Source organism: Varanus komodoensis, unplaced genomic scaffold (genome assembly GCF_004798865.1).
Source record: "Varanus komodoensis strain SLA01 unplaced genomic scaffold, ASM479886v1 scaffold53, whole genome shotgun sequence".
NCBI classification, from domain to species: Eukaryota; Metazoa; Chordata; class Lepidosauria; order Squamata; family Varanidae; genus Varanus; species Varanus komodoensis.
In genome coordinates, this window is record NW_025336126.1 from 1,709,957 (window position 1) to 1,781,192 (window position 71,236).

At 45.9% G+C, this 71,236-nt stretch overlaps 4 protein-coding genes across 6 annotated transcripts in view; 2 read left to right on the top strand and 2 right to left on the bottom strand.

Annotated features, from left to right (window-relative positions):
- Positions 1-11,447: 11,447 nt before the first annotated feature.
- FIZ1 (FLT3 interacting zinc finger 1) lies at positions 11,448-16,907 on the bottom strand. Its single transcript, XM_044448115.1, has 2 exons — positions 16,755-16,907; positions 11,448-14,801 (listed from the first exon to the last, which is right to left on the bottom strand). Exon 2 carries the CDS (start codon positions 14,783-14,785, stop codon positions 13,337-13,339), a length of 1,449 nt encoding a protein of 482 aa, XP_044304050.1. The 5' UTR covers positions 14,786-14,801; positions 16,755-16,907; the 3' UTR covers positions 11,448-13,336.
- Positions 16,908-19,830: 2,923 nt separating this feature from the next.
- On the bottom strand, positions 19,831-52,563 carry LOC123032174 (sacsin-like). Of its 3 annotated transcripts, none has more exons than XM_044447880.1 (8): positions 52,516-52,563; positions 43,179-43,206; positions 42,452-42,539; positions 40,551-40,662; positions 37,312-37,458; positions 34,793-36,221; positions 31,990-32,078; positions 19,831-30,857 (listed from the first exon to the last, which is right to left on the bottom strand). In XM_044447880.1, the coding sequence occupies exons 1-8, from the start codon at positions 52,541-52,543 to the stop codon at positions 20,089-20,091; spliced, it is 12,690 nt and encodes a 4,229-aa protein (XP_044303815.1). In that variant the 5' UTR covers positions 52,544-52,563; the 3' UTR covers positions 19,831-20,088. The 3 variants fall into 3 exon arrangements, with proteins under 3 accessions (XP_044303815.1, XP_044303817.1, XP_044303816.1); XM_044447882.1 differs by lacking the exon at positions 52,516-52,563 and adding an exon at positions 52,205-52,261; XM_044447881.1 differs by lacking the exon at positions 52,516-52,563 and adding an exon at positions 45,199-45,322.
- A 7,109-nt stretch (positions 52,564-59,672) lies between these two features.
- On the top strand, positions 59,673-60,617 carry LOC123032070 (zinc finger protein 524-like). The gene has a single exon (XM_044447695.1). The coding sequence runs from the start codon at positions 59,673-59,675 to the stop codon at positions 60,615-60,617; it is 945 nt and encodes a 314-aa protein (XP_044303630.1).
- A 6,410-nt stretch (positions 60,618-67,027) lies between these two features.
- ZNF865 (zinc finger protein 865) overlaps positions 67,028-71,236 on the top strand; it is a 10,192-nt gene continuing 5,983 nt past the window's right edge. Inside the window, exon 1 of the mRNA XM_044447887.1 lies at positions 67,028-67,203. The gene's annotated coding sequence lies outside the window, so the exon portion shown is untranslated. The remainder of the gene's footprint in view (positions 67,204-71,236) is intronic.

The window sequence follows — 71,236 nt, forward strand, 5'->3', positions numbered from 1 at the left end:
GTTCATCTTGTTACAGGAGTTATTTAATAGTTGTGTGCTAATTGTAGACTTTAGCTATTAATTCATTTGAGGCTGACCTACAAGAAACATAACCCCCAAAGCTAAGAAATCTGGAAGCAACTAATGCATATTTTATTACAATTAAGGCATGGAACAAAAGTGTATACTATTTTATAATCAGTGTTTACAGTGACCTGGTGCTCAAAACAAGAGTCATACCACCTACCAAAGCAAAAACAAAGGCCTTAATAAAAGACTGTTAAAACACACCTATATGAAAAACCCTGGTTAAACCAAATAGCACAAGAAATTTGCAAAGCCCAGTACAAACAAGTCTCTTGAGATAGAATTGGGAAGAACAGTGAAAAGGCAGAGAAGGCTCTCAGTGTTACCTCTGGTACCAGAGGCAGTGTGCTGGTGTACACCAGGTGCTGGGAAGCCTGGGGAAGAGAACACTGCTCCTGAGTGAACAGAATGCTGGACCGGACAAACCATTGGTCATCCGATCCAGCGTGGCTTTTCTTTGTTTCCAAGACCAAGCACAACTTCTCTCAAGCGCAAGTGCCACATTCTCTTTTGGGCAAATTGTGGGAGGGAGTCCACACACACACACACACACACAACTACAGGTTTTTTAGCTTTAAACATACCAGCCAGCCATGTGGAAGTACAGTGAAATAGCACATATACAGGCGGGGATGGTATGTGTGCAGTATCAGTAAGGGACATTCCAAAATCTCAGTGACACCCAGTCTAATCCTCAGTACCAGTGGATTGAGAGCCAGTGTGGTGTAGTGTCGACGGCTCTGGGGCTTCAGACTTCGCAGCCCACGGAACCACACAGCTCCCTGGGTCACTCTGAGCCAGTCAGACTCAGCCTGACTCAGCCCGCAGGGCTGCAGAGAGGAGGATCATATGCCATCTTGAGAAAAGATGGTATTATAAATGTAATAAACACATCCACGCTGAATACCAGTTTTGGCTTATCTGAAGTGTTTGATCGAAGTAATACCAGCCAAGCTTCTGCTCCCCCGTTATCACTTCATCTCCTTGTTAAGGTCACCTTTGCGAATTTACTTTTCTTTTTACAACCACCCTCGGCTTCCAACTGCCCCTTCTGAAGAACGTTTTCTTTTACATGGCTTGCTGTTCGCTGCCATCTTGTGGCAGCTAATATTCTATGCAGAAACCCCAGTCTAATGGTAAGCTTTATTTATTTTTCATTTTGCCGCGCTGCCAAGCGGTTCTGGCGGGGAACTAAAACCCCGCCTCTCGGTTCTCGCTCTGGTTTTCTTTGTTCTCTGGAAAGCATGGGATACAGCAGGCGCCACGTATTTCTCGCGCTCTTCCAAGGAAACCGAATTAGATACGGGTTGGGTGGCAAGAAAACCCTATAAATAAAAGCGTTCGGAAGAAACAGGCTAAAGCGTTTCTGCGACAAGCCAAGAAAGCCGACGTCGCTTTGAATTTCTTCCCAGAAAATGGCGCCCGCTTTCCATTCTTCACCTAATGCGCGCAAAAAAAGGAAAGGAAAAAACCCACAGTACAATCGCTGTTATTGCCCAGAGCAGTCGTATCTTAAACATTTTACAAAGCGGGTAATTACAAGCATTTCAACATGGAATGTGCTCTAATGAAGACACAGGTCGTCACAGACAGCCCAGAATAGCTTCATTCGTGCTTCGTTAACAGAAAACAGCTCTTTCTGAGAAAGGGTGGGTGGCCCTGAAAAGGGCCTTTGGGGTTTTTGTCTTGTTTCGGAGTCTTAAGACAGAATGCAGCCGCTTAACCACCAAAACCATACAGAGTACGGCCTTGGCGTTTTAAGGCATAGACGACATCCATGGCCGTGACCGTCTTCCTCTTGGCGTGCTCGGTGTAAGTAACTGCATCTCGAATGACGTTTTCCAGAAAGACCTTCAACACACCTCGAGTCTCTTCGTAGATGAGCCCAGAAATACGCTTCACTCCACCGCGACGAGCCAAGCGGCGAATAGCAGGCTTCGTAATCCCCTGGATGTTGTCTCGAAGCACTTTCCGGTGCCGCTTGGCACCACCCTTACCCAAGCCCTTTCCGCCTTTCCCGCGACCCGACATGATCTCCGCAAGCAACGGCTGGCTAACTGCTGGAATGGCCAGAAGGACCCCGTTGCCGCCGTTTATACAGTCCCGAGGCGGACCAGAGTGGAAAACGCGCGGAAGGCCTGTCGCTCCACCTTCCTTCCACTACGGGCCACTCCCGCGCGTCCGTCCCAATGCAGCCAACGTATCTTGAAAGCTGCCCAATCAGAGCTCACGGAGAAGTATCCAATCAGCGCTCAGGCTAACTTAAATGCCTTGCCGAACAAAGAAGCCGGGGTTTGTTTGTTTGTTTGTTTGGGGAACTTCTATGCCGCCCCATTCGCCGAAGCCTCGAGGCAGCTCACAATCATAAATAACATAATATAAAACAATATAATTTAACAGTATAAATTAAGTCGCCCTGGCCAAAGAATAAAATAAATACATAATATTAACAATTAAAATAACATTTGAATAAAAAGGTCTTTGCCTGGTGCTGAAAAACAAATACCGATGGCGCCAGGCAGACCTCTCTGGGGAGCGTATTCCACAGATTGGGCACCACCACAGAGAAGGCCCTCCTCCGAGTATTTACCCTCCTAATCTCCTTCACGGAGGGTTCCCGGAGAAGGGCCTCTCCCTCTGATCTCAAGGGGCGGGCAGGCGTATATAGGTTTATCTCATGTGTCCATCAGGTCTTACTCCAAAATGAATGTGTATGATTGCAGTTTTAGAATATATGGTCCTACTCAGACAGCTGCAAAGATACACACATTTCAAGTGGGGGAAATGCAATTTTTAATAATTCATAAAAGTACAGGAATTGCCTGCATTTTCGCCTGGCGATTCGGAGAACCATGTGATTTAGTTTTCCTGTTTATTTGACATACTGACTCACAGGGCAGTAGGGTTGAGATAAATTAAGGCCAAAATTTTGTGCATGTTTACAAAAGTCCTACAACTCCTAAGATCCCTGAGCCATAATGTAACCTGTATGCAGAGTTTCCCTCATTCTATTTAAGGATGCATAATTTTTTTTACTCTAAAACAGCCAAGAACAGGGCATTGCATAGGGAGTTTGCTTAGGGTAGGGAGTTTGGAATCAAAACTTGCAACTTAATTTTCAGAAGTTCAGAAGTGTTACTGTGTGGCAGGAACTCCCACCCCCCTCAAAAAAAAACCCTCCCACATGGCTCACACTGATAAAAGTCTTGTGGGTCCTTAAAGCCGAACAGATTTCTCTATGGAATAAGTTTTCAAGGGCTGCACTAAACCGCACTGCACTGATGACTCTGTTTTGTTTGCCAACCTGTTATTCACGTAAGAGAAATAGTGGAGAAAGATTTCTCTCGCTCTCCCCTTTACCCCTTTCTTTCTCAGGAAAGGAAATTAAAGTCACAGGGGAAAAATGGGGTGGGGGGATATCCTATCCTTTTACAATTCCATGCACACTTACCTGGGATTAAGTCTTAGTAGGCAAGCACAGGATTGCACTGTAAATGAACGTGTTCCTTGATGATTTGGAGTGCGGAGAAGTTGAAAAACTACAACTAATACCATCAAGGTGTGGGAGAGGGAGAGGGGGGAGGGAACGGGGAGAATTATATTTGAACGATGGTTTATTTAGCATTTATTCTGTCCGTTTCTGTCCTTTCCAGCCCTTAGCAAAAAGTTGTTCCCCAATCGGTCATTTTAAATCTGCACTTCTTCGGTAAAGCGCTAAATTTTGCTAATTCAGTCATCCACATCAGCCTCTACTTTTTAATTTTTCTGTGCTGTTATGCTTTGGTGTCTACAGAATCCTGCTGGTTTTGTGGTTTACTCACAGACTATTTGTTTTCCTCTTACACTATTTGAAGGTGTAAATCCTATGTATGTGTAGACAGAAAAAAGATCCTACAACTCCACGCATGCTACAGCCCACAGGGCTGACTAAGGCATTCTGGGAGTTGTAGGGCTTCTCCCCTGCCCATCTGAACATATATTCATTATGTCCCAGATACTGTACACTTTTCACTCCAAGGTCCAGGGTACCTTGCCCCTTTTCAATGCACATTCGAGGATGCATGAATATAGGAAACTGCATTTTAATAGGTCAGCCCGTTGCTGCGGTCACCACTAACTCACCGTGGGTCTTTTCCACCTCTTCCGAGAGATGCTGAGAAATGAGCAGAATGAATGTTGCTCTCTGCCAACCAGTCGTAGTGCTTCTCATCTTTGTTTAGAGATTGTGAATACAGAGATTGGTATTATTTCAGACTAAATAATGCAAGGTAATAATCTGGATTGTTTCATACGATCCTGTATCATTCAATGTTTGAATGAATTTTAGAGTGGGCAAAATGTTTTGATGAAAGAATGTGTGTGTGTGTGTGTGTGTGTGTGAGAGAGAGAGAGAGAGAGAGAGAGAGAGAGAGAGCGCGAGAGCGCCTTTTAAAATATTCTGCCATAAACTTTTGTGGGCCAAAGATTGGCATATGTTGCCAACTACTGTTTCTGTAAAACCCTTGTGGGCTTATCATGTAGACCAGACAAGATGAAAGAACCCCAAGAATTTCAATAAAGGCCAAGTCAGATTCCCGTGTCTGTCTGCCTTTAGACCTCAGTGCGCTGTTCCTGTATTTTTTGCATAGGCATAAACCACAAAAGCAGGCTGTTTCTCCATTTGTTGAGAATCCTGCCAGTTCCCTGTCCAAGCATGCCCAGAAAAAGCACTCTCCCTTCCTCACATCTGATCTCACCTCTCTATCTACATTGCACTGGGTTGTTCTTGAAGCTGTTGTTATTCTTACATTGCATTTCTATCCTCCCCAGACAATTTACATAACTCCTTTCTTATCCTCCCCAGAACAACCCTGTGAGGTAGGCTGAGAGTGAGAGACCAGCCCAAGGTCACTCAGTGAGTTTCATAGTGTCAGAATCCTGGAATCTCAATTTGAGAAGAGGGAATAAAACTCATGGGAAAGACCAAGCCTCCAGACCATCTGAGGCTTTATTGTTTTACCCCCAAGGTTCTCACATGCCTGCATTACCGGGCAGGCAGAGATGAACTCTGCTGCAAAGCTTCAATACCATTACAGGGCATTTATAGGCACACAGCAATTGATTACAGAATGCAGAGATTACAATAAGATTCTGAGGTCATCACATACAGAACAGATAAAGAAATGTCAGTCAATCACACTGTAACAATGAGATTAAAATATTTCTAATTGTCTGTATTGACACTTTAGTTGAGTAACTTGAACCCATCTCCAGGTCTGCTCAGATATGCAAATTCAAGCTACTAGAAACTATTCAGGATAAGCTCAGACCCTTATCTCGACTCTAAACATTCTGCATGATCAGGGCACAGGAAGCCCTCTGGGCTATCAGAAGATTATTGTAAACTGAATTCCAACAATGACTATTTACAATGTATATTTGGGCTAAAATGGCCTACTGTAGCCTACAGCTAAAGGTGAGAGAAAGGAGCAGGGGAATGCCATTTTAAACAGTGACAGCTTGGTTTTGAGAAGGAAGACAGGATTTGATCCCACAATGCAAAGGCACACAGGAGTAATGCTTTTCAGACAAGATTTATCCAAATTTTCCCAACAATGGCCAAATGAGGACTAGACCCCAGACCTCCCAGGTCCCCAGTCCAGCACTCTCACCATTGCACCACACTGCTTCTTCATTAAACAGCCTTATAATCAACATCATCTCCAAACTCTTAGCCCTTTCTTCTGCATATGCTATCACAATGGCTCCTAAGATGGCAATTCCAACATGATCAATTCTCTCCTACCCCCAAGATCGTTTGAGCCTCATGTATAATGATGTTGGATTAGAGAGTCCCTGACTGAAATCAGTGTTATTGACTAGAAAGGGAAATACTCTGTATTCTTATATCTTGATCTGTGTAGCAAAAGAGCCCCAACTCATTCTGTGGCTTTTGTTAGAGAAAAATCAATTCCCACATCAAATCTGGCTCCCCTACAGCAACAAGGGCCTTCTACTAAAAATGTTTCTGAAAGCAAAATTCAGTATAATGTTAGGCATTCCTGGCTAACAAAGAGAGAGTTTCTATGCACTTGAATTACTGTAACGCATGTTTAAGTGGGTAGTTTGATTAGGATTCCTTTTTAAAGCGCTTTAAATAGTCACATAACATGAGAGGGCAATTTGGCTGGTTTCATTTAAAAAATCATAGAATGCAAATAGAAGAAACCCCATAATCAAATATTAAATGTATTACACTATAAAATCCAAGTATGTTTCAGTTTGCACAGAGGTATCCACCCAACATTAAGCTGAATGGTGCAACACTCCCTCTTAGGGATAAGGTCCGCAGCTTAGGAGTACTCCTCGACCCGGAGCTCTCTTTGGAAGCTCAGGTGACAGCGGTAGCGAGGAACGCCTTCCTTCAGCTTCGGCTGATTAATCAGCTGCGCCCCTACCTGGAGTACGACTGCCTGGCGACGGTGACACACGCGCTGGTGACTTCCCGCCTAGACTTCTGTAACGCGCTTTACGTGGGGCTTCCCCTGAAGACAGTCCGAACACTTCAATTGGTGCAAAATAGAGCTGCCAGGTTGCTGACGGGGATGGGGCGTTATGCTCACATGACTCCAGTCCTCCGTCAGCTTCACTGGCTTCCCATTGAAGCCCGGGCCCAATTCAAGGTGTTGATTATGACCTACAAAGCCCTAAACGGCTTGGGTCCTGGCTACCTGAACGAGCGCTTACGTCCCTATATGCCCGACCGCCCTTTGAGATCTGCGGGAGAGTCCCTTCTCCGGGAACCCTCCATGAAAGAAATTAGGAGAGTAAGTACCCGGAGGAGGGCTTTCTCTGCGGTGGCGCCCAACCTATGGAATTCACTCCCCAAAGAGGTCCGCCTGGCACCGTCGTTACTGGTTTTTCGGCGCCAGGTAAAGACCTTTTTATTTAAACATCATTTCAATTGTTAAAACATATGATCTGGCCTGGGCAACTTCTTCTTCCTTCTCTTTCTCCTCCTATATTTTTATTTTATACTGATAATTTTAATTTTGTATTTGTAAATCAATGTATTTTTTTGTATTTTTATATTTAATGGTAATTTATTATGTTCTATTGTATTTCAATGTATTTTATCATGTTGTAAGCCGCCCCGAGGTTTCGGCAAGGGGCGGCATAGAAATGTTATAATAATAATAACAACAACAACAACAACAACAACAACAACATTAAGCTTGCTGCATGTCCAACAAGGAGGCAGTTCACCTCTTCATGGACTCTACACCTGGTTTTTACATTAGGGCAGGTTGCAGCACACCCAGCAGAGCCGACCTGGGAGATTTCTAGATAAACCCTTATTAGATTTTGATTTTGTCCAGTGGGACAGATTCAGCATATGCACATTTTTCACCTGCATTATTTTATATGTGGCAACATGTCTGGCTGCTTTTCAATATCAATTAATTGCCCACAGTATCTGTTTCTTTTTTTTTCTTTTTATATCAGTAATAAAAAAGTATGGCAATTCCTTGCTGGTGCAGGAATTATCTTTTCTCCTGATTTGTCTTTTAAGTTACTCAGGGTGATGGACCCAGGGAGTTGCAACTTTGGCCATTTTCCTTCCAAAGTCTGACTGGCCGTATTAGGATAGTCAGATTTCTCTGAGGGGCAGATTTGGTCCACAGACCTGAGATTTAGTACCTCTGCTCTAAAGGTCCAGCTCCTGGGCCCATCACAAGCAAGATGGTGCCTCCACAGAACTCCTAACCCCTTCCCCGCTTCCTCCTCCTGATGGGTTAGAAAGGCTGAGTGACCCTCTGGCTATCGAAGCAGGAGTTGCTGATGTAGGCCTCTGGCTGGGAGATGGCGGCCATTTTGTTGGCACCAAGGGACCGCATGAGCAGGAGACGAACTGGTGGCACACTGCACCAGCTATGCTGGTCTCCCCTGCGGACTTGCCAGAGGCGGGCCAAGTCAGCCAGGTGCTTGAGCCCCTCCTGGCCCATGATCATGTGCAGCAGATGGTGCTGCTTTAGATGACAAGATGCTGGAAATGTTTTTTTGCACTGGCTGCCCTGGAAGGGCAGCACTCCTGTGTGATGGAGGAAGTATGTTGCCTGGTCATACTTGCGCTTGAAGGTTTAGAAATAGGTTTGTGGGGATGGCATCAAAGAGGAAATGAGCCCAGGGAAGGCTGCTTCTAATTCCTGGCGTGGAGGCCTGATGAAACACAGGCGGTCCCTAGTGATGGGATGCAGTGTCAGGATTGCATCCTGATTCACCCTGCAGGTGCCTGCAGAACCAGGAACACACCTGGTGCACTCATGCAGCGCGGCTGGAAGCCCTGGAGAGCGCCATAAAAGGCTTCCCTGGGCCACTCCTCTTCGTAACAGCAACCTGAGTGTTACAAAGATAACTTCAGCCAAGTCCCAGCTTGGTCTTGCTGCTATTCTTGTCTCCCGCCTGGTCCTGCCCTGCCCGATACCTACACCCAGTTCTTCATGGCCTTACCCTGTTCCTCACCAAGTTGTCTTATGGGTGTCTGGCCCTTGGCTTGTGTTTCTGTCTGAACCCTGTTGCCTTGCTGCGTGGACCCGGGGCAGCTGCAGTCTTGTCTTTTGCCTCCGGCCCTCTCCAGCTTGGGCAAGGCCTGCACCTGGTCTTGGCGCCCTGACCAGGTTGGTGTAGCTGCCAGCCACCTACATCCTGGGCCCAACAATTATGCATTCATGCTGCCCGAGGTGAACCAGCCATTCCACCTTCAGGGCTTTTTACCTGTGCGGAGCAGGTAACGGTGTGGTGGCTGCTACAGCCTGGCAAAGATTTTGTGGCAAATGCCAAACTGATGCCTCTTGGCTTCCTCTTGCTTATTAAAGGTTATAAATGTATAAGCAATCATTTTGTCGATGCTAAAATTTCAGCAATGTTCCACTTTCATTGAGTCAATAAAGAAGAGAATGAGATATTGTTTCTCATGATCAGATGCTATTATGTTTGGGCCTCCCAAGGTCTCCTAGCCCAGGGCCACCAGTTGCTTTAATCCGGGACCAGGACAGAGGACATCAGCGTCCCTGCTAATGGAAAAAATGCTGGTGCGGCGTCCTGACACAGCCTCCATCCCGCCACTCCTGTCGGCAATGCCTCTCCGGTGACTCGCTGCAAGAGCTTTCCATGAAAGGAGGCTGCCACAGGGCCACTTGGCTTTGCTCTGCCCACCGCTGGAATTCTCTCTCACCTTGAAAATGTGCTCAGGGTGTTTTAAGAGGCTTCTGCTGGCTTTTCCTTTGATTTTAACTTAACTTTATGCTGCTTCCACTTTTGCATTTTGTTATATGGGCTTGAACTTTCAGTTTGGTCCTGTGAGCTGCCTGGAGAGCTCGGGTTATTGGGCACCATAGAAATGTAATTAAAAAGTTAAAAAGCTCAGAACTGACCCTTGAACTGAGCTTGGAAACAAATGGATAGACAATACTGGGGGTTTAATAGAGGAGCGGTATAATCAGACCCACCCTAGCCAGCTGGTGATGATGGGACTTGCAGTCCAATACATCTGGAGGAGACTGGGTTGGGGTTAGCATGTCAGACTTAGCCAGAAAAGAGGAGCAAAACCAGCAAAAGAACTTGCAATATCTGGAAGTGTTTAAAGTGCCACGCAACTCTGTTTAGAGTAACATCCGGAATTGCTGAAATGCTCAAACAGGTGGCGGTGGGGCTTCATCAGCAGAGCTGGATAGCAAAAGGAGACTGGAGTTGAAATATGGAGAACGGTGAGCGAGTAGAGGAGGAATGCACAAGACTCTTGAGTCTGTGGATCAAAAAACTACAGCCAGGTGGTTTGTAGAGGCAGCTCAGAAATTCAGGCTGTCTTGGCAGTCCCAGGGGAAGGAAGGGGGTTTGGCCATACCTGTCGTCCTCACTGAGTCCATGTATTCTTCTCTCTAACCCCAAAGCTTGGGAAAAGGGAAGCAGGGAGAAAGATGCAGGAGAAGATGGAGGGGCCTGATCCTCCCAGCCCTGCAGAGTTCAGCAGCAAATCAGAAAGGTGGGTGAGACGAGTGGCGCAGGCAGGGACCACCTGGGGGCGCATCGCCATTTGTTTCTTTCTCCCACTTCCTCCCACCCCTCCAGGCACCAGGCTTTGTTCCACTGGGGGGAGTCCCATGCTCAGCCTCATTTAGAGGCCCGTGGGCAGAACTGCAGGGAAAGGCTCTTGCCAAAGACACCGATGAGACGGCAGCCTTCATAAACCAATGGAAGAACGTTTCTGTCTTCTAGGACGCTGCTGCTGATCAGCGCTCGTTCTCCAACAGAAAAGCTGCGGAGGCAGATCTCAGCATGAAATTGTTGGACTAACATTCATGACTGGGTTTGACCTTATGTGTTTTGGATGCAGCCAAGATGAGGGTTCCGGTTAAAAATGTTCGACTAACCAGATAAGCAGGGAAGCAAAGGAGCATTTACTGCATTTTTATTTATAAAAATGCATGTCTGAACTTTGCATAGAAATGTGATTGTATCTCTTTCATGGGGTGTTTGGACTGCAGCTGCCATCGTTACCTCATCATTCATCATACTAGCTGCGGATAATAGGAAATACAGTCCAAAGCATCTCCAGGTTACCTCGCTCTGATGCATATCACCCAGCTATATCTATAGCAAGGATGGGGAACCAGTCCTTTGTCTTGCCACGTGCCTCTCCTCCAGTGAGGTATACTCTGCAAAAGCCTACTCCAGCCCCGTGTAGAGTAAGGAGAAAACCTCTCTGCCCCACATACCCCAAGCCAAGTGAGCAGCCAGGGGTGGATTCAACACACCCATTTCTATAGATCTATCTATACAATCTATATCAGCTATAGAATGACATATTATTCCTCTGAAGTGAGCTCAGGAAAATCTATCCCACAACAAATTCCTCTACCATATACTACCATGGGAATCTTTGAAAGGCAGCCTTTAAAGAGAGAAGGGGTACAACCTATGCATGTTTGGGCAGGAAAAAAAGGTCTGGTATCTTCCATCATTCTTCAGCCAGCCATTTACTTTGCAGAGCCATTTAAGCACAGTGACCACACTTCCCATGCCCTTCCTTTGCAAAGATGCTCCCATTTATGAAATCTGCACCTGCATCATGCCTGGTTAGGCTAACTGTGAGCAGGCACCTTCGTGGCCCTTGCTGGCTGCCCCTTATTTTGGCGCTTTATTTTTAAACAAGACTTGAAGTGAGCGGCTCTTCAAATGGGTGACTGACCTCCAACAGCTCAGAGGATTGTCTGTTGTAAAGTAGGACACCTGGCCAGCCCACCTGTATCCTAAGATAACTTTCTTTGCATAACACAAGAACACACACTGTAAGAAACATTCTGTCAGAAGGCTTGCATTCCACAGAAGATAAAGAACTGGAATTTGGTCAGGAACATATTTTTATTAGATTATTTTCAAAGACCTACCAAGGACTTAAAAGAAATAAAAATAAAAGGAGAATAAGACTCTACTATTTGTCAGAAAATAATTTCATGGAGGAAGAGAGGGCAAACAGCTGTTTCTGTGGAATCTGAATCCAATTAATATGGCATTTAGTTACCAGTGTGTCCAGTCAGGAGGCCATAAGGAATAACGCAAGTAGGCAAAGGAGAATATTGCAAGGGCAGCAGGAGTTTCTTTTTCATGTGTAGAACTGGAAAACTGACAACCCAAATTTGCATCCCATTTTTTTCTTATAGCATATTCCTTTCTTTTTAAGCATGTTTTCTGAAAGCTTATTTGACTTTGGTACAAGTGTATGTGGCTTCCAAGCTCCTGCAACCCAGGTCTTGTTTAGGTGCTACACACTTGGGAGGCTACAGAGACACACAAACCTAGAACAAAGAAAGAGCTTCCCACACTCCAGCCCCTATATAGCCAGACATGAAGGAGAAATTTATCCAGTTCCCCACTATCCTTCTGCAAATTGCAAATACTCTCTTCACTGCAATAGTTTGTAAACTGTTGCCTTATATTGAAGATCAGACTTGTACATTGGCTCTACCGTGGTATAAAATCTTTAGTATTCAACTAGTTTCCAGAAATGAACAGTAAATTTTTAGAAACAAACATGCTTCTGCTTGGCTCGTAGGGGCCAAGAGAAATGGTGTTATGACAGAAGAAAGGAAATAGAAGTAAAACAAGCAGCAGGTGTGATAGGAAGCAACCCCCTCCCACAATAAGAAAGAGCGCATGATTGAACCCTGCCCCTTAGAAAGCCTTCAGACAGAAGTTATGCAATACTGTAGGCTCCATATAAATCACAGAGGCCTACAGGAGACACAACTACTATACAACCTGCAGGCAGCAAGTCATCTTCAAAGCAATGTTGCCCTACCCAGTGATGAGCCAAACAGGATTGTAGCAGCTTAAAAAAAATCCAGTTCTCATGATTGCAGTAACATCTCTGGAAACAAAATGATAGCCCTTGAGCTAAAACTATCAAGAGTTTTGTTTAGACAGCAACTAAAAGTACCTCAGCCTTTGTATTTAAACCTTCTGATTTTAGGTCAATCATGTGACTTTTTAAAAAGGGCATAAGGGCATTGATCCCAGCTTATTTTTTAAGAAAAAGGTGGACAGAAATATTGGAGGTGTGAAGCAGAAGGACCTCAAATCATAATAGTAAGCTTCCCTAAATAATCACCATAAAGCTTTTCTATAAATAATGTGTAGAGCTATTCTACAAGCTAAAATGGATTTTAGAGTGATTCATTGGTCCGGGTTGTCTCAACATGACCTTTGGATGTGAAGTTTTGTGAAGGTGCTGTGATTTCTCTGATCCACCCTTCCTATGCCAAACAACTACAGTGCTCACATGTTTTGCCCAGCAGGATCTTGGCAATTTAGTCACTTCACATTTGTGATGACAAAATACCTTTCAATTTCCTGACATAGCTTAATTCTCATCTAAAGTATGATGGATGCAAATCCCAAAAGCTCAACTGGGGCACATAGTGCAGCCAGGCATCTACCCCTAATCCCCCACTCCAAAACTTTATAACTGCCACGCATGTGCAACACATACTATTAACAGTAGTGAGATATTAGTAAATAATCATAATACTTTTCATTGGTTCGTTTCCAAGTTTGTGAGTTCTTGGCTACAGGAGGTGACCAGGAGAGCAGAGTGAGCAAAGTTCTAAGTGTGCCATCAGGCAGAGGGACATCTCCGAAACCAGATCATCTCTGGGCAGAGGTAGTGGACAGCAGTGCTGAGACGGGGCAGGGTAGGAAGAGAGGCTGTTCTGCTGAGGCCAGGATCCCGCCTCTAGTCAATTCCACGGTGCAGCTTGAGATGGCGGGAAAGGTTGCTCAAGGTGATGAAGCCCTTGTGGCAGAAGGTGCACTTGAAAGGGCGCTCGCCACTGTGCAGCAGCCTGTGCCGTTTCAGGTAGCACTCATGCCGGAAGAATTTGCCACACTCGGTGCACTGGTAGGGTTTCTCACCGGTGTGCACCAAGACGTGACGGTCCAGATCCCGTGGGCTGCGGAAATATTTCTCGCACTCGCTGCACTTGTAGAGTTTCTTGCCAGGCCGGGCTGGGAAAGTCCGAAGATCCAGTGGGGGCAAGAGGTGGCGTTCAAGCTCACTGCCTGGTCCTGGCATCGGAGATGGGGACACAGCATGGCTCAGCTGGTGCTCCTCCAGGGCCTGTAGGTTCACAAAGGGCTGGCCGCATATGCCACAGGTGAAGGAGGGCTCACCCCCATGGGCAGTCAAGTGGGCTGCAAGTGTGTTGCCGTTGGCAAAAAAGGTCCCACATTCACACTGATACAGAGTCTCAGAGGGACGAGCATCCAGGGGGTGGCAGGTTGGGCAGCCTTTGCTGTGCTGCTGAGCTGGTCCCTCTCGCTCGCCCCCTTTCTGCTCTTCCTCCAGGCCCTGAAGTTCCAGCGACCTGTTCTTCTGCTGGACCTTCCCAGCACACACCGGGCAGGGTGGAGGCCTGTCCTTGGCATGCGTGAGCTTGTGGCGTTCCAGCAGTGATGCGGCATTGAAGTCCCTCTCACAGTCCGGGCATTTAAAGGGCTTGATGTCAGTATGGGCCAGCCAATGGCGGCGCAACTCACATGCTAATGGGAAGTGCCGCCCACAGGCCCCGCAACCAAACGGGGCAGCCCGGCCCCGCCCCGCACTGCACAGGTGCCCCAGAGGGCTCTGCTCTTTGCCACAGGCCAGGCAGCGGGGGGCAGGGGTCTGAGGGGCGGCGGCGGCTGGAGAAGCCCGGTGCTGCCGCTTGAGGTGGCGGCCCAGGCTGCTGCGCGAGGAGAAGCGGAGCTCACAGACATGGCAGCAATACGGCTTCTCCCCCGTGTGCACCACCTGGTGATGCAAGAGCCCTGTGGAATCCCGGAAGCCTTTGGGACACATGGTGCAGCGGTAAGGGCGCTCCCCAGTGTGGCTCCGGATGTGGTTCACCAGGTTGAAGGAATGCTTGAAGCTCTTGACGCAGTGAGGGCACTGGAACGGCTTCAGCTCAGTATGCCGAGCAAAATGGCGACGCAGGTCTGAGCGGTAGCGGAAGCTTTTGTCACATTCAGAACAGTGGAAGGGAGCCCGGGCACCTGCCCCATTGTCAGCAAGGAGTGCAGGGTCATCCTCAGGATCGGAGTAGAGAACCACACACTCTTCCACGGTTCCAGCAGAGGCCTGAATACCACCCGGAGCCTCTAAAGAGTGCTGGCCCTCTGGCCACTCTTCTTCGCAGTTGTCCATCTACCCAGTGTTGCCTCTGGGGGGCAGAAAGAAAAGTCAGGGAGATGAGCAAGGGTCCCAAAGCCACTGAGCCTAATCCCCGGATACATAGAAATTAAACTGCGTGAGGGGTGAGCATAGTCGTTGCCTGCAGAGTGAACACCTCCACGCAACACTCACAAGACAGCAGGAATATTATGAATCTGCACGGATGTTGCCATGCCCATATCTGAAAGTGTCTCTCCACACTACAAAACATGACATCATTCAAGACAGGTTGGTTACAATAAGGTTCAGCATATAGACTTTTCTTGCATAAGTGGGTAGTAGATCAAAGGCTTTTGGGAATCCTCGAATGTTCTCAATTCCAGAAAATCTGGTGTATGTCAGCAGATAGCATTAGGTTTGGAGGGTAGTTTAGAAGTCTAGTCTAGTGTGGTATAGAGGACTAGTATGGTATAGTGGTTAAGAACATGGGGTGGTGACTCAGGTGATCTGGGGTTTAGTCCCTCTCAGCTACTTTGGGCTAGTCACAGACTCTCAGCCTGACCTACCTCACAGGGTTGTTATGAGGATAAGATTGAGAGCAGGAGAAGCTGCTTTCAGTTTGTTGGGAAAAAGTGGGGTAGAAGTCTAATGAATAAATATAAATAAATAAATTTGGAGGTGAGAAATCTCCAGGGTTCAAATGAGCATTCAGCCATGGAGGGTAGGCTGACATCAGGAGAATCACCTTTCAATCTAATCCCAATCCAATCATTCTCAATGGGTCGATATGGACAAAATATTTCTGGAGCAACAGTTACTGCAACAAGATGTGACATACCTTCCACACTTTATGACATTTGCAGCTCCTGATTTCTTAAACGTCAGTGTGTATGTGATGCAGGTGTTTTGGGGGCAGAGTCAGGAGACGCAGACTTCGTACTTGCAAGGTTTACAGTGCAATGCTATGCATGTCTATTGGAAAGTAAGTCCCATGCAATTTAATGGGTTTCATTCACAGGACTGTGTGCATAGGACTGCAGCCAAAACTAGGGAGTGAAGTTGCTCCTTTCCAAAGTACCCAGAAGTCCTAGCTCCACCCCCACTGTCGTATGCTAAGCCACTCTATCCTAGCTTCCCCCTACAAAACCCTAAATTCAAACTTACTCTGGAGATTAGAAGATCATTATTTGTAGACCACAATTTTTACTGCTTTTATAAAGTGTACAGAATGGGAAGGTAGGTGTGTGTGAGAAGCAGATAACAACAATACAGCATATATTTTAAATTGAACCTGAACACACATTTGAGTTAAATGTTAATTTCTACCATTAAAAGGTTGCAATTTTTTACAACTTTGCTGGGAAACTGCTTTACTTCTTTAGCAGGCTGAGGTAGCAGGGGGAAAATGTGTATTTGGGAAGGAGAAGTTGGATTCTAGACCCTCTCAGCACACACCTGGCTGAGACTAGGGGAGACTCCAAGCAAACCCAAAAGATGCAACATCACCCATATAATTCCAGCCTCTGCCTTCATTGCATAACCTGAGCACAGCTTACACTGTCTCTTAACTGATACAGAACAACTACCAAGCACAGGTTCTGAGGTCATAGCATCTCATTCTTGTATCACTACATAATCCATAATCGTGCACTGTGGAAGATCTTCTCCTTGGAGGTAAAAGGCTTTGTGGATAAGGATCCGCATTAGTGCGTACCTTTCGAGCACCCAGAAGTCCTCGATCTCAGCGTTCCCCTAGTGCGACCCCAGAAACTCTGCCCTCTGCTCCCAGGCTAAATCACCCAGGGGTCTTACCTGCCCTTCCCTTTCTTGGACTCTTTTATCTTTCCCACCTGCATGACCTACTTGGCACACACCCATTCCCGAAGTGCAGAGTAGATTTCTGGGTACTGACGGGTGTGTGTGTCTCTTTCCCTGTCCCTCTTACTAATCTGAGGGGAATCCCTCCCAATCCCCCCCGCTCTCCCCATCGCCCGGTACTCACAACTTCTTATTGCTGTCGACATTTTAGCGGAGGGGAGGCACTTCTTCTGAGCGATGGGACAGAGGGTCTCCCACCCCTACAGCAGCAAGCCGTCATATGGGGGCTGACCCCTTGCAGCAGTCTATCCCCTCCACCCTCAAATCCAGCTCCTATGGAAGTTAACAGGGCACCCCACCCCCCACTCCACCCCCATCTTTTCTGTGGGCAAGGAGGGGAGGAGTAAAAACGCTCATATTATCGCCATTTTAATTGTGGGCAGCTGAGGGAGGGGGCTTAGAACGTCATCGAGGCGCCATCTTTGGTGTGGGCATGTTAGCTTGAAGGATGCTGTGATATTTGCTCCGCTTCGGGAGACATTAACCTTGGTTTAAGAGAGCTCACCGCAGAATTAAAGAAAATCTTGACATTTTAACTGGAGCACACGGTTCGGAGCTTTAGAGGGCGTGGAGTAGCGCAATTTATGGCCGCCATCTTTATTGTTGGCACTGTGAAGCGCAGGGGGCACCATATTTGGTCCGGGCAATAACTAAAGCCCTGAAGAAAAAACACTGTACCGTATTTATTGTTATTTGGATAGCCCAAATCGATTAAAAAACAAAGCAAAATTTAAAAAGAGCCATAATATTTGATTGGGGGGGGAGGCTAAAAGGGTTTTGGTTTTGTTTTTTGCTGTCAAGGAGGCACCACATTTTCATTTTGACCTACATAATTCAAACAAAAATAGAGAGGAGATCAGGGAAGTGAAGTATTCACTGTAGGGGAAAAAAAGTGGGTAGGAATCTTCAAAGAGGTGCCATCATTAGTGAGAGGGGACTCCCTTCACAATCTTCTCTTGAAAAACAGAAGAAGGATAAGTGGCAAGTAACTGCAGTGCTTGTCCATCAACTGCAGATTTTGAGACTCAAGAATGGAGAAGAGCTGTCATTTCTTGCTGCCCAAACCGGCAAAACATTCAACAGGTCAAGCCGCTGCCATTTCAAATCAATGTGGGGCATTTCAGCCTGTCACAGAGGTGTGAAAGGCGTCAGAGCCCTGCCAGACAAGAAAACTAGTTAGCAACTATACATGAAGGTGGGTGTAATTAAATATTATAACCAGAAAGATTAGATTATTTTGCATTGGCATCACTTTATGCACAATTTCCACTGTACTGGTATCCCAGTTTCAGATGCTCTGTGAATAAGCTGCTGTGCCAGAACAAGACCAACATGATTTAAATTTGGGGAGGGAGAGGGGATCTCATTATTCTAATCTACTCATTCATTTCATGGAATTTCATATAGCCCTATTCTTTTTGACAGCTGAGAATGGGTGACCACAATAAAACCCCACTAAAATATAATAAAATTCAAACACACTGTAATTAAATTCTCCCTTCCAGCTCTACTGGCTCTATTCTGCCTGTTCTACCTCTCCGAGCAATCCTCAGATAAGTTTCATAACAGATGCTTCAGCTCAGATGAGTCTCAAAGTGTTAGGTAATTGATTTGTTTTAATGGTACTCAGTTGATCTTTGAGATCTTGGAGGGACATGGTAGGTCAGTCTTAAAGCAGTTCTCATTTTGTAGATCAAATCCAGCATCCTGAGCTATGTGGAAGGCCAATACGAAACCTCAGCAGTGAAATGCTAGTACATGATGTTTCTGATGGCATACTCCTATCAAAACAGTTTCTAGAGTAGAGCCATGTCACAGAGTAATTTTGTTTTGTATGAGAAAATTGTTGTGATTTTTTGCATTGTCTTGTTTTATGAACTGATGTGAACCATCTAGAGTGCTTCATAGAAGTGAAACAAACAAACAAACAAACGGAAATTTGTATCTGACCAACTCAAAACAGAAGAAAAAAAATTCTAGTGACCACACTTTGCATTCAAGCAGCTTCCAGGTTACTTTTATTGTGCAATCATCATGCTTGGAACATGGATGTAATCTCTCATCTGTTGTTGTTCTGTATTTTCCCACTGGTTGTCTTTAATCTTAATACAAAAATTACTAAGAAGGATAAAAAGAAATCACTGCACAGAGCCTTTTGATTAGTAGTGCTTGAACTTGGCCCTCTGGACATACCTTGAGTGACTACCAAGACCAGTTGAAATTAAAAGCCCATTTCATCTATAAATATTCATAAGCAGGTGACTCTATTCCTTTTTAACCATTTTAATGTATTTCCCCATGAATAAAGAAGGGTGGATTGATTATTCCATATTGATCATGAAATTGAGCCCTAAATGTGACAAACAGGGCATTTTCTCACATGTGCTGGGCAAAAATTGTATTTTTACACAGCACAAATGAGAAATCACCTTATTTGTGTTGATGGAAGATGAAAATTTTAGACTATCAACTTATGGAAGGTCATAGGTTCCCCACCCCAGTCTGTTGCAAGGCTAAGCAAGTTATGGCCCTCTAGATATTTTGTTCTACGATGTCCATAATCCCTCAGCATTGGCTATGGCTGATGGCAGTTGCAAGCCAAAACATCTGGAGAGTCACAAGTTTCCCACCCAGATTCTCCACCATTAAGGAAATTGGGCTCATAAATCAGGCAGACACTTAGAAGGCACAAATGATAGTCATAATTCATTGGATGACCAGGAGTACTCTAGTTTACAGAATAGAATCATAGCAGAGTTGGAAGGAGCCTAAAAGGCCATGAAGTCCAACTCCCTATCCAATGCAGAACCACAGGTGTAGAATCAAAGAGAGTAGTTTAGTTTTATGGAAGATGGTGTTTGAAAAGGTGTAGTTTCTGGAACCTGGACATGCCAAAATGCCCTCTTCTTCAAATCTCTTAAAAAGACAGTAACCCTAGCCTGACAGAATGGGGTTGCAAATTTGCACCAAAGATGGAAGTGAGATTATGGGCACCGTTAAGGTTTAGGTAAAGAGGTCAGTTGGGAAGAACTCAGTTGTGGGGCTGAGGTTGGAGGGAGCACCTTTGACTGACTAGAAGGTTCATATACTGGAAGAGGGAAGTAAAACCTTATTCAGTGAGTTACTGCCTCCATTTCATAAAATAGAAATTTCCTTTTGCCACCCATAGCTTTTCTATAAACACATAATCAGCCTCTTCGTTTCTTAATGAAAATGTTTGTTAACACAAAACAACAGAAGGCAGGTAACAAAGTGTCTTTATTAAGCAATGGTGATCTAACCCCACTTTTACAAATATCACCATCCTCCTCTCTGCCTGACCTAGAAATCTTATTTTAAGGGTCAATATATATTTTCAACAGAAAACCCTTTTGAAAAAATTGTCCCCAATGATTCATCATTACAGGTTCTGTTCTGCTACATATACAGATGGCCTAATAAACAAGAATCTTCCACTCTCATGACTGGGCAAGCCACCTCTTCACTGTGTTTAGGATTTCCCGAGCTAAGAGTAGCACAGCCTGCTCTTTGCATTTGGGGAAGGCCTCATTGGGAATGGTGGGGAAATTGTGGTAGAGGGGATATTGAGTGGCCTTATCATCCATGCCATGCTCTTGGAGCTCAGCAACTTGGTCAGGAAGTGTGGCCAGTGCCTCTCCATAGGATGCCACCTCATTAGCCAACATTTCAAGAGACCGTTTCTTGTCAAAGTGGCCTCCTTGGTGGTACACAACAGCTGTCAGTGCTTTCTCCACTGCCCGATAAGTCTTGTAAAGGAGCCACTCTGGGCTGCTACTTCCAGCCTCACTGGCTGCCCCCTGCAGATCACACTCTGCTTGCCGAAGCCAGCGAGGGGCTTCCTTCGGGCAGCCACGCGTTGACCGATTCCCTGAACGATTTGGTGCACTCTGATGGAATGACCAGAAGTTATACCTGAAGGGTTGCCCTCCTCTACCACCTCTTGTTTGTCTAGTGAATTCCTCACGCTTCTGATGGTGCCAATGAGCCTGCCCATCCCATTCTGCCCAGGACTCTGAGAAGTTCTGGAAATTGCTGTTGTAGGAACTATTACCTTTGTGCCTCCTGCTAGAACTATTCTGCTCCCCCTCCTGCATCTTCATTATACTCTCCTTAAGGTATTTGAAGATTTCATTAGCAGAAGTCTCATGACCCAAGTTTTTATCTGGGTGGTAGCACAGATAGAGTCTTCGTAAGGCCTTCTTCTTTTCTTCTTCTGACAGACTCCAAATTTCAGCTAAGTGGATATCCAGTTCTTTCTTCACCTCATGTAGTGGCCGCTGGTACCAGTCACCACTTGTGCCAAAGTTTGTACTACTGGGAGCACCAGGGGAACTTTCTGCCAGGACCACAGCTTTATTCAAGTCAGAGGCTGGACTGGTCCTCTGAAAGTGGTAAAGATCGTAGGTGCTGACTTCTGCTTCTTGCCCTTCTCCCAGATCGACACGATATATATGCACTTGGCCAGCACCACTCTGCCGTGGCCCAAGGGCTTCAAGGATCACGGCATAAACGTAATGCTCTCTGGGCTGGGAAGAGACCAGATAACCCACGTAATCTCCTGGCAGAAAAGTATGGAGGATATTCATGTCCAAGCTGTCATACCATTCCTCAGGGACGTCCTCTCCAGGAGAAGGCAGGTTGTAAGCATTTTGGTTTGGAGGCTGATACACTGGCACTTTGTTTCTCTGTAGCACTGCAACAATTTCCTGAGGTTCTTGGCAAGCCAAAATCTGCACAAGGACTAGCAGGGCATCATTCCCAAGTCTTCTTCCTATGCAGTTATTAATTTCCCCGGCTAGGATGGTGACCATCGCTACATTATCTCTCTCCTGGTGTGCAAGGTAAATTTGCTGCTTTCCCTGTGTCATTTTTGCGACATGCACAACCTTGTCACACTGAGTACCCTCCAAAGACTGTGAGTTGTGCACCATCACAGTACACAACTTTTTACAGCAAACCACTTCTAGATGCTGTGGTGAGAAGAGCCCATCACACATGCATTCGACCTCATCTCTCCCCTCTACCTTTTTTTTGTTCTGCGATTTCAGCAGCGCAACTAGGGCATACCGGAACTCAGAAGAAACTAGGAGTTCTTTGAGGCAGTTCTGCAACTCACAGTGTTCTCCATAGGGGCACAGTTTCAGAGAAGACTTGTCCAGCTGCTCTTCAATGATGTCCAATAAGTTCCTGGGGCGCAAGGCCTCAGGCAGCAGCTGTAGAAGTTTCCACTGCTTATACCTGTCATGGACAAGATGGCATACAGAGAGGTCCTCCAGGAAGTGAAACGTGCTCTGCAAAGCCTTGGAGTTTTGGACAAATTTGCAGAAACTAAATACAAGGGTGTTTGATGGATATAGCTTCCCATCAGTGCAAGGCAGGTACAATTCCTTCAGCTCTGAAAAATCCACTGGCTTTTGTGCCTCATCTAAGAGTTGGAAGAGAAACTGAGTGGCCCTGCACAATGTTTTAGTGAGATTAGGATGCAGTGTGCCCTTTATTATGGTTTCGTCATGAATCCTGGCCAGAACACTGGCAAAGTGATGGATGCTTGGTTCTTCTTGCACTCCAAATCTCTCCAGGAGATCTTCATAGACAGCTAATTTTGGGGGCAGCTTGTAGAGATATGGTCGGAAAAAAACAGCCATTTTTAAGGAAACCACCACATTCTGGGCTTCTGCTACCTCATCATCATCCACTAGTACCACAGGAAGTCCTTTTAGGCAGCCAGTCTCTATCTCTTTCTGTTCTGACAAATACTTATATATTGACGTTAGAACCTGTGCCCGGGTTTTCCTTGCTTTCAAATCGTTGCATGGTGCCTGGCACACATTGCTCAGATTCTTCAAAACCAACTGTGCTGGAACAGTGCAGAGAACCCCAAGTAGTTTTAGAATGGATTCTCTCTTTTTGTCCAGATATTTGCAAAAAGGAAAAATGACTGCTGAAGTCCAGATTAGCTCTACCTTGTACGCAAGGTACACAGAACCTTGGGGTGCCACTGGGTAATCATGTGGGGCATATGGGTGGTGAAGGTGACGCAGATCTTCAGGAACACTCTGTGGCACTAGGAAATGGATCCTGGATACTTTTTTCAGAAAGTCATCTGACAGGGCTTCATCTGGCCAGGAAAGCAGGTGCTCCAAGAGCAGTTCCCTTCTCTGAGGGAGATCACCGGACATGGCACCATCCCGCAATGCTTCTTCCTGAATTCGAGCAACACACATCAGAAAATCTTCTTTGGTCAGTTTGGTCTGCAGGCCTACGTCTAATAAGAATTGTTCCACAGCCCCTTTATTGCCTGGCCCCACTGACATATAGAATTTGTCTGGCACAAACCGAGATGCCAACCCCAGGGTCTGAAAAAGTGACTTATGCTCATCATAGAAGTAGGATACAGGTTGCAGCTCATTCTGGTGGTCTCGGATGAAGGGGAAAGACTGGAAGTGCAGCACCACTTTCTCTTTCACTTTCTGATACTCTCCATAATAAAGATTCTTAATGGTGAGCAATAGCTTCACAGCTTCTAGTACATGGGCTTCAGGGAGGGAGGGGAGACGAGGCAAGAGCTGGTGCATGAACTGCTGCAAGTCATTCATCACATCAATCCCCAAGCACGCACTGAGATGTTGATGCAGGCAGTTGTCTTTCAGCAAAACAGTCTTTCTATCAACCTCATAAAGCTCCTTCAAGTTCTTAGACTCATCTGAAATCTTAGACTGCAGACGGTACACATTTTCATATGGAGTCAGTGGAACATACTTTCCTTGAGTATTCTCAAACACTGGCAAGGATTTCAGCTTGCCTATTAATTGGTGGTCACACTGCAACACCTTCAGGTCTTCACAAAGGAACCATGTTAATCTGCTCATCTCCCATGGTTTGAGCTTATCCCAGCACAGGCTACCATGTGTGGCCAGTTGCACAAGCACTACGGCAGGATCCTTGCTCTTCAACAGTCGTGGCTGGATGCAAGAACTGGTGAGCTTTTGTGGCAGAAGGGAGGAGTCTATCTTGAGAAAACCCAGCTTGCAGAGGATGTCAGAAATGTCTCTGGAGTCATCAGGCATGACTGTATGCAGAGTCTCAAAGGAAACCAAGAGCTTATTGCAGCCACTCACAGGTAGCAGTTTGTAGCCTCTGAAGAGGTCCACTAGCTTTTCAAACATCTGGTTTGTGTCCTCATCCTTAAACTTACAGACCTGTCTCTCAAAGAATTTCCACAGCTCCTTTAGCCACTTCTGGCCTTCATCAGTAGCAGTGATCCACTCATCCCTTATCAGCATCTCCTGAATATAGTTCACAGACTCAGAGAGTGTAAACTCCTTCAGGAACCCTGTCTTTATTAACCCCTCCTTTGCCTTTACATCATTAATTTGGCAGGCAGAGAAACAGTCCTGGTGTTGTGGGAAAAGATGATAACTACTGCTCTGGTATACAGGTTTTTGCTGACTGAAGCACTGCAGCATTTTATCCCGTGTCACCAGTAACGGGAGACCTTCCACACAGCTCACATCCTCCAAAACCTGCCCACGGAGGCAGAAGTTGAGGAGATTAGAGCATTCGCTACTGCTTTTTATGGGTGCTTCTTTAAGTGGGCAGGGCAGGTAGAAGCTAGGCAGGCTTTTGAGAAAGTGGCAGAGGGAAGGGGCATCAAGTGTGAGGACAGCAATTTCTGCCTTGACAAACTGATTGCGGACCTTCTGCAAGTGTTCGAAGGGAGGGACTAAAAGCATGCCCAAATCCTGAAGAGTCCCCTCTAGGCAATCATCTATTTCAGACTCCCAGAAATAGGGATCTCTGGCCGGGTGGCCTAATTTGGGGGCACTCCAGCACACACTCACTGTTTCTACTCTACATGGCAAGACATACTTAATCTGCTTTTGGTATACTGGCACCAATGGAACGTGCCCTTCATATGCCAATTCATACACACGTGTCACCAGCCTCTGCCAGTGGGGGGCAACATCCTCTGTCACCAATGGGAAATATCGCAGATAGTTTTGATGGAGCCGTTCTTGGCATTTCCTCATGGAGGAGAACTCCAAAGGTGCACCTCCCAGAGCCTGGCGCAGCTCCTCGAGCAGCTGGCAGTACAGTGGGGCCACGAGGCACCGCAGCAGTGAGTCGTTCCACGCCGCGTCAGTGCTGCCTTCACTGCTGTCCTTCCGCAAGTCACGCCGTCCCGAGTCCACAGCAAAATTCCCGTTGACGTGGATGGGGAGGCCTGTTTGCACCGGCAGTGGCAGCGTACAGAAGGCTCTGCCGCGTCGCTGTTCAGTGAGGCAAGCAGCCACACCACCATGGGGCAGCAGCATGCTTTGTCTCATTGCTGTGCTCTCCACCCCAATTTGCCTACCAACCAGCCAGTTCCTGGGAGCCTCAGCAGAGTTGTTGTTCACCTTCATTTTGTAAAAAACTCTTCTTGGCTTGCCTTCATCCATGCCACCTGCTGCAGCAGCCTTTTGGAGGTGTTTTTGGTATTCCAGTCTTTCCGACTCACCACCTTCAGTCTCCACTCGCAGAATCTCCTTTGGTGGTTCTCCCTTCTTGATCACAGAGAAGACCAGAGAGCGAACATGGTTGAGGAACATCACAAGGCAGTCTGCATCTTCCACAAGAGTCTGGATCAGTCTTTTCATATCTTCCTCAGACACTGCGTTCTGGCAGATTGGGGAGGCTGCTGCCCCAGCAGGAGTACGTAGGGGCAACCGGAAAACTGTGCCATGTTCCAAATCAAACACATCAGGCAAAAAGGCATCATAAACATCCGGAAAGGTGGATTTGAAATCTTTAGTGAGGCTGTACTTTGCACCAGGCGAGGCCTCGTGAGAGTCAGGCAAGTAGCGCAATGTGGGGTCAAAAACACATAGAAGGCTGTCCCCTGTCACAAAGGCAGGGCAATCAGTCAAGTGGAAAACTGTGTTGAATCCCAGCCCATACTTTCCAGTAGCATCCTGCCGTTTGCCTTTGCCACCACAGCCTAAGCGCTGGATCCCTTCGATGTCTTTCAGCTGGAAGGTCTGGTCATTGTAGATGCAAAGGGCCGGGCCCTGGAGATGGTTCCATTCCTCACTGAAGGTGCGTTCGGTTGGGTGTTGACGCAGATCCCAGAGAAAATGGACGACACCGGCACCAGCATCATCTGCATTCTGCAACAGCTCCTTCAGCACATCCTGTGAAGAGGAGTAGTCACGGAGGATGTTGGCCACGCGGGTGCAGAGATCCTCCTTGGCCCCAAACTCTGTGGCCCAGGGAGAGAGGCCTTGGATCCGCTGGCGTGACAACAGGTGATGCTTTGTAGTCGGGATGCCGCAGCACAGGGCAATTTCCCGTGGAATCATGGGATGGCAAAACAGGGCCCCATTTTTGCGTGGCAGCCATGGCGTGTCGTCAAAGAGCAGCTTGGGCAGTGGACGCAGGACTTGGTCTCGATCTGGGAAAAAGATGTTCTGAGCCTCATAAGGATCCAGGACCTGATCTTTTGGCAAAACTCCAGCCATGCCCACTGTGATCAGCCTATTGACCAGCTCCAGCTGCTCTTTCGAAAGAGCCTGCTCAGCCCTTTCCATGGCTAATTTCTGCAGGACAGCAGTATAGTTCCTTACTTCAAAGACATTAAGCAGCCCCACACACTTCCACAGCTCCTGTAGGTGCTGGTACTCCTCAGGCAGCCGGTAGAGATATGGAGCCCCATCAAAGGCCAGGTTACGGTCCACAAGGCACACAGGCACAAAGCGAGTGCCCACCAGCACAAAGGGGAATGCTTGTGCCCTCTGGGACACCTCCCTGCGGCACTGAGGGTGCTTTTTCACCATCTCATCCAGGAAGGCATAGCACTTGGGCGCTATCTGGGCCAGTTCCTCCCTCGACAGGGCGTTGGAGCTCAGTGAGGCTGCCTCCAGCTGCCCTAGCACTGTAGCAACTGGTGGCTGGCGATTCAGGCCTAAGAACTCCTTTAGCTCCTTGGAGAGCTTCAAGCCTTTATCCTTCTCCAGCACAGGTTCAATCAAACCTACTAGTGGAAACATCTTATGATGATAAATCTCACTGGGACAGCAGAGTTTGTGGCAATTACCTGGAAGTACTGCGGGCAAGAAGGGGATCTCTCTAAAAATGACCTGGACTGTATTGCTCAAGCTTTCCTGCAGATGATCTTCAAGGAGAGCCAGGATATGGTGGGCTCGTTGGCAGGCCTTATATTGATCATGATGCCACAAAGCTGCCACAGTTCTGGCTCGATCTATCAGTTTCTCCACTGCCACCCGATTTTGGGCCATACCAAGACACGTCAAGCGCAACAGCCTTTCTGGTTCCAGAAAGCCGTCTCCCATGGGGAAGTGGCCATCTTCCGGGGTGTAGAGAGGGGCAACACGGCCTTTGGGGTGTATGAGTTCTTTAATATTTTTCAGTGCTTTGTGTGGAGTGGTAGGAATGCAAGGCAGGCTGGTAAGGATCTCGTCCACACGAGCGTCTTTCATATCCAGGGCATGAAGAACCAAGGTATCACGATCAGGCACTGCCAGCAGAGCCAGATTGGGCAGAACAAGCTCTTGAAGGAATCGCACCCAGTTGTAGGTTTTTGGCCGCAGCTCATCTGATTTGATGCATTCTTTGAAACTCATCTCCACCCAGTTGGGAAGTGACACTGCGATCTGTGGCTCTGGCAAGAGTGAAGAGAAGACGCGGGCAGCAATTGGACTCAGCTGTTTCTCAGCAATGATGTCAGCATCCAAAATGCAGGCATCTCGGGCTGGACACCATCTCTGTCCGTCGGAGAATAAAACAGGCTGCTCCCCATCAACACCATCGACTAATGCCTGGTAGAAGGCCTTGGCTGTTTCGCTGAAAGGATATTTGGCATTGTGCAGATCAGGCCAGAAAATGTAGTACTGGTAGTTCTCCAACAATCCTTCTCTGTCCATGTCCCTGAGCCGAGACAGTGCCCCAAGCCAGGCTTGCAGTGCTGAATCCCGAAGGAGTGCCCTGTTCCACTGGCCCTTCCTAGTGGCGTCCCAAAGCCCTTTGCGGTTGCTAAGCACAGCAAAGGCTGCTGTGAGGTGCAGCGGAAGGCCTGTTTCAATAGGAAGGGGCAAAGAACAGAAGACATGGCCTTTAAAGTCATCTAAAGCTGGGGTCCATCGTCCAGCAGTGGACGCTGGGCAGAGGGGCAGGGCCACACCAGCGACTGGGGGTGAGAAATGGACACCCTCTCCTCCTCCCTGTTTGAACAGTTCCTGGGCTTCGCCCTTCGCCGAGCATGAGTGCAGCAGGTAATGACTGGTACGCACATCTGACTCCCATGTTGCTGTCAGTCTCACAATACTGGGAGCACCCATCTCATCAAGTGTTTGTCTGCACACCGTGGCCAGTGGTTGGGCATCTTCTGGGAAACAGGAACCACTTGGGAGGTGGGCCAGTGACACCTCCTGTACACTGCGCAAGAAAATCAGCAGGGATTGGTACACCTGCTGGAAGCCAGTCTGCAGTGCCCCGATTCGCTTGGATGTGAAGGGCTTGCTACTGATCTGAGAGTCTTTTGCCTCCTGCTCAGTGCGAAAGGGGAGGCGTATGAGTGTGCCTTGATAAGCTTCCCCAGCTTGACAGCCAAAGATGCCCGTGAAGGGCCGAAATTGTTCAGGAAATGCTGTGGCAACTTGTTGAGTGAGTTTCAAACGGATGCCTGGCCTGGCCTGGCCATGAATGTGCTTCCGGAGATGGGTGATATTGGGGTCAAAGATGAGCACGGTGCGGCCACTGAGGAGAGAAGGCACATCAGTCACGTGGTAGACTGTGCAGAAACCCAGACCAAAGCGGCCGATTTTGTTGCCCTGCCGTTCCTTGGTGGCTGCACCTAGTCGGGTGATGTTTAAGAAATCGGCGTCACTGAACAATGCATCATTCTGAGCCCAAAGTGCTGGTCCGTGGCAGGCAGCCATGCCAGGGTCCAGGAGTCCTTCTGTGGCGCCACTGTGCTGCCGGAGATCCACTAAGAAACGGCAGGTCTGGGCACCGGCATCCTCCGCATTCTGAAGCAATTCCAGAAACACATCTGCATCCTGGCTGTACTCACGAAGGATATTACGGATGCGGAGGGTGATGGGCTCTGAAGGACCCCAAGCCTCAAACAGTTCTAGGCCGGACAACTGTGTACTCAGCATCTCCACACCAAAAAAAGCAGCTGTTGCAGAAGAAACAGATTCATGCACCAGAGTTGGTGGGTCTCCATCCAGCTCATCAAGCCGTGTCCGATCCATATCACAGTACAGCACTGAACTGGCAGGGCGTAGAGCAAAACCAGCCAATCCCAGAATCCGCACAGGCACAGGCATTTCCTGTTCTCCACGGTGTCCACAATCACGGAGCCAGTCCAAGACAGCTATCACAAGGAGCAGTTCAGCTTGTGTGCCACCTTGTGGTTGGCTGTTGATTTGATCTGCGAACTTATGAAGGGCCTGGCACACCTCCTCTTCTGTGGGTGACTGTCGAACTCCCCACTGTGCAAAGAGCTGGCTGTAACGTTGGAAGTTTGGGGGCACTTGTGACATCAGGCCCCCAAGGTCCAAGCCATCAGGGGAGGTCAGCACCACATCTGAAGGTGACGAGAAACCGTTCCCATTCCACACCGCAGGGCTTGCAGGTGGCTTACGGAAGTCCCTCAGGTGCTCTTGCATGTGCTGATAGATGCTGTTCAATTTTGAAGTTAACACCAGTGTCTCATAAAGGCGATAGTCTCGTACCAGGCACATAAGATTCTCCATCACCTTCTCTGGTGGAGGCAAGCACTCCAGACCCAGTTTTTCTGCCGCTGCTGGGCAAAAAGCATTTGTCAGTCCCATGACCAGCCCCACAAGAGGTGCATACTTCTCTGAGCGAAGTGATTCAGGTGCCAGGAAGTGCTCAGCTGCCAAAAGCATGGAGGAGTTGGTGGCAGGCACCCAGGATAGGCACCGCAGCTGCTCCAGTGCTTGGGAAGAGAAGCGTGATAGCAGAGGGGTCTCATTGCAGACCTGGATGAGTGCCTGTGATTTGGCACTGGCTGTTGTAGTCTCCTGTAGTTCATTCACTTCCTCTGCAGCAGTTAAGAGATCTGCTGGAGAGACAGCTCCCAGATCAGATTTCAGCCCCAGCTTACGAAGAGTCTGCAATGCTTGTGGTTCCTGAAAAGGCCCCACAGGAAAACAGCAAGGTTTTAATAAGGCCCGCAACGTGGGATTGTCTGGGTCATAAAGCTCACTGGGCAGGCGCAATGTTCCTGATCCGCAGTCCAAAAATGGAAGATTGCAGCATACGGTTTTTAATTCCAGGTTCTGACTGAACAAAGAGTTCCCATTGCGTAGCACCCACAGCATGAGCTGCCTGGCCTTCTGCGTCTGGTTGACATATGCCCCCTTCTTCATTGCTTTCACACACAGCAGGCATAGGTCTGGCGCCTCCAGGAGGCTTCCCCGGATTTGCACAAGTAGGCGGCGTTCAGCTTCATTACGACATAACAGCACAGGCTCTGGTGTCAACAGATCTGTGGGCACCGGTGGCACCAGGCTCTTCTCCAAAGCCAAGTGGCACTGGGCAGCCACCAAGCCAGGCCTGGCGGGTGGCAGGAGGGAAGGCATCTTGACAAACAGTGGCAATTCCTTCAGGGTGTCAAGTTCCTTTTGGGAAAGTGATGGACTTGTTGAGAGGAAAGTGCTCAGACTCTCAATCTGACTAGTGGACAGGGACGCCAGGTGGCCAGCCACGGAGGCAACCCCCAAATGGGCAAAAGCTTGTAGGACACCACAAGGAGTGGGCTCTAGTATGTACTTTCTGAGTTCGTGGTGGACCCAGCCTGGTTTCCAGCCCTGGATCACACTGCACCCCAGGGTCTCCAGAATGCTGCCCACGTCACCTGGCAAGGAACGTCCATCGTGGCTCTGAAACAGCAGGGTAGTCTGAGGCACAAGCCGTGCCAGTTGGATGCCACTGAGGGACTCATGCAGAGGAGCCAGTGGTATTAATGGGCATCCATTGAAGGGTGCCAGAGAATGCGTGTGGTGTTTCAGAAAATTCCAGAAAGCATCAAGCCACTCAAGTGGAGGTTGCTGTGGGTACTTCTGTGGCCTCCAGGCTACATGGCCGGAACTGCTGCTGACCCAGTCTGTGGGAAGAGATCTGCGAAGGTTCTGCTCAATGACGCTTCGATCCAAGGAGACCAAGTTCCCGAATATCACTGGAGGAAATGCAAGAAAAACAGAGAAATCAGCAACCAAAACTGGAGCATGTTTGTTTCCTGTTGGAGTAAAGTAGTTGCTTATATAAGAATTCTTTGCCTGGTAGTAAAGTCTGTGTGTACAGATCTGTGAAGACATGATGCTGCAGCACGGCTGAACACAAATAAGTCCAGCTCAGAGAACATCAGTTCAGTGACAGCCAGTGTGGTGTAGTGGTTAGAGCAACCTTTCCCAACTAAGTGCCCTCCAGATGTACTGGACTGCAATTCCCATTGTTCCTAGCCAGCATAAGAAGGCATTTTGTGCGAAGGATGATTCTGAGAGCACCATCAAAGCCAGGGTTTAAATCTCCTCTTAGTTATGAAGCTTACGTATTGACTTTGACCTGGACTAGCTTCATATGTAGCAGCCAGTATCTCGGGGGCTAACTTAGCCTCTCTCAGCCTGAGGCCCTCCAGATGCTTCTGATTTCAACTCTCATCAGCTAGCACTGCCAAAGGTCAGGAATGGTAGGAGTTGTAGCTAAAAGTCTGCAGGCACCAGGTTGGGAGAAGCTTAGCCTAACTTATCTCACAGAGATGTTGGGTGTGCTTATGTAGGAAGATCTATATATGCCATCCTGGAATCCTTGAAGGGCAAATGCACTGAAGATGTAACAAAGAATGGAACAGAGGAATCCCGGAGACCTCGTGTAAGCACCTCCACCCTTGGAGTTGGGCACTTTCCTTGGAGGTGCGTATGTAGAAACAAGACCTACCCAAATCTTGTCATGCCATAGTTCCAGATGTAAATAAGCTGATGAGCACAGGTTTACTTGCATGTTGTGACCTACCCACAAGAGTCACACAAATTCGTAAAAGGAAGAAACTTGTGTGTAATACTGTAACCCCGTGTCACATGCCCAGAGGATGAGATGCAGCTGATTCCGGACTTAGCACGTGCAGGGATTCTATGCAGCAGGATCCCACCTGAAGCAAGGACAATGTAACCAGGACCACTGTCTCTCTGCCCTCTAGGCCTTCCCGCTAAAACTTCCTTCTTGCCCATTCTACCCAGACTAGCACCAGTCCTTTGCCAATCTTGGTCCAACACCCTCTACATATCGCAAAGATGGAAATGAACACAGCTCACTTTTTTCTGCGATCGCTTGCAGATGTTTCAGCAGCTTTGGGTTTAGATCCTTGGGCAGAAATTGTTGAGCCAAACCAGGCAAAAGGATCCTGCAAAACCAGCGGAAAGAAATAACACATGAGCTAGGAAGTGCAAGCCAAACAAGGACCTTTTATACACCACAGGACAGAGGACCAAACAAAATTCATTTATGTTGCTATCGTTTTTCCTTTTCATATTAAGAACTGCCTTCTGCAGTTTGTTGAAAAGGACAAATGAAGCAGATAAACTGAAGCAGACTTCCTTAACATGCTTCTCTTCAGAAGTTAGGAAACTCCTGTGAACCCCAGCAAGCATGGCCAATGTTCAGGAGGACTAGGAGCTGCAAGCCACAACAACTGGAGAGCACCAGGTTGGGGAAAGCTAAATTAAACCACATGCAGCAATAGCAAGAAGCTTCTTTCAAACATCTGTCTCCAGCTGAAGGTGATTTCCATTTCCTGTAGGTGACCAGGTGAATGTCTATTATTAACACTGTCTGTGGATTTCCACTGACCACACTGACTGAGATGATGGGAATTGTACATCCCTCTAAGCCCCAAGGTTGGAGAAAGCTGCCATAGCATTTCTCAACCAGCACATTTTAAGGACACCAGTTCAAAGAGAACTTAAATTTCCAGTATCCAGTCTGGCAAAAGAATGCAGCTCTGTGTACAGGCTGGCACAAGCTTCTCACAATGAAGAGATGGGGCATCAAACTTCGCTCTTAGGGAATATTTTGGGATTTAACATTCATACAGGGCATACAGATGTCACACCAAACCATGGTTTGTTTTTACAACCATGGTTTGCAAGGGGTCAGCAAGCAACCATGTCAAACCATGGTTTGAAGCTGATTTGTAAACTGTATCTCCTTCATTCATTCATTACACGTAGGAAGGGGAGCTCATGCAATTAAAGGGCAATGCAGCCAAGGCCGCTTAGCCTCACTATCCTCATCTTAGGCATGAATGCCTGTAGGGGAAAGCTTACACTTTTTCCACACAATTGCAGTCCCAGTTGTGCAGTGATTCAATCTGCATGGAAATCCTACACAAATAAAAGTTCTATAAACATTGGCTTTCCCTGCAGACAGCCGTGCCAAATGTTTATATTGACAGTGGGGTACAACCCCCGCTGCCCCTAAATGACGCAAGTACCTTTTCGCACATAACATGAATCAAGTGGTTCCTTTACTGTGGTTAGCACCAGTGAGCTATAACCACAATTTTTTCCGTTTTAGAGATGCATTATTATATAAAATTAATTGGTAACATTACTGAACACAGCAGGTCAAGTGGAACAGCCAGAAAGAATATGATACTAGTCAGTGTTTTTTTTGTAAGAAAAAAGGTGCTGGAACTCATGAAATTATTTACCTTTTGCACATAGTCAATCACTGTACACACACCCACACACGTCAGTTGTGTAATGAAATATAACAGTCACCACCCGCAGTAAGCACTCAGTGCACGACCACACAACTAATCACAAGCTGAGCAGCGCCACAAGCTGAGCAGCACCATCACAATCAGCGCGGACGAAGTCCGCATGCATCGGATTCGACACACAAGCAGCCCGCATGCATCATTTTAATGATTTTGCTGCCGACCTGCTATGCTCGACAGGGCGATTCAAATCCACATGGACCAAACATCAAATTTTCAAAAGTTACTTTTAAAACTTGGAAAATCTGTCGAAAAAAGGTGCCAGAACTCTGTTCTGGTGCATTCTATGACAAAAAAAGCACTGATACTAGTGAAATCTAAGCAGTCATAATTAAAGTTGCAAATGACTCTTCCAAGTAATCTTCCCTAGAAAGCTCATATGTTTATGCACATAGTTATTCAGGTAGGCTTCAGTTAACATAGTATCAGTGTCTCCATTTGCTCTTCAAATCTAACTAATGTAAAGAAAAATAAAGCAAGTAAATGGTCATATATTAAATTATTTCTAAGTGTTCCAGTAAACATGATACCTAAGTAAAATGTTGATTTTTTAAAAAATGTAACATTGTGAAATGCTGAGTGCACTTTATTTAATTTACCACCAGAATCAAATATTTTAATTCAATTACTTTTGCTGACCAAGAGACTTTTCAGAGGTTTGTACATAAGCAATATTAACATGAGAGCTTTCATAGTCAGTGTACATCACTGAATGTTAAATGCTGTTCCAATACAAAATGTACCTTTGTGAAAACCTCCTCCCAAAAGAAGCAACTACTGGACATTGTCAAGACTTATGTTTAAAAGGAGTATTAGCTGTATTGCACATCAGCAATTAGTCAAATGAGCCTGCCCTATGACAGAGGCACCAAGGTGTTCAATATACATGACTAATATTCAATATACATGAATAAAGGGTTGGGGACCTTTGGTTTATCATCACTATGTTTTAGAACTTGTAAGGATGAAAATCTTTTTATTTCATTTTATTTTCATGATTTGGCATGATATCCACTTCTGAAATGATCCAGAGCACGAATCAACCCTCCTCTGCCTGATGTGCTCCAGATGTGATGGACTGTCATTTCCATCACTTCAGCCAGCAGAGCCAATGATCAAGGCTGCTAGGTGTTGTAATCCAAAATATCTGAGCACCATAATATTGGCGGAGGCTGGTTAAAATATTCTGAACCATTCTACCTATGCAGGTAGAGTACTTACCTTATGTGAGTTCTATCTTTGGAATATCTAATAGGGAGGGATATCACATGGAGCTCGGATGAAAAATGGGACACTATTGGATTATATTGGGGTTTGTGTGGTGGGAGAGTGCTCACCGGGGAAAGTGATGGTTCTCAACAAATACGGTCTCTCCAGAACCTCCGAAGCAGGTAAAGTGCCCGCTGGCTGTTGGCAGAAGCGGCAGACCTTCCAGCTCCTGGTAGTGCTCATCTCCAGTCAAGTATTCCAACAACAAGTGTTTCTCCGACACGGAGAGTCTACACCAGGTGCCCTCACTGTGGCGCAAGGTCTTTCTCACGAACTGTGCTGTAGCCTCCCGTACCGCTGGCCCATCGTTGGTGCCCAAGGACAAGGCCCTGCGCACATGGGGAGGGGCAGCTGCGACCAGTGACCCTGCTGACACGAGAGCCTTCTCCAGCACCACAGCCGCCGGCTCATGGGTCACTTTTTCTGGCAAGAGGACAGCTTCACGGGGATAGAGCAGGTGAGGATTCCCACCTCCTGCCTGCACCAAGAGTTGCATGTCAAGCAGTCTCTGGCAGATCTGAGCTACTAATGGCTTGTACCGGAGCTGCTGGCTTTCATCTGGGTCTGGCCATGCCCCGTAGGGGTCACTGGGATAGCCAGCAGCCAGCAGCACCATCTGGCAATAAACAAGGGGCAGCATCTCTTCCAAAAGCAGGTAGTTCCACCGGCCATCAGCTCCCCGTGCGTGGGACCCTTCTTCAGACCACTGCACGTGTCTCCGGTCATCTGTCAGCTGGAAAGGGGCACTGATGTGCAGTGGCAATCCCGTCATGTTCTCCTCTGTGGCTGGGAGTGGCAAGACACAGCTGAGGCGCCCAGGACACTTGTCTTGCAAGCAGTACGCCAAGCACTGAGCTGGTCTAGAGCACACCTTCGTGGAGAGATCCCACAGCTCCGGGAAGGCATCCTTTTTGGCTTCAGCTGATAAGACCAGCCAGTGGCAGTTGGTGGCCTGTCCAATTCCAGTGCCACATAAAGCAAGGGTTTTGATGTGAGCAACCATGTCCAATTTGGTAGCAGTGACATCATCAGGAAAGTCTGATACATGGAGAACGATGTCAGGAGGGAGTCCTGAGCTGACTTCCGAGTTCACAATTGGATAGATAGTGGCTTCAGCTCTCAGCAGCTCACGAATCGTGCCATTGGATTCAATCAGGCCCAGTGTCACTTTCCGAATGTTCCTGAGAAACAGCAAGCTAATGGGGGCATCATTTAGGAATGTGAACAGCAGCTCCTTCACACGTTTCGGACTGTAGACGTTTTCTGAGATCTTTGAGGGGCTCTGTCGCAGTGGGAAGCGGAACAAGGTGCCAGGGAAGTGGCCCTCAGTAGCTGGGCAAGGCTTGCCCAGCGATTTCAGTACCGCCCAGAATGGTTCGAATTGATCCGAAGCCTCTTCCCATTCATCCACACTACAGAGCTGACCCCCCTCACTTAAGGCTGCTTCCTGTGGGTCCAGCACTCCCAGGCACTGACCAGAGAGTATAGATGGGAAATCTAGAGGGCAAAAAGGGGAGAAATTTAGTCACTGCGATGTGGGCACTCCTTATCTTGGTTATTGTCCCGCCCTGGTGTTTTTACTCCGGTCTCTTTCCTCTGCAGTCTCCCCAAGCCACAAACACAGAAAACGATATGGCCTCATTGTGGAAAAGGAACACGCCTGTGGCAATGAAATGCACTGAGCTGATTCTCAGCAGGCCATGCTGAAAATCTATGGCTTGTTCGAGGGCACGGGGCCACAGCACGGTATGTGCAGGGACAACGGTGCTAGTGGCTTTCCTTTTTTAACAGGCATACATTGGTTCGTATTCCATATATAAAACTTTCAAACAATTATACACAGGTTTCAATAAAAGCAGACCAAGTGTCCAAAGAAGTTTCCATTTCCAGTTGTTGTCTATGTGCTACTCATTCATACATTAAGAGTGCTGCCAGGCCATTGCATTATAAGAAGTGTTTTTTCTTCTAGTTTTGAAAGATCAGTCTTTTGGCTGCCAAAAGAGTACAGAGAATTCCCCTTCCATTGTTAGCTTCCTTAAAGTGGGTAAATAATTTTTACATCAAGTGTACATCAGTAAATAGTAAAGGTTGTTCCAGTATAAAATGTGTCTGTAATAATAACCTCCTGCCCACAAGAGAAAAAAACAACAGGAAATTACTAAAGCATGTAATTAAAAGAAGCGTTAGCAGTAGTGCACCACCAGCAATTAATTGAATTAAACAGTCCCTAATTTCACTGTGGGTTATTCTGTGAACAACCCATGCCGCATAGGGTGGCTTGGTGCACAAATGTGGCTATTGCCTCAGTTTTAACAAAACCATCACCACACTCGGCAATCCTGCAAAACTGGCAATTCTCTTCACTGCATTTGGTTTGATTTATACGAACACAGAACTGCAGATTCCTAGAATACACAAGGATTTTGTGGGGGTTTGGTGGTTATTAACCTGGATTTATTCATTTTTAAAATGAAAATCTACCCCTCCAGAGAAACTGTTCTATAATCATACTCCTTCCTCCCAAGGATGCATGCCCTGGTTTTGAAGAGTTGCCACTGCCCCCGAGATGACATTCAGAGCTTCTCACCTGTGATGTGATAGACTGAACTGAAGCCCAAGCCAAATCGTCCCACAGTGAGTGGATCGTCCTCCTTGTGACTGACACCTGGACTTTGAATCCCTTCCCAGTCATCCTCAGAAAACTGGGAAGTATTGTAGGCAAGAAGTGCAGGCCCTAAGAGAGAAGAAAATGATAATTTAAAGGAAAAAATATATAAGCTAGCTCTTCTTCAAAAAGTTCTAGGCAGCTCACCACCACAAATACATAACTTGATTTTTAAAATATCCTGCTGCTCTTTAAGGAACAATGGGGATGTGCGTTAAGCAGGGCAGAAAAGAGAAAAATCCCTCAGCCATGGAGGGCCAGCAGAACTCAGGTCACCTGCAGTAGTATAACTATCTGTAATTCAAAGTGGCTTAGGGGCTAAGGAATTTGTACTTAGCTTCTTATTTTGTTAATACTGCAAGTTAAAAGACCTTTAAATATTTTGATATGTATTTATGTTACTTCACTATGTGGACACCAGGACAGTGAAGGAAGAGAATTGATGCATTTGAAACACGGTGCTGGAGGAGAGCTTTGTGAATCCCCTGGACTGACAGACAGGCAAACAAGTGGATCCTAGTACAAATCAAGCCAGAAGCTTCCAGTTTCCCTGGAAGCAAAACTGATGAAACTGAAGCTGTTGTACTTTGGGCACATCATGAGAAAGCAAGGGAAGATGATCATGGTAAGGAAAGTGAAAAACTAAATATGAGATGGTGTGATTCTATGAAGGAGGCTGCCAGTTTGAGTTCACAAGGACTGAGCAAGGTTGTCAAGGACACGGCATGTTGGAGCCCTCCCAGTCACAGAATCACCGTAAATCAGGGATGACGTGAAGGCACACCATGGCAACGACGTTACTTTATTCCTGAGTGATCAGCTGTCTTCTCAAAAAATGCAGGCTCTTCAGTTAAAGTTTTGTTGTTGTTTTAAGGCTAGCCTTCTTAAAGTCTGAGATGCATAACTTCATCTGGCACCGTGCTCCGTTTACATGGTACATATAATGCACTATCAAGGTGGGAATGGACTTCATAGATGGCTACAAAGTCTAGTCATAATTTATAGACCTCAGGCCTTGATTATAGCTGAATTTAGATACCACACCAAACCATGACTAAGGAGCTTCAGGTATGGTTTTGCACCAGTGTTTGAACTGACAAATTATGATTTGTGGATCAGCCAGAAAACTAAATCAGCCCTCATGGTGAGAAGTAGCTTTACATACCACTTGTTGTGGTAACTGTGTTCTGGCATGTTATCTGAAACAACCAACCATGGTTACGTTGGCTGCTGTATGGCAGCGCACTAACTGACAATGCAAAAGTTCAGACAAGTCACGACGAATGAGTTGTGGCACATGACATCATCGCCTGGCCCCGCTACTCCTTTCCGAGCATGCGCATGGCCCCTGTGTGCGCGGTTATCCAATGCTCGGCTGCTGGGGCAACTTGGCTCACACGCTGACAGAGAGGGCTCTGCGTGCCCGCTGAGGCACGCATGCCATGGGTTCACCACCACTGCCCTAACCCTACCCTGCTGCACTCCCCTAACCCTAATATAGGGGTAAAATACCATTGAAAATAGGGTGGTTTTGAAAAAGCCTTCCTTGAGCAGCTTTTTCTGCACAGCTCATCAATTCTGTCGATTCTAAACACATTCCAACCATCAAAATCATACCAGGACACCTCATTTTTCTAACCCTAACTCAGTGATGGTGAACCTTTTAGAGACTGAGTGCCCAAACTGCAACCCAAAACCCACTTATTTACCACAAAGTGCCAACACTGTAATAAAACCTGAAAACAGCCAGTCCAAGCAACTCTCTCTCTCTCTCTCTCTCTCCCTCCCTCCCTCTCCCTCTCCTTGGCAGCACACTGACCAGCCATGCGAAAGCTCAGACGAGTCGCGGCTAATGTGTTGCAGCTTATGACATCATCACCTGGCACCACTATTCCTTTCCAAGCATGCGCATGGCCCCTGTGTGCGCTGTTATCTGATGCTCAGCTGTTGGGAGGATGCTGGGGCGACTTGGCTCACATGCCAAGAGAGAGGGCTCTGTGTGCCCGCTGTGGCACGCATGCCATGGGTTTGCCACCACTGCTATAGGGAATGATATCTGAATTAAGCCACTATTTTTAACAGAAGAATTGCCTTGCTGGATCAGACAGACATCTACCTAGTTCTGCAGTCTTTGCCCGAGACTGATAGCCATCATTTGTTTCACTCAACATGGCGGCTCCATTTCTAGCAGTCATCCCCGATATCAATTGGTGCACGCACTTTTTCTGGGGGCACAGTTCCCTGTACGTTCACATCCATTTACCATCCGCAGGAGACCTTGCTGTAGATAAGTGGCTTACCAAAAACATATGGGGACACTGTATCGCTCGGCTCCTCAAATGGACATTGGGCACAGAAGGCAAGAAGCATCCCAGTGAAGGGGAGGTGCCTTCTATCTGGAAATCTGGTTGTGCTCATTGCAAAAGCCCATGTCCATCTCTGTGCAGATGCATGCAGCAGCAGAGGCCTATGCACATACAGGATCAGAAATGCTGCATTTGGTTGCCTTGGCCTTTGGCCCAGAGCAACACTCATCTCTAATTCAAGGTACCCCAGGAAACCCAAGGCCTCTGGCTCCAAGCTGCCAATGCCCTGCAACCTTGCTAGGCCATGTTTTCCCCTCCCAAAATCCACTCCTCTGGTGTAGCACCCAGAGTGGGTTTGAGAGACAAGAAGCTAGCACGAAATATTTTACTCATTTTTATCTATTAGATTTGATATATGCCAAACTTCCCCAGCCTGGTGCCCTCCAGACATTTTGAGCTAACACTTCCAGGGTTCCAGTCCATTGGTTTTGCTGGCTTGGACTAATGGAACTTGAAGTCCAAGCAATTGGGAGGAAGGCTAATATACAGTGTTTGCCAAATGCATCCTTCTATGGTCTAAACAGGACAGACAGACACTTATCTACATGAAAGGATAAAAAGACATACCAGGAATCGAAAAGAGCAGTGTTTAGAAATGTGTGCAGGACATTTCTGCATTCCAGCACCAGGCTTGCTAGGGCTGCACAGGTGGCTGAGGCTCATCCTGAGCACTGCAAGACATCCTATCCCAAGTGGTACAACCTGGAATCCCCATTATCATTCTGCACCCTTCAGTCTGTCGTATTATGATTTCTTTATTGGGCTCAGCACCCTCACAAGTTGTCCAATCAATACCTTGGGCACTTGCCAGCCCTTCAGAGAAGAGGTTCTGTTTTCCAAACTTTCGGTCATCATAAAGTAAGATCACCTCTTCAGCACCCGCATCATCTGCATTCTGGATCAGCTCCTTTGGGAAGAAACAGGGAATTGGAATTGAGGTAAGAGCATGAGTCAAACCCAGCTAACACTACTACTCCAATTAATGGAAATTGCTCCAGAACAGCAGAACCTCTTCTCACCTGTGGTGAACTGCTAGGCATCTGTATTCACTATTCTTCTCCAGAGGATCTGGAAATGCCTCCTTCCAAACTTTAACCATTTTGACCTGGGCCAGAAAACATGAGGGAGCCTCACTTCCACCCAGGGATCTAACTCACTCAGACCCCACAGATCCTAAATGCTCGGTTAGGATGCCAAACCCCGCCACACTAGAAGTGTACCCCTCCAGTGGACAAAGCCCATGTGACATTCTTCCCCAGCACTCCTGAAGATGTTAAACCCACATCTTGGTTCAAGACTTCTGGCCAAAGAGCATAAAGAGACTGTGTTGATCAACATATTTATTTCAATTCTGCTCTGCCCATTAGTCAAAATGACTCTCTGGGTAGTTTACAGATTCATAAAAAACAACATATAGATTAAAAACCGTAACATTAAACCAAACTTGCAAATAAAATAACCAATAAAATATAACGAGCCCCACCTCAAAAGCCACATCATAAGTTAACCCAGGGGTATAGTAGTAGGGAATAAATACCAACAAAAGGTGCTTTTTAACAGTTATGTTATCCTTTAAAATATTGAGGAAATTAAAAGGGTTTTGCCTGGTGCTGAAATGAATGGAAAGGGGGCACCAGGCAAACCTCTGTGGGGAGCAGATTCCAGAATTGGGTGCCACTGCCTAAGAGCCATATTCTGTGGCACATCAATTTTAAACCATTTAAATTGTATGTAAGTGAGTGCAAACCTATCAGACCTGTTTGCATTTTAGTTTGGACTGCTTTGCATTTACTTAGGATGGCCCTCCCTGTGCCTCCCTTTATACATAAAGGTAACTCCAGCAGGGTGATGAGAGAGAGAAGTGGGGCCATCCACCGACCCTGCTGAAAGTCTTGTTTCTGCCCACTTTCCCCTCCTTTCGCCTCGTCTCATTGTAGATTGCAAGCCTGGCCAGCCTGTCTTGCTTTACTAATTATACACGCACCAGACTGGAAGCTTTTTAAATACAAATAAATTAACTTTAAACAAACAGACTCAAGGATCCCAGCATCTCACATGCAGCCCTCCTTCCCTTCCATAAAATCCATAGGTTGGCTGCCCACTGATGGTATGTACCTCTGAAAAGACTCCGAATCACCTTTGAATTAGGGTTGCTGTGTCAAAAGCAATTGTATTTGTGGCTACTCAGAAGTAAATCTCATCTGGTTGCAGGACTGATCAGACCTATAGCTGGGCTACAAACCAAAACATTTACTAGGGAATAAACCCCCTTGACCTCAGTGGGACTAGCTTCTGAATAGATACAACTAGGCTTGAGTTGTTAAACTTTTAAGCAACTAAAGGTGGCTCTAATTTTTCAGGCTTATTCTATAATAATTATCAGCAATCATTTTCATACTGGTATTTTCTTTCAAATTTGAAGGAAACCCTCTTCAAGATGATGACTTCAAGATGATGATCTAGAAACAAAGTAACTTCTTGCTTCAAAAAAATTAATCTATTTTTAAGATTCATAGATTTTAAATGCAAAATTATGTGCATTTAATCAATTGACCAATCAACAAAACTGCACATAATCAACCTGTTAAGACTTTTTGAGTATCAGGTTGCAACCTCCAGTCCAAAGAACTTGGGTCCACCACTTCTTTCTCAAAACCCCAAAGGCAAAAGCTCAGTGCCCATCACTTAGCCCTCACCTTTAAGATCTGACCCCCATCTGGGTATTTGCGAAGGATACCCTGCAAGTATTTGAGGACAGGAGGTGCCCTCTGCCGGAAGCCATTCCTGAAAGAGATAGGCAGGAGGTACAGCAGTTAAAATATCTCAGAAACAGAGAGATACTAGATCTAAAATTAATTCTTTGTCCAGCTAATCTCAAGGGCTTTTGGATTTCTGTTCAGTTGCCCCAGCTGGAAAACTGAAGAATTGCACATTTCAGCATCTGCATGCCATAACGATCTCAAGCTGGCTAGTGGAGCTTCCCTTTGCAGGAAATTCTGCAAAAAGGCTTCCTGCACCAATTAAACCTTGAACAACTCAGTCTTCCTGAGCTCTGGCAGGTTATTCTACCCTCAGGGTTGGCCTGTGGTCCTGACATTCAGGGAGTTCCTACTCTGCTGTTATATCCTGACCACTGGCTTGATTAGGGTCCCTGGTTTGCAGCTCACTGCACCCTGGAGCCGTCAGCCTTGTTCCGAGGGTGGTCCAGTCAGGCTCCCTCTCTCTTCCTCTGACGTTGGATATAAGGATAAAAGAAGGGCTAGCACCTCATACATTCTTCAGCAGAAGAATCTTCCTGACTATAAGCAATGAAACAACAAGTCATTAAACCCCAAATGGTTCTACCACTCTTGAAGAAGCCCATCTAGCACCTCCTTCCCCCTTTCCTTCTCATGCACAAATACACAGACACATTTCTCTCACCTCTTCTGCCCCGGAGGCATTTGGAAACCTGTAAAAGTGCAAAGAGAGAGAGAGAGAGAGAGAGAGAGAGAGAGAGAGAGAGAGAGAGAGGAAATAAAAAGAAAAATTACAATGTAATCTCGCCAGTATTGCAACTTGGCCCTTGCTGAAACTACTATAATACCTTACCCTAGAGGCAAACATATTTTAATTTCAGTTAAAATTAAAACTTACTTCAGTGTATCTAATGAGAATTTAATTAAATGTAAACAGCAAGGGAGGGGAGCCATGTGGTACCTTAAAGCAGAGGCACCGAACCTCCAGCCTGAGATGCCAGTTGAGTCTTTCAAGGTTTCCACATGACCACAGCTTCTTAAGCCAAGCCCCACCCTCCTTCCCTCAGCAGTCTGGTTTTTGTAGTTTTCCAGTTTTTGCATGGTTCCTCCCATTCTAAAAGGCTGAAATAGTGTCTAGTAACTAAACTTAAGAACTAACAAATTTAAATTAACACATGCTATCGTTTTGATATGTGGGCATCACCCCTTGCCCTTGGGCCCACACAGCACTTGGATATGGCCAGCAAAATCCACTCCAAAATAGAATTTGGCACTCAGTTTCAGTGCTCCTGACTCAAGACTAACACTTTATTTACATACTATTTATATTTCTACCTGGGTGGTTCTCAAAATCATGCAAAAGTGGTTTAGAGGAAGTATCAGTTCCGTGCACATTTATCTCTACCAATGCCTCTGGAAAAAGAGGTTTTGTGATTTCTTAAAGCTGCAGAAAGCTGTGCCAAGCCTGCTTACCAGGAGTAAAACTGTGCACACACACCAGGAACACTGAGCTACCTGCCAAATCCACACTTGAAGGAAACACTAATACTCTGCCTCAGTCTGAGATGCACTTGCTAAAGTGCTCTTCCCTTCCCTTCCCCAGACACACATGTAAACCTTGCTGTGACTCAGCTCTTACTGACACATTCAGCCTTCTATAACAAACCAACAAGCGTGCTCCATCAGCTGCATGAAGCAGGCAGAAAAACTGTCCATCTAATCCTCCTCTTCCCCAAAACTGGATGTTCAAGATATCTACAAAAGGCAAACTATATCAAAGCACCAAGCAGGGGTAGAGCCTAAACTGTATTTCATACAGCATGACTTGGCATAAATATATCCAGGACTCTACTACATCCTGACATCAGTTCTGGTCTACATCTGTAGCCCGAGGAGGCAGCAGCCACATGGACCAGAGGTGGAAACAGCAAGCTCTGCTCTCAGCCTGTGAGGCTTACTTGCTGAGGACTTAACATGATGTGGCAGAGAAAAATGAGTAACCAGGGGGTGGACTAGATCCTGGACTCTGGACCGCTCCAGAGTGTGCCAAAATGGTACGTAGGCTACATCAATGCCACAAGCCTAACTGTGCTTATTCCAGGTCAAGGCCTTGCAGCAAATTCAGAGCAATTTATGCCCTAGAAAATGAGGGGATTGCTGCTTTACATGCTTGCCCTCCACCAGATCAGGGATGGGGAAATCCGTAGCCCTCCAGGTGCTGTTGAGATGGCAATGCCCATCATTCCAGAATTTTAGCCATGCGTTTTGATACAGATGGGAATTGAGGTCAAAGAACACTCTTGCTGATGCCAGAGTGCAGGACATGGAATAATCAATTCAAGTTGTGACAACCCAGATTCAGGCTGGACATCAGGAAAAGCTTCCTCACTGCCAGAGCAATATGGCAGTGGGACCAGCTGCCCAGAGAGGTGGTGGGCTCTCCCACACTAGAGACAGTCAAGAAGAAACTGGACAGCCATCTGAGTGGGAGGGTGTAAGGTGGTGTCCTGTAACAGCCCGGGGGGTGGGGGTGGACCCGATGGCCTTCATGACCCCTTCCAACTCTACTATTCTATGAATCTATGAACATCTGGAGGAGAGCAACTAGTCTAAAAGCCATTAATCTCCTCCGAGATAAGGTAGCCGGAGCACCCGAGTCTCTCTCCTGCCAAGAGGTGCTCCGCGCCGGTGAATCTGTTACTCACGTTCTTAGAGTGAAGCCCGAAGGTCTTCCGAGCGCAGCTTTCTTGGCAGTCGATGCCTCGAAAGGCTCTCCCGAAACTTCTCATCGGATGGAAGCCGCGGGACTGAGCTGACTTTTGGTTTGCGCTCGGCTTTTAAGGCTCCGCAGAAATGTTACTTTGATTTGTTTCCAGGAAATGGAAAGCGAAACCTAATTCAGCTCGTCTGTGAGAGGATCAAGCTGTTGGGCTGGTGGGATAGGGTGAATCAAGACAGGGAAGGGAAGCTGTGGGGATGCTGCCCCAGATAATGGAGGTGCGAAATGGGGCGGCGTTTTTTTCATTGGGAGCACGGAGGGCAAAGTGGTGCAGGTCAAGCCGGAGCTGAGTCGCCCATCAGCTGCCTCTGCCACCTTAAATATGTGGGGCTTCTCCCAACTACGTGGGTATGATATCGTGTCCGAACAAAGCGATCTTAAGGATGTTTACTCAGAAGTAAATCCCATTGACGTCAGTGCACCTTACTCCCATGGAAGTGTGCTGGGAGCTGTAGGGAGAGAAAGCTGGTAGCCCCAGTTGGAGGAAGTAAAATGCATAGGCTTGGATCCAGACTTAGTCCTACTTGAAGCAGAACCATTAAAATACATGGGAGTTAAGTTAGTGACTAACTCAAGTTCCATTGATTTCAATAGCTTTTGTCAGGAAGCTTCGATGGCAGCCACAGGTTCAGTCAGGAAAGACCCCTCTCGCCTTGAACCTTAGCAGTTTTATTGAAAGATCACCCGGGACCCCTGCAGTTACCTACCACAGCATGCTACTGAGTAGTGCTTCTCACCACTAACTACAAAATCACAGCCCATGTACAGACACTTTTATAACCTGCTAGTCATATACACCAATACAGAGTGTTAAGTTTCCAGATGATGTTAGTGCAATAGCATTCAATAGCCTTCAGGCATGACATAATGTTCTAAACCAATCAGAAATACTGATAACAATAGTATGGAAAACATCACTGATTGCTTTATTGACCTGTCAATTGAGTAGACCCCTTTGCAATTTGGATCTTGCTTAAACATGCAAAGGTGTCTGACTGAGGAACCATTCAGGAAATCTGGTTGGGCAACTACACTTGTTTCTGTGGAACCAGATGCTTAAGAGGGTCCATTCAGAAACAAGTGGACACCATTGTTTCAGCTTTTCTGCAGCTGATGAGAATACAGGTATTTCCTTACTCATAAAGTTAGCCTCTCCTTCATGGATCATTGCCCTGTCATGGCGAAGAGGCTTGCGTAGCTCAATGAAGCTATGAGCTATGCCATGCAGGGTCACCCAAGACGGACAGCTCATAGCAGAGAGCTCTGACAAAACACGCTCCACTGGAGAAGGAAATGGCAACCCACTCCAGTATCTTTGCCATGAAAACCCCATGGACAGTACCAAAAGGCAAAAAGATATGACGCCGGAAGATGAGCCCCTCAGGTCAGAAGGTGTCCAATATGCTACTGGGGAAGAGCGGAGGGCTAGTACTAGTAGCACCAGAAAGAGTGAAGCGACTGGGTCAAAACCGAAAGGACACTCAGTTGCTGATGTATCTGGTGGTGAAAGGAGTCCGATACTGCAAAGATCTATACTCCATAGGAACCTGGAATGTAAGAATCAAGGCAAGCTGGATGTGGTCAAACAAGAGATGACAAGACTGAACATCGACATCTTAGGAATCAGTGAACTAAAATGGACAGGAATGGGTGGATTTAATTCAGATGACCATCAGGTATACTACTGCAGGCAAGAATCCCTCAGAAAGAATGGAGTAGCCTTCATAGTCAATAAAAGAGTAGGAAAAGCAGTACTGGGATACAATCTCCAAAATGACAGAATGATCTCAGTTCGAATCCAAGGCAAACCATTCAACATCACAGTAGTCCAAGTCTATGCCCCAACCACTGGTGCTGAAGAGGCTGAAATTGACCGGTTCTATGAAGGCCTACAACACCTTCTAGAACTAACACCAAAAAATGATGTCCTTACCAACATGGGGGATTGGAATGCTAAAGTAGGAAGCCAAAAGATAACCGGAATAACAGGCAGGTTTGGCCTTGGAGTATAAAATGAAGCAGGGCACACAGGCTGGTAGAATTTTGTCAAGAGAATACGATGGTCATAACAAACACTTTTTTCCAACAACCCAAGAGACAACTCTACACATGGACATCACCAGACAGTCAACACAGAAATCAGATTGATTATGTGCTCTGCAGCCAAAGATGGAGAAGCTCTATACAGTCAGTAAAAACAAGACCAAGAGCTGACTGTGGCTCAGATCATGAGATTCATGTTGCAAAGTTTAGGCTTAAATTGAAGAAAGTAGGGAAAAGCACTAGGCCACCCAGGTATGACCTAAATCATATTCCTGATGAATATACAGTAGAGGTGACAAATAGATTTAAGGAATCAGATCTGATAGACAGAGTGCCTGAAGAACTATGGACGGAGGTTTGCAACATTGTACAAGAGGTAGCAACTAAAACCATCCCAAAGAAAAAGAAATGCAAGAAAGCAAAATGGCTGTTTGAGGAAGCTTTACAAATAGCTGAGGAAAGAAGGGAAGCGAAAGACAAGGAAGAAAGAGAAAGATGCAAACAATTGAATGCAGAATTCCAGAGAATAGCTAGAAGAGATAAGAATGCCTTCTTAAATGAACAGTGCAAAGAAATAGAAGGAAACAATAGAATAGGGAGGATCAGCGATCTCTTCAAGAAAATTGGAGATATGAAGGGAACGTTTCAAGCAAAGATGGGCATGATAAAGGACCAAAATGGCAGGGACCTAACAGAGGCAGAAGAGATTAAGAAGAGGTGGCAAGATTACACAGAAGAACTATACAAGAAAGAGCTTAACATCCCTGATAACCACGTTGGGATGGTCACTGACCTTGAGCCAGACATCCTGGAATGTGAAGTCAAATGGGCCTTAGGAAGTCTGAGCAACAACAAAGCTAGTGGAGATGAAAGTATTCCAGTTGAGCTGTTCAAAATCTTAAAAGATGATGCAGTAAAAGTGCTACACTCAATATGCCAGAAAATTTGGAAAACTCAACAGTGGCCACAGGATTGGAAAAGGTCAGTTTACATTCTGATCCCAAAGAAGGGCAATGCCAAAGAATGTTCAAACTACTGTACCATTGCACTCATTTCACATGCTAGCAAAGTTATGCTCAAAGGCCTACAAGCTAGGCTCCAGCAGTATGTGACCGAGAACTACCAGATGTACAGGCAGGATTTCAAAGAGGGAGAGGAACTAGAGATCAAATTGCCAACATAAGCTGGATCATGGAGAAAGCTAGAGAGTTCCAGAAAAACATCTACTTCTGCTTCATTGACTATGCTAAAGCTTTTGATTGTGTGGATCACAACATATTGTGGCAAGTTCTTAAAGAGATGGGAGAGATGGGAGACCATCTTATTGTCTCTTGAGAAACCTATATGCATGTCAAGAAGCAACAGTGAGAACTGGACACGGAACCACTGATTGGTTCAAAATTGAGAAAGGAGTTTGGCAAGGCTGTATACTGTTGCCCTGCCTATTTAACTTATATGCAGAGCACATCATGAGAAAGGTGGGGCTAGATGAATCACCAGTTGGAATGAAGATTGCTGGGAGAAATAAAAACAACCTCAGATATGCAGATAATACCACTCTAATGGCAGAAAGTGAAGAGGAACTAAAGAGCCTCTTGATGCGGGTGAAGGAGAAGAGTGCAAAAGTTGGCTTGAAACTCAACATTAAGAAAATTAAGATCATGGCATCTGGTCCTCTCACTTCCTGCCAAATAGATGGGGAAGAAATAGAGGTAGTGACAGATTTTATTTTCCTGGGCTCCACAATCACTGCGGATGGGGACTGCAGCCAAGAAATTAAAAGACACTTGCTCCTGGGGAGGAAAGCTATGGCAAATCTAGACAGCATACTAAAAAGCAGAGGCATCACCCTGCCAACAAAAGTGCGTATAGTCAAGGCTATGGTTTTCCCAGTTGCAATGTATGGCTGTGAAAGATGGACCATAAGGAAGGCTGAGCGCCTTTGAATTGTGGTATTGGAGGAGACTCCTGCGAGTCCCTTGGACCGCAAGGCAATCAAACTGGTCAGTCCTAGAGGAGATCAATCCTGACTGCTCTTTAGAAGGCCAGATCCTGAAGATGAAACTGAAATACTTTGGCCACCGAATGAGAATGAAGGACTCCCTGGAGAAGAGCCTAATGCTGGGAACAATAGATGGCAAAAGAAGAAGGGGACTGCAGAGGATGAGGTGGCTAGATGGAGTCACTGAAGCAGTTGGTGAGAACTTGAGTGGACTCCGGGGGATGGTGGAGGACAGGAAGGCCTGGAGGAGTGTTGTCCATGGAGTCGTGATGGGCTGGACATGACTTCGTGACTAACAACACCAAGAGTTAGCTTACAGCAGCTTCCTGGTCCAGTTAAAAATTCCATCTTCTTAAAGTAACAGCAGCATTAAACAGTGACCTGGCTTGGAATACTGCTGCTTTCTGAGAAAGGGGTGCAGGTTTGATTTTATAACACAAAGGCACATATAAGCAACCCTTTTCTGCCAGGATTTGCCTGAATTTTCCCAACACTTTACACTTAAATAGGACTAAATCAAAATGCAGCCCATGATGTAGAGTTAGTAAGCAATGAGGTCTGTGCTACTGGATGCTTCCAGATGAGGCTTTTATGATTCTTGTGAGCCTCCCATGCTTTTTCACTATTGCTTTTTTCTGCAGAAAAAATTAGAAAAGACAAAATAGCTGCACAATGCAGACTTAGGCCAATTTAGAGTACCCTCTCCATGCTCTAAGGATGCTTCCAGACAGAGGAGTTCTATGCATTATACAGTTATTCTGATTTTGCCTACTTAAGTAGCAATCCTAGACATACTTAGACAGAAAAAAAACTTTCTGTCCAAAGTTGCATAGGAATGCACCTTTCATGGAAGTATTAATGCTAAAAAAAAAGATGAAGAAGTGGGAAAGTGCAGGTGGATTCAGAGGTGTTGTGGGCACATGGAATCTCTGGGGCTGATCTCTGTTTCCCAGGACTTTGATCCTACCTCCTGAGCCCTGACTGTCCATGGATGCCAATGGAAGGTTTTTACTTAGCTTTGCCACCAGGCAGGGGGTGATCTTTAAAGTGTGATTAAGGGATCAGAGGGCTTAACACTCCCCTCTCCACTAGCTGCAGCCTCACCACCACGAACACGCACACCTCTCCTTGCATTGCCCTTGAGACTGAGAAGGGGAACCCTTTCTCCACTAGTGTGGGATGACCTGGGGCAGGGTGCGAATGAAGGTCCTCGAGACACGCCCCCCACCACCACTTAAAACTTGGCAAATGAGGCAAGGCAATTGCCCCTGAAAAGCAAGGTCTGGAAGTGCCCCCAAACGAAGGCGAACATCTTACCTTTGTCTGGGAGGATGCTGCCAGACTCTGCCAACGACTAGCCCTGTCTTAGTTCTACCACAGTGCAAGGCTTACTGACATTCCAGGATTCCCAGAAATACTGCTGATTTACATACACACAGTTACATGATCCCAAGAGCTTGTTGGAAAATGGGGTTTCCCACTTCCAGGACTAAAAAAAAATGTCACGGAGAGGGCTGTAAGAGTTTGTTAACATTTCCATGTGATGTAAGGGTTAAATTACACAACAAGAGGGGACCCTGGACTCTTTTTATTCACATTCTCCCTCACCTGCCCCATGGAGCTAGAATAATAGAAACTTGCTGTGCCAATGCAGAAACAAAACTTATTTTAAGGCAGTTTTAGTTCTCTCTTTGAGAACAGAGGAAGGGAAACTTAAAAGTAACTGAATGAACGGAAGTGCTTCGGTCATGGCAAAAGTCCAAAGCTGTGCTCAAGCACTGAAGTGTATAAGGGCCTAAAGTGTATATGCTACTGTACATGCATTGAATGATCCAGCATCATGTTTCCCCATGAATGACTAAGGGGTGGGTGGGTGGGTGGGTGGGTAGGGGATTTTTTTCAAGCTAAACAATAGTGCTCTTGAATCAAAACTGTCATTTTTCTTCAATGCTCCTTAGTGCCTGGGGCCTCAGCTGACAACTGCAAATAAGGAACTGGAGTAAACTTTAAGTGACCCCAAATCATACACTCACATATCTAGAAGCATGTCCTCTGTGAGATGGAACTGAATCATGTCCAGCCCATAGCCTTCTCGGGACACAAGACCCTGTCAAACATGGCACTCCCAGAGTCGACTGGGAGCCTCCAGAGGTTCCCAGGGAGTGATATTTGTACCTGGTGTTCAAGCACTAGGGAGCAATCAACATTGTTTTGGTTATCAAAGCTGAAGACTCAAGGTCACCAGAGATGGGAGGGCAGAATGGCCTAGTGAATGGTTTAGGACCGGCAGCTGGGAGCACTGGGGTGGGCATGAAGAGAGTGGAGATGGGCCATCACGCCACCAGGTGATGTCAGGGGATGAGTCAGGGGGAATAAAAGACTTCTGGTAAGAGGAGTCGGGGTCCCTCTTATTGCTGTGGAGGTGCCGGCTTGCTACCTGCTGGCCCTTCTGCCAGTCAGCTGTACTGAAGAGATTGGAGACTCCCTGGACACTTTGTAGATCAGAAGACAGTGGCAGTCCTAGCATAGGGGATGGACGGCTTTCCTGTTTTCTTGCTTGTAGTGGTGTAACAGGACCCTGAGGTCTTGTGGGATGCGTGATCTGCTTCACTCAGTGTCTATAATTGCTCCTCTCCAACTTCCCCCAACATTTCCCTTTTATGCCTGCTTTTATTCCATCCCGTTTATCCTTAGCTCCACCTCCATTTTCCATCTTTTAATAAATCTATTTTTATTCCTCATGCTTGGATGGAGGGAAACCATGGGGCAACATCAGCCTGGAGACCAGGGGGGTGTGGGGTGGGCGGGTAGGGGATTCCCCCTGACCCATTGCTACAGTGGGTATCTAAATCATAGTACAAGCCCCATGGCAAGAAAAGATGCTCACAGAAGTGGTGCCACAGATCATCTCAATCTATTTCCATCTGAGTTCCAGCCCGAAGGTCAGCGCTGAAGGCATCCTGGTCACCTCGCTGGATAACCTACACCAAGAGCTGAGTGGGATGAGGGGAGTGCGATCGGATCAATTTCCTTGGATCTCTCAGGAGCTTTTGCTCCCACTGGCCACACTAGCCTTCTCTTGACTTGCAATCCCGCTTGAGAAGCAAGTGCCGCTGCTAAAGAAGTTCCGCTCCCACCTATCTGGTGAATTGTTTCCAAAAGGTGATCCTGAAGGACTTCCATTCAGACCCATGTTACCTGTGTTATGGCAGGCCTTGGACTTCATCACCACGCTAGCTGGGAATGATGATTGCAGTCCAACACATCTGAAAGGCAGCAGGTTGGGGAAATTACACCAGGGGTTTACGTTGTTTTCCAAGTTGTTTCAGGCCTACACGTAGCTGCAGAGTGAAGTCCATCAGGGATGAAGGACAGGGTGTCATCTGTATGCTGATAATGCCCAGCTCCAACTTTCTACTTCAGCAAACCCAAAGGAGGTGGTAGAGAACAGGTAAACAGGTATCTGAATTCAACATTGGACAGAATGATAGCCAGTACACTGAAGCTCAGCCTCAACAAGCTTCCTTAGGTAGATGGTTCATTTCACCATTGCAGTATATTCAACCTCACACTACCTCAAGGAAGAAGTTTGCAGCTTGGAGGCACTGTTAGATCCAGCCATTGCTCTTAATGGCTACCTGTGGCACAAAGCATCTCTCAGAAACTAAGGTTAGTCCACCAGCTTCTCTTCCTGGACAAGCAGAGCTGACCACTGTAATCCATGCCATGGTGACATCCAGGTTAGACTACTGCAATACATTGTATGCGGGCCCATTTTTGAACACTACTCAGAAATGTCAACTGATGCCAAACACAGCAGCTAACACTGGGATTTGTCAGGCAGACCTGACTCAGTCACACCTAAAACAGACCCATTGAAATCAATGGGACGTAACATTAGTCATATCTGACTGATGTCCCACTGAATTCAGTGGGTCTACTTTAAATATGAGTGCAATCCTCTATCTTGCCAGATCTAAAACAACTTCCCTTGGTCCTTAACCCTAAGCCCATCCATTGCCAGGTACAATATATAGTGCTGTTTTAATTTTCAGAGTCCCAAATGGACTTTGCTTGCAATCCTGTACTCGGCTTCCTGAGAGCTAGTTCTACTGAATTCCAGGACACACGTATAGGGTTATGCTGCAAAGGACTGCTTGTTCTCACCAGAGCTTCTGCCTTCCCTAAAAACATCTGGTTTGGTGTTGTCACCATCAGGAATCAGGCGGGAGACAGCAGAGAAGAGAATATTTTCCAGGAGAAGCCCTTACACATGAGGTGATGCCACTTTATAAACCAATCAGCTGTTATGATGCTGATGCTGTTATAGTTGTGCTTGGTATTTGATCTCTGAACCGGATAGTTGTTATCGCTGCTTTTATCATGGCTCACTTTTTTCTTGTTCGAAGATGGATTTGAGAGTTTTTAAGGGTACAGTGATATGCATGTTTAGACAGAAATAAGTGTCCAACTACATTATCCAGAATGCATAAAATATTAGCACAGACCCAATACCTTCTGGGAAATGTAGTTTTCATTTAGTGGGAAGCTAAGCAATCAACCTATGCAAGATAGGCAAAAAACGGTCCTGGTATGCTCCTGGCTGGCTGGCACATGTTGAACATTGCAGCACTCTTCAGTCTGAACATGCATCACACCTTAAATGTTTTAAATGTGTTGCTTTTTAAGCAGGGAAGGGAGGGAGGATAAAATGAAGTGTGCAGGCTGGTCCTGTGAGTGTTTCGGACATACGGCTTGCAAAGGTTGGTGCTATAGCTGTATGTAAACTACTCAGCTCCAGAACTGGAGATCGGCATTATGCCTCAGAGAGTTGCACACAAGGGAGAATTTTTGCCAGTCACTACTTCTCCATTCATTCCTTTACCGAATATCTAGACTTTCTTTCAACAACTGTTTCCACAGTACTTTACAACATAAAGCAAAACAGCATTGAAATCCTACTGGCAGTTGAAGTGAATCAAGAACATTTAAATCTCCCCTAATAAGTCCATATTTATTTCTTTCCTTGTTTATTTTGTTGCATTTCTGACCCACTTTTCCACCAAAGGTGCATGAGCTGTCTTATAGCACTAATACAAATAACATCTAAAATACAATGACATGTAATAATATGCAGTATCAAGTTATTTTGCTGCACCACCGCAGGTCAGGAGAGCAATGCAGAGAAAAAAACTGAGCGCTGAGCAGTTGCCAGAAAACATCTAGCTCTTTGCCTCATGTGTTACCCTCTGCCAGCAAAGGTGCCTTTTTACTCTTTCATGTTCTGAGCTTTGCTTTGATTGATGTTTTGATTCTTGCTTTGGGAAGCAGAATGTGACAAACACCTCCTCACAACATACATATTCACCCAGGCTTTTTTTGGTTTGTAATTTATTGCAATTAGTCCTGCCGCTCCACCTCACTGCTCTGGGTACTGCTATGCGCTCTTAATGCAGTTGGAATAGTTTTTAATAATATATTTTAAATGTTTTAATGTTTATTTGTAAACTCTTTAGAGATATTAAGTGATATACTATCACAAATAAATAAATGAATACTAACTATAAAGAAAATATTATTTAGAAAATAATTGGTAATACAAATTAAGTGGCCGTGCACAAACACACACAAAGGGGGGGGGGTAGGTCAATAAAATCAGTAAAAACACCCAGTTAAAACGAATTACCTTATATTTTCAAGACAGCTTACGGGCTAGAGAGCTGCCTAAATAAAAATGCGTTATAGGGCTAGCCATGCCTCTTTTAGCATAGAGTTCCAGAGCTTGGGAATCACCACGGAGAAATCCCTGATCTGAATTACTTCTAAATAATGTCGTGAGCAGAGCCAGCTGGGGGTCAGACTAGACGTCCTAGGAGGCCCCTTCTGACTCGCACTGTTTCTATGTTTCTAAATGCATTTCAGACGTTGGCAGGACAGACAGAAGGGCTTCTTTGAGGTTCTTGGTCAACAGTCTTGCTGCAGAAGCCTGAAAACAACCAGCTGAATTTTCTGAACACTCTTCAAAGGCAGCCCCAGGTAGAACATGACATGTTAGTCCAAACATGATGTAATTAAAGCATATGGCACCACTGCCAGGTGATATTTCCAGGGGTGGCCACATTGGGCCCCTAGATTCAACCCTGCAGAAGTGCTTGGCATTTATACTCACTCCAGAATCCATGAGCACACCCCAAACTGCAAACCCAAGTCTCCATGCACCCGCTTCAAGATAATTTGAACCTTCCGTGTCCAGTTCTGCCTTTTGACTAGCCAGGAGCATTTCTGTCGTGCCTGGATTAAACCTCAGTTTGTTCACCCACATTCTGTCCACAAACTAGACACAATAACATATTGTTCAACTCCTAGAAGCATAATGAAATTATGTTTTCACGTGGCTCTGAAAGGCTGTAGATGATGGGAACCCACAGGGAAGGGTATTTTCAGCATCACTGAAAAATTCTGCTAGTGGTAAATGTCCGCCTAGCTTCCACAAGAGAGAGAAACTTTAGCAGGGTCTTATTGACCTATAAGAAAGTTTGCGGGAGATCATATGAAAGCAGATGACACAGATGTTAAGATGCTTAAGAGGTAGAAATTCAATAGGTATTTTCAAGACTGTAAAGGGAAAGCTTCCCTTGAAAGCAAAAATCGATTCCATACGTGGTAGACGTCCGTGCCTGGCTTGCGCCACTAATACCGAGAAGAGAAACTCCTGAGTTGCCGCAAGAGCCCGTGGCACCTTAAGAGCTCCTTGGGCGATTTTGTCCTGAGTAGATCCCGCAGTTTATCGGATGCACGGACCGTCGTCTTGCTCGCACAATAAAAGACAACCCAGTGCCAAGAGTCGCCTTCTCTCCACTCTTTCAAAAACAAATGCGAATTTGCACACAGTTACATAGAGGAGAAGATTCAGCGCGCCGCTGTCTCTCCCGTCTCTGTAGCGCTGTGACGGGAAAAGCCACGTCGGAGGCGCGGGATGCGGGGGGGGGGGTCGATCCTATGCCACTCTTAAAGGTGCAAGACAACGACGCCCCTCAGAGCGCAGATCCGGCAGCGGCTGGATTGTTCGCCCTGCCGTTTGCCTCTACGGCGCGCTCGGCACTAGGACCTGGCGGCCGCCCCTGAGCGGAGGGATCGCCCTCTCCGCTGGGTCCATCTGCTGGGTCCGTGCGCCTCCCAGATGCCCGGCTAAGACCAACCAGGCTCTTTTGTTCTGCAGCGGCCGGGCGGTGAGAGGTTTCCCACCGGACGCTCATCTCCTCCCCACCCACCGCCGGCCCATTGAAACCCTCAGCTGCCGCAGATCACAATGCAAAACAGGTAACAGCCGCTGCTGCCTATGTCTGCTGGATTGGGTGGGGAGCATCCCCTCTCTCGCTTCCAGTATAGCCTGGAGCAGAAATGGGGCGGCGCGGGGGGTAAGAGAGAGGCATAAAGCTCCGGGCGCTTATCTGCAGGCGGGGGCGCCAGGGGGAAGGGGACGGTAGGCTTGGATATGCGGGATGGATGAGAGGCGATTGCATTGCTATGTATTCTCTGCCTTTTGCGAGACTGCTTGTGCTGAAGAGATAATGAATGGAGCTGGGTAATATCTTTTTAAAATACAGATTCTACTAGTGCATTTTTCTCCTATTAAAAATACTAGAAATCTAGGTTACCTAGAAGCCAATTCCCACCTCCTTTTTTAAACGCAGGAAAAACAAAACCATCTGTCTTGTCTTTGAATCGCAAATGCCAGAGGGTTGGCTTGTGATGATCCAAGTAGTGAGAGCAGTGCACTCGGCACATGCCCAGAGGTGCTTTTTTCTCCATTCCAGAACAAAATCAATCCCAAGCTAAACACATGGAAAAGGCGCACTTAGGGTCATTTTAGAATCTGTTGCTAGATTCTGGAAATTCAATGTCCCAACACTGCCAAAGGTTTGGTTCACATGAAACTGGTTATTCTGCTATAGCCGTGACAGGGACCAGATCCAGAAAACATGATTACCCACATTGAAGGCTGAGTTTGGGTTATCCTTCAGTTAGCATGTTGTCTGAACCCACCTGCACTAGCTAACAAGCCTTGGTTTATTAATCATAAATCCAGTGAAGAAAACCCATGCAAATGCAATTGCTCACCATGGTTTGTTAACTCAGTAAGGTTTAGAGAACATAACCCATGTTTCACCAACAAGCCACGGTTTAATGACTGCTCGCACTCAACCCTTGAATGTGGGTTATCATTTTGTCTGAACCTGTCAGAGACTTGATCATATGATTTTAGCTGGAGGTTGTGCATGGATTCCCTCAAATCCCTCTTTTCCAGTGTTAAAAACCTGTAGAATCAGTAGACTGTGGAACTAAAATGAATTTAATGGTGCTGGGGGAGGGGGGAATCTCTTTTCCTAATTCAAATTGCCTCCAGCATTTTTACTGGAGCCCCTCTGTTTATTTTCTTCCCCCTTAACATTTCCAGTAGTGTATGCTGTTGGACTTTAGAGAGAGAGAGAGAGAGAGAGAGAGAGAGAGAGAGAGAGAGAGAGAGAGTTTGTGGATGTTTGTTTAGAAAAGTGCCAAAGAACTGGATTTGGCAATTTGATGTATAACATGATTGGTTTAAAATGAATCAGCTAAGTTTAAAATTTTCAAAATTTCTCAGTTTCAAAAGTAAAATTTCAAAATGTTCAAAATTCACACATTGCCAAATTTCAAATTTTAATAAAATGGAATTGCAGCTGTGGTTGGTCCTATTCTGTATTTCTGCATATTTCAGTAGAACTGGAATAGCAGCATCTAGAAAGGATACTGGTAGGGGCTGGGAGACTGTTTTTTATCAAATGATACCAGTGCGAATGTATTAATATTCTGTTTGACATATTCTAGAGTTCTTTGAAAATGGGTTCCACAATCCAAATCTAGGCTCTATATTTTAGCCCTTGGGTGCTCTACCAAGACATACCTATTATATTTGCCTTGAGATAGATGCACATCTATCCCCTAGTAATGGCAACAGATAATTCCCAATAGCGTGTGAGTTTTTGCAGCTGTTATTGATTGTACCTTAGGACTAGATGGCAGCCCCCAAAGATCCCTGGAAATCATACATTCTGAGAGTTAGGTACCTATCTGGTATCCTAACTATCTTGCTTAATACCCACAAACCAGTCTGTTCTACTTGTGAAAGTGAGATAAATGTTGAATTAAAAAATGCAACATGCCTGCAAGTCTTCTGTGAATGACACACAAATCAGAGTCACACACAGTTGAAATCTTGCTCCTTTTCTACTACTACTCATGCCTTTGAGTCAGTCCCCAGCTCCCACTCCATCCCATTGCCTATATGTTACCACATTGTTTGGTAATTGCATAGTTTCTCACAATTGCTAATGCAGCTCGGAATCCTCACTTTGCCCATAAGCACACATCAAATGCAGGAGAAAAACACAACCCCTCTTGTGGACACAGTGGACACCCACACGTTTAGTTTGGGTGGGCTCGTGTGCAAATGTCATGAGTACACTGTTCACACATGCATTCCCAGACATGAAGTGCATGTGTGTATTTTTCAGTTCACAGATATATTGCAGATGTGTACACTTGGCAATTTGCACTCACAAGGGAAGATAACTATATTCCAAAACCTCGAAGAACAATTAAAATTGCATACATTCATACACAAAGAGTGCACAACTATATCCATGCTTGAGTCACACTGAACATAGCATAGATTTTAAGCATAAGTGTACAGCTAAAGCAAGTCTATGAGAAATTCACAGGGGGTGTTAACAATACACATATACTTGGATCATTTGTTTTAAATTTTAATTGAGTTTAGAGCAAGTATTATCTAGTAACATGCTGAAGTGAGTTGATTGAGTTTAAGGCAATATTTACAGACTAATCTTGTACGTTTACTTGCAACTATGCCTCACAGAGTTCAAAAGAACTTACTTCCAGGTAAATCTTGCATCCCTGACCTCTGTGGTGCCCCAGTGCCTTTTGCCAAAATAATTCAAGGCAGTTACCATTTTGGAATGAATACTTTTAATGTATTCTCATTATCTGAAATGCAAAGATCATAGTATTTTCTGGGCTGGGGATGCTTCCTAGTGGACTTCTCTGTGGTTCTCACTGTTCTCCCGTCTCCGCAGCGATGTCCCTGTAGCTGAACGTGCTCTTGTTCCTGGTGCCCAATGGAGCCATCTCACAGGTGGCATGTCGACAGGGGTGATGGGCATCCAGCGGAATTGCAGGCAAAGGCTCGGGTACTGGTGCCAGGCGGGAGTAGTTGGTCAAGAGCGGAAAATCGTGGCAGCATCGGGCTTGAGAACCAGGTGATAGAAACCTCCCCCCCAGTTCCTTGGGCCCACTATATGCAGACCCCTGTCAGCAGTGACACCCCCCAGAACCATATGCCTATAGACGACAGGCCTTCTCACCCTGAAATCTACAGCATTGCTCTGTGGGGGCCAAAACTGCATTCGGCACTGACCAGACACAGAGCGGGGCGGTCCAGTGTGCAGGCCTCAGCTCCCAATTCCAAGCATCCAGGTCAGCCCGGAGAGGGTGATGCTACCGACGAGGGCAGCCTGGTGTTGATTGATGCTGAAGGGGTGCCCCACACGGTGTCGCGCCAGGAGGTGGAGCTGGCTGGGCAGATGCAGTCCTCTGAGCCCGAGCTTCTGGCCTCAGCCCCGCCGCCACGGCAGCTCTACTTCTGCCCCATTTGCCTGCGGACTTTCCTGTACCAGTCGGACCTGGAGCGCCACAGCATCACCCACTCGGAGAGCAAGCCCTATGTATGCCGCGAGTGCGGCAAGGCCTTCAAGCGCTCCTCACACCTTCAGCGGCACAAACACATCCACACCGGTGAACGGCCCTTCAGCTGCCCTGTCTGCCACAAGGGCTTCCGGGAATCCGGTGAGCTCTTGCGCCACCAGCGAGTCCACACAGGGGAGAAGCCCTACCAGTGCCAGATTTGCCGGCTGCGCTTCACGGAACGCAACACCCTCCGCCGGCATGCCAAGCGCAAACATGCCCGTGAGACCTACTACCAGCGCTCCGTCGAGGAGGGAGGTGGCAGTTGGACTACAGCAGGGGACTGGGAATCAGAAGTGGTGTCAGGAAGCGGGGACTGGGGGGCTGGGGAGCTTGGGGGTGGCTGGGCCAACGAAGCAGTGGAAGACTGGGTTGGGGATGGGAGCCACTGGGGGGACGCTGCAGAAGGTGGGGCAGGAAGCACTCCTGTAGCCACGTCATACATACTAGAGACAGAACACATCAAGGACAAAGACAAACCTGGAATCCAACCTCCATAAATATGCAAAAGTTGGGGGACACCCAGGACAAAAGAGGACTGGAAAACAAACTTTGCCTTGCAATTATTCATAGGGACTGAAACCTATATAATTGCACTGAGACGTTTTTCTCAAGGAAGGGCATGAGACTAAGGATGGGACCTGCTCCTAGAAGTGCAAGAATGTTATGGGCCTTGAAATACCAATGCATGGATATCGCCAAAGTCTGGAGAATGCTATTGGTGGAGAGGGAATTATGGCTGTCCTCTCCTTTGAACAACTGTGTCATGATATTCAGAGCTGTTGAGGGATTGTAGGAGCATCATCATGTGTTAAACTATGTAACAGGGTGGACCAAATAACACTGGGAATTTTGTTTTCTAAGTAACTTGTGGTTTCCCAGAGGAATGGTTGCTGGGAGACTTGTGTTCCTCTCGCAATTGTACCAAACCAAAATGTTGCTACATGGTGGTCCTTTGTATGATTGCTTGCCCTATTCCGAGTTGCTTTTTCCTTTCCTTTTAAAATCAGCCTCCATGTAATGGAGCATTTTCAGTTTGCAAACATTTCAATGAATCCACATATGCAAAAGAGCAGTGGTCTCTTTTTTCTTTCTTTCCATTCTTTCTTCCTGGGAATGGTGATCTAAAGTTTGGAGACATGCATATGCACTCCCCAAACAGTTATAATCACTGTGCATAAAGTTTTAAGAAGGAGCATTGAAAAATCTTAGGTGTGGGGTTGTGCATGTTTTTGCTTGATGCATCTTAATAAGTGTTAAGGGAGTGAAGAAAAATCCTAATAAGAAGGCTAACATTCAATTCAGATGTATGTCTGTGAGAAAAGGAAGAAGAGTCTCATTCTGAACAGAAGGAAATGAGGTGAGGTTGGCACTTCCATCCCAAATACACAGACTTACAAGTCAATTCCCTTCAAATCAGTCAGAATGACTTTTAAGCAAATGTGCTAAGGCTGAAGTGCTAGGCTATCACCTAATCCAGAATGCCACATGTGCTCCGAGACAAGACCATGAAAAAGAGTGAGCAGGGCAATTCCACCAATGCTACAGCTGTTCCACAAGCATTAACTGTCACAGATTCTCTCAAGGAAATCTAGAAATGTTTTGGGACAGCACTACAAATTCAGTTAGAAGCCCTTAACCCCTTTGTTTAACTTTATGCCTTGCAGAGGGGGAGAGAGTCATCTCAGTTAATCTGGGTTGTGTTTGTGGTTCAAAGCTACCGCTGGGTGCAAAATTCTCAAAATCTGAAGCAGTGAGGTTTGCCAAGCCAGGCAAGTAATTGACCAATCCTCCCTTTAATATCAGATCAACATAGAAGGCAGCTTCTTTCTTGAACTTTAAAACTAAGCAAATTAAAAGAAGTGGGAAGGAGCCTGCCTGCATAGGCCCTTAGCATTCTCACAGATTAAAAGAGAGCTTTGGAAAAGAACATGGCTGTTGCATGAGGTCACTGCTGATGCAGAAATGTTGTCGTTCTTATTCCTGGCTCAGTCGAGTTATATTGGGAGGGACATGAAGGGAAACTGGAGCCTGTTTTACAGAGACATGGATTCCATTTTACTTATTCTTTTATTTATTAGATTTATAGCCCACCTTTTTTGTTTTTTAAAAGCACTCAAAGTAGCTTACATCATTCTCATGCTCCTGCTTCTCACAACAACCCTGTGAGGTAGGTTGGGCTGAGAGTCTGTGACTGGCCAAACTCACCTAGTTGGTTCTATGGCTGACCCAGATCGTCTGAGTCCCAGTCCCACACACTTAACCACTACACCACAGTGGCTCTCATGTGTATCCAGTGCCTGGCATGAGGTACAGTGGTGGCTAGTTCTGTGGCTTTCCTAACCAAATGTAAGGTATCCCTCTTTATATGAGAGGTACAGTGTGTGAATGTGCATGCAGATGGAGACAGATCAGCATTGTGATTCCTGTTATGGAACTGGGTCTTGCTGAACTGCAAGGCAAACAAGGTAGATTGTTGGATATTCAACTGCTTGTATCAAAAAATGGCTAGGCTTTTGATACAGGAAATGGTTAGATTTCAAAAAGGGCAGTTTCTGCAGATCCAAGGAGACCATACTGCAAGCCACACTATTATAATTAATTTGCATATACTTGGCAGAACATGACTATTTGCATATAATGGGCTCGGTTATTCTCTTCCCTTTCTGCTCTTGTGCTTGATATGAGCTCAAATCTGCCCAGCATACATGCAGTGACCTGCACACAAGGTCATACCTCGCACTCCTTGTTAATCTGAAATGACTAACATTCCCTTGCTTCATTCCTCATAATCACTGTTGAAGACTGAATCTCTGTTTCATCTATTAATGTGTGTTAAATATGCTAGTTCCTGGCCATTTGTTTTCTAACAAAGGATTTCTTTACCTAAACAACAAGCAGTGTGGAAGTAGCTTAACCTAGTGTAGAGGCTCCTTGCTTTTCCAAATCTTTCACATGTAGTGGCTCTCCAAACAAATCCTTCATCGTCAAGTGGTTTTTTTCCATGATGCTGCAGAACATTCCAGCCAATGGTTTGCAGCAGTTTAGAAACACCAGCTTCTAGAAAACAGTGTGGCAGTGTCACCTGTAAAGTGTGGTACAATTCATCAAGCATTTATGACATGGATCAGCCGCCCTGTGGATTTAGTTACAAGTGGTTTATCTGAAGTGGGCCCAAGTTAATGGAAAGCTTTATGAATATCCTCATTGCATTAAGAGAAAGGAGGGTTGTTGCACTTATTTTGTTTCTGATTACAGCAGCTCAACCAAAATATGCAAGTTCCCAGATCTTTCTAAACAATTGTGTGAATAAATATAGATCGTACAGCCTATATAGGGCAAGAAGGTATGGCAGTGTTCTTGAATGCTTTTGTAGGTAGCAAGGTTTCTCCCTGCCATCCCAAATTGCTCTTAGAATCTAGTCACTGTATCGAAAGCCTCAGGTGTCTGACAGGGAGCCCAGAAGGCATCATTGCTATCTGGCTTTTTATGACAGAAAAACTGTATGTATGAATATATCATAGTGAGTTTGTGATAGTGCCTATAATCAACAGATTGACAAATTAAGCATTACAACTATGGCATCTACACACACACACTTTTCCCATCCCTAGTTTGTCATGAGGACTTAAATTATACCTTCTTTTCTTTCAAAAGGAAAGCCAAGATTTTAAGAGTTCTGCTTATTATCAGCTGCTCCAACAAAGCACTTTTATCAAGGTTGCTTCTGTTCTCCTGCATAGACAATACTATGAAGGACAGGGATGAGTGTGAAAATGCCCCCTCTGAAAATTTACCACCACCGGTTTCCTTCCAGTAGTGGAGCACCATAGCTGGCAGATAGCTCGGATAACACCTGGTGGTGAATAAGAAGACAACATTTTTAACACCACCCCACCGCTCACTATGGCCCTTCAAGGCCATTTCCCTGCTGATTCCCCCTCCCCCAGGTGCCACTGGAGATTAAAATAGCATGCACCAGTTCTGTAGCCTGACTAGCATTGTCAAACATGGCGCCCTGCTTCACTGAAGTCATGTTGTCCACACTGGCACACTTCCATGGCACTGTAATATTGCCTTTCTTTCCATCAGAGAAGCCTCCCCCCCCCCGCCCCCCAGCAAACTGCATGCGAGTGGGAGGAATGGAGCCAGGCTTTTGCCTTGAACTACCTCCAGGGCGCTCCTGTATGCCCAGGCCTCCAAGTTATCTTTGTTGCCATGGAGACCACCTTGAGCGCACAGTTGGGTTGTTACAAGCAGAATCTTTGTTAGGAAGGGCCTCAAGGCCTTGGCTGTAGTGAAGGCTGCAGCAGGATTAAATGAAAACATGCTATCGCCTCTCTGTTTTTATTTTAGCCAGTGAATCTCTAAAAAGTAGGCAAACAAATTTTGGAAACTGTATTCTAAGATTGCTTTAGTGCCATTCTGATATGTCTCATGTTTATGCCAGTGCTTTTTTTTCATGGGAAACAACCCTGGATGTGTTAAACAGTTTGGTCCAGTCTTTGTGTCATCTTGAGCAATAGCTGCCGACCTGAGTTCTTTGGGGTTCTGTTGCACTGAAGTTGATACTTCCTCAGAGTGTTTTTTGCATTGTCAGAAGTGACACCACAAAGACCAGAATTGCAAGTTTGCTGCCTGAAAGGGTCAGTGGGGTGGATACTGGAGCTGCAGACTGCAGAGGCTAGTTGGGAAGAGATCCGTTCACAAAGAAAGCACTCCAGATTGCTATGTTCCTTAAGAGGTTGTGGGGTGATAGAAAACTGCCAGTGGTATTTGGGCCATGGAGGATGGAAAGCTGATACTGCCTTCATCAAGTGAGAAACATGCACATCTCCTAAGACAGGGACAGAGTATACCTCCCTAGACCTGATAGGGAGGTAACCTATTCTATCTATGCCCACATATATGTATACACGAACATGCCAAAGCCATATTTATTAATAACCTACAAGTTCTGATCTGCCCTTTTATTATAAATTTATTGTATTTATAATTGCATTTTTATTTATGAAATTCTGTAAGCTGCTTTGAGGATCCAAATTTGAGGGTGAAAGTGGATTAAAAATAATCCACCAATAAAATATAATCCCTTAGATTTATGATTTCTAGATATAGAAAGAATGTGTCAGTAAAATGAGTTTTCTAATTTCTAAAAGAAGTGCTGGGTGTTCTTTCATGGATAGCATCACTATATGGTTGACAAGCAATCAAAATTTCACTGGAGCAGCCAGAACTACATGTGTAGTTTATTATCCAAAATGGAGGATATAAAGTTGGATAGAAGCTATGTCTTTCCTCCATGTTTTAGTTTCCTAGTTTATTTTTCTTTAAAATTTTATTTCAGAAAAGGGACATTTCACAAGTTCGAAAGCATTTGCCCATGCACTGATTTCTCTTCTTCAGGGTGACTCATGCCAATTCTCACATGCTCAAAGGCACCCTATCAGTAGAGCTGGGAGTGGGGTTAACCCTAATGTTTCCTCCTAACTCCAGATAATGACATTATACAACAGACAATGATTACCTACTCTGAAATTATTTTAGTGGAAAATTAGTACTGTGCAACTCATTGTTGAATGCAGGCACCTGAAATGTAAGCCCCAAAGGGTTTTGCCAAGCCTTTGGAATTTCAGTGTAGCTCATGGCTTCTTTGTCATGTTCTACAGAAAAAAGTCACTCCCAATACCTAGATGACAATCCATTTACTAGGGCAAAATTTATTGATTGTATTAGCTCTTCTGCCATTGCTTTTCACTTTGCAGCACAGGGTATCAAGTATGAATGCAAATTTAAAGTAAAATGTGCAGTTATGTGTGAATGAATTTCCTATCCCCATCTATGCTTTTGTTTGAAGGGGAGTTTTCTTCTCCTTGGTCTTGTGCTATTGTTAGCACATCTGCAGTCCATGTTTAGCAATTCAAGGTGGGCATAAGAACTTTGGAAACTGATGATTATTGAGATAACTGTTGGTATTTCAGAATGAAACATGCCCACTTATTAACTAGATGAAGAATTTGGTTCTCCATTTCTATTTGTATGAAAATTGGCTATTGAAAGGCAGGAAATTTTAGAAAAAGATAAATTTGATATTAATGGTATATGTGTACTAGGCTGTATTGTATGACATCCTGCATTGAGGTACATAAGTAGGTTATGGTATATAAGCATATTGAGCAGTTATGTACCATGATGGTCCATTGTGTAATGCTATTACTTATGAAGTTAGTAAGAATATGACAGTAGCATTATTTGGAATGCACATGTCAAGCATACACTGATATTTATTCTAGAACTAGGAGTGCTTTAACACTCCTGGAATTTCCAATTTGCGTGGTGAGTCTAAGGGCTTTCTCCTATTAATATTCCATAGTGCAGCCCCTAATTCCATGATCATGAAGGCACTACATAAGCCTTTTTCGTATTGCCTACCACAGTCCTTGAGCCCTTAACTCTTGCCTAGCAGGCAGATGCTCAGCAAATACATTGTTTCGTACTACTTCGTCTCCGTACCAGAAAACTTTACCTGCTTGAAGTTCTGCCTTTTAAGCAATCTATGGAAAACACAGATGCGCTGTCAGAAAAGGGATGGAAGCTGGTAACCCTGACTGAGCTGTAATGCTTTGTATTCTGCAAGCGTGGCCATGCCTTGCACTGCCGTGCTTTGCACAGCGCTGTTTTTGCATGGCATCGAATTGCAGCATGAAAAAGGCACAAGAGCGAAGACGAACGAGAGGAAACACCGCTTCGCGCGGCAGCTCACGGGTAAGAGACAAGTGAACAGGCGCAAAGGACTCTGGGAATCGAAGCCAGAGGGGGGGGCGTCAAATTCGCAGAGGCTGATGGGTATGAGGGGAGGGCAGGAAACGGTGCTCTTGCTTGGGGAGGGAGGCTTCCGGTTCCGGCCGGGCCTGTGTGAGTTGCAGCCTGGCAGTGCCCCCCTACCCCCACCCCAGAGGGACCAGAAACACTCCCCCCACGTATCCTGGGGTAAGGGAAGGGCCAGGGCCCCCCACACCGATCTTGCTACTCAAGGACCAGCCCCTGCCTGGGGCGCGGAGGAGGCTGGGGCAGCGCCACACACCGGTGAGTGCCACCCTAAAGCCGACCCTATCCTCTAGGTTGCCCCCCCACCGTATTTCTTTTGGCGAGGCTGACCCCTCCAGACAGACGCATTTGTTTAACTTCCGCTCCCTTTCTTGAATTGCCCCACCCTGGTCATTCTCAAAACCGTTTCACCCCCCATCGTCCAACTCCCCTTTCCTGTAGTCCTTCTCCATATCTTCTTGCAAGCAAGATTAACCCGTTCCACTTCTCCCGTCATCTTCATCGCATCCTCTACCATCTGACCCCAGCCACTAACCTGGATTAGGTCATTTTCCTTCTGCCCCGCCCCCTTCTTGTTTAATCTGTATATATTGCTTCAAGCTTATGTTATCACTCCCTATTTTGATTTATGACGTAGCAGAGAGCAGTATAAACGCCAGCCAATTCCAAATCGTTAGCCTGTGTGTTCTCTGCTACCCTATAGCCCAAAAATTACTCCTTCTCTCCCACCATTTCACCCTTGTAGTTGATGCCACATCCTTTTATGAATCCAGCTCAGCCCCATAGTCCAGCCTATCTCACACCTTAAAGCTGAGCCATTCTACTCCATACAACTTTTGTACCTCCATTGCAAATCCTTTTCACCAGTTCTTTCCCATGCTCCCCAGTTGGTTCTCCCCCATATTATTTTATAAATTTCTAGGAACATCCAAACTATTTTCTGCCTCATACTGAGTCAGACCATTGGTCCATTTAGTTTGGTATCATCTGCACTAGCTGGCAACAACTCTTCAGGGCTCTTTCCCAGCCCTACCTGAAGATGTCAGAGTTTGAACCTAGATCTTCCAGTTCTCACTTAAATTCTATTGAAGTCAGTCTCACCTGCCAGAAGTTTTATTTTGCTTATACCTCTAGATAACAGGAATGTATCCCTCCTAGCCAGTCCCTAAGACACTCTCTTGCATTCTAGGGCCTCTGATTTTAGCTTTTGTCTTCCCTCTTTCCTTACTACCAACTGGCTAAGTCATACCCCCTTCTTGCTGCACAACAGGTCCTAGGTACATAGCTTTCTTGAAAACCTTCTCATCATATTTCCACACTGCACCAACATCTGTCTTTTTCTGTCAACTGTGTGCCTCAGCTCTGTCACCATTAATGTCCCTCTCTCGTGGACTGTGAGGTTACCCCACTGACATTTCAACTACAGTATCCCCAATGCTCTTATTTGCCCACCTCCTGACCATTTCATGCCCAGGTTCGTGTATACTTTTGACTGTAGCCACCTTAGTCAACCTTGGTCCATCCTGTTCACTATGATAGGCAGTGACTCTGCTGGCTGTCAGGCAGAGGTCATTCTTAGCTTTGCTGCCTCACTTGCTTCTACAATAGGTGGTGATGTAACTATGCATTAAAATCTCTCCCCCAAATTAAAAAATACTTCGCAAAGAGCTACCTCTTGTGTAGAAGTTAAGCAAAAAGGGAGAGGGAGGGGATAAAAACAGCACCATTACAAATGTTGTTTTATTGTCTGTTTGGCTTTTGGTATTTCATTGGCCATTACCCATATGCCCACTGAAATCTCCGCTCTGATATGTGTAATAATTGTGCAGGATGCAGTTTTCACATAGGGATGCTGCCAGTCAAAGTGCTTTTTCCTCCCTACTCTACAAAAGTTTCAGGTGGCTCTGCCCTTGCAACACAAATGCATTCATTCATTATGCCTGTCTGAATTGACTGTTAGTGAAGAATTAGAGGGCAGTTCCTTACTTGGAAAGTATATATTAGGAAAAAGGGTGAGTAGGTGGGTCTCTTGGTGCTATGATACTTCTTAAAAGTTTATTCTATGGGTGTAGTTTAATGAAAGGGTCCCATCACTGATAAAGGAGGAGATAAATCTCTGACTTTCCAGACATGCAGGGAGATACCAGTGATGAAGCATGTTATTTGTCTGCCAGCTAGGATCAAACTTGCAGATAGAACCAAGGATTCCTGACTTCCAGCACTGTATGTTTGAATTAATGTAATAAAACTCATTCCCCATTTCAGGTGCTGAGGAACTGCTTCACAGCTCTCCCATCCTCAATATGTTCTCCTTGGCTCTTTGTCCTGCTGCTCCATCCCACTTCAGGCATCGTTAGGCATCGTTAGTCTTCTTCCAGTCAAACCCAATAAAGTTCCTCAGCCCTCTTCTACATCACCTTGATTTAACCTTATTGGTACCTCCATTACCATCAGATTCCTTTTTTCTCTGCTGATCCATTGTTCCCTAACCTTGTATCTTACTATAGGAACAAATAAGAGACCCCCTGGGTCCAGAAAATATAGCTGTGAGCCGTAAGCTCCATCTTCCTTGGGCACATGTAATACAGACTTTCAGATATGCACTGTACTATTAGTAATATCTGTATTTTTTAAAATGTAGCTGTAGTGTAAGGCATTGGATCGCTTATATGCTCCATGTCGTTCCCAGCATACGTTGATAGTAATTAAAGGTGTCTGTAATGGAAGGCAGTGCCCAGTTTCAGAGGATTTGGGTACTATAATTTGTTACTGTAATACTACTCCATCCTTTGTATCTGCTTCACAAGCCTTCATCTGATCCCATCATAATCTGCAGTTCTGTTTTCCGGATGATGCCATTTTTCTTTTAAATCTAGGGCAGTTTGTCCATGGTGGTGGTTGGGGTAGAATTGTCTAGGGATAGCACTGTTCTGTACTACAGCTTCTTCTATTTATCTTGCATGGGGTGGTGTTGGGAGGATGGCTGTGATTTGGGAATCTTAATCCATCTATCCCCTGATGCTTAAGAAAATTCAAAGTGAAAGTAGCTGTGACTCAGAGACCTCATTAAGGTGTATGTGCATACATAAGGGGCATCTATGCAGAAGGCTGGTACAGAAATTTTGAAAATGAGCTTAGGAAAGTAAACTGAAGAAACCACCAAAAAGTGCTTTTATTTTTGGACTACTGCCTGTTCCTACGTGGAAAGCATTTCTGTGTAGGAAGAGGCATGAAATTTACATGTAGATTATTGCACATAATCACAGAAACATGTTTGTTGTTGGGCGTGTGCGCATGAGAAAGCCATAGTTAAGTGCAGCATCCCAGTATGTGAACATAAAGTGAAATACAGATATATGTGGTCATTAAACTTCAGGCTGTGGCCTCCTAGTTCATGTACACAACAAACAGCAAAACATACACATGGTTGCCATGCATTATGATTTGCATATAGTTTCATATTAAGAACATCCTAATATGTGATGCAGCACCCCAGAATCCCCCACCTCAGGAAGAAAAAGTGCACAGCTGAGTGGCAGAGCACCTGCTTTATATGCAGAATGTCCCATATTATTTCAGCATCTCCAGGTAGGGCAAAAAGAAAAAAAGCAACAACACGCCAGCCTGAAACATTGGAGAGCCATTGCCAGTCAGCATTGACAGTGGTGATCTAGATGGCCCAAGACTCTGACTGCACATAAGGAAGTGTCCTGTGTTCCTCAGTGCATTGAGAGCAACCTGTGCAGACTTACATGGTTTGGTCCCTACATCCTGTTGTAACCCCAACATTGACAGAGATTAATATAGATGGCAACAATTAACCAAACAGTCGCTCATCACAGTGACTGTAGGTCTATCTGTAGTTTCTACCTACATGGTGAGAAGAATCTTATGATGCTGGATCAGAACTTCAGAATAGGCAGTGAAATGATCTGTACAGGGATGGATGCTACAAGCAACCAAGTCACCATACCAACATCCCCCGGCATGAAGATACTGCTGGGTAAAACAGTAGTCTGCATTCCTCAATACCCTGCTCTTTCTTGACAGTCTGTGCATCAGTCTCCCTTCCCATGGATTGGTCCCACAGAAGCTGGTGCTGAAACCCATTCATAGTTTTTCTGTTTGGGTGGGCATGTGATGGAAATATAAATATTTATTATTATTGCATTGCATTTCTATCCCGCCCTTTTCCCTCTTGCAAGGAACCCAAGGCAGCTTAAGTAGTTCTCCTCCATTCCATTTTTATCCTCAAAACAACAAACTTGTGAAGTAAGTTAGGCTGAGAGTG

Excerpts from the sequence above, each read along its gene's own strand:
- FIZ1 (XM_044448115.1), bottom strand. The coding sequence starts at position 14,785 with ATGGACAACTGCGAAGAAGAGTGGCCAGAGGGCCAGCACTCTTTAGAG.
- LOC123032174 (XM_044447880.1), bottom strand. The coding sequence starts at position 52,543 with ATGAAGTCCAAGGCCTGCCATAACACAG. Across the intron at positions 40,663-42,451 it reads ATGGGGGTCAGATCTTAAAG|GAGCTGATCCAGAATGCAGA; the intron begins GTGAGGGCTAAG and ends TTCTTCCCAAAG. Across the intron at positions 30,858-31,989 it reads GCAAGCGATCGCAGAAAAAA|TGATATTCGGGAACTTGGTC; the intron begins GTGAGCTGTGTT and ends CATTTCCTCCAG.
- LOC123032070 (XM_044447695.1), top strand. The coding sequence starts at position 59,673 with ATGCAGACCCCTGTCAGCAGTGACACCCCCCAGAACCATATGCCTATA.